At 42.2% G+C, this 72089-nt stretch overlaps 3 protein-coding genes across 6 annotated transcripts; all 3 read right to left on the bottom strand.

Moving 5' to 3' along the window:
* Positions 1-14201: 14201 nt before the first annotated feature.
* Positions 14202-20347, bottom strand: LOC123491228 (protein yippee-like 3). 2 transcript variants are annotated; one of them, XM_045221376.1, is made up of 5 exons: positions 20281-20347; positions 17801-17919; positions 16889-16932; positions 14655-14763; positions 14202-14521 (listed from the first exon to the last, which is right to left on the bottom strand). In XM_045221376.1, exons 2-5 carry the CDS (start codon positions 17915-17917, stop codon positions 14432-14434), a joined length of 360 nt encoding a protein of 119 aa, XP_045077311.1. In that variant the 5' UTR covers positions 17918-17919; positions 20281-20347; the 3' UTR covers positions 14202-14431. The 2 variants fall into 2 exon arrangements, with proteins under 2 accessions (XP_045077311.1, XP_045077310.1); XM_045221375.1 differs by lacking the exon at positions 20281-20347 and adding an exon at positions 19213-19605.
* Positions 20348-30962: 10615 nt separating this feature from the next.
* Positions 30963-50505, bottom strand: LOC123491224 (lysophospholipase D GDPD3-like). Of its 3 annotated transcripts, none has more exons than XM_045221359.1 (11): positions 50455-50505; positions 48825-49070; positions 48467-48509; positions 41991-42126; positions 41681-41726; positions 39866-39984; positions 38379-38468; positions 38067-38200; positions 37664-37723; positions 37498-37549; positions 30963-31451 (listed from the first exon to the last, which is right to left on the bottom strand). In XM_045221359.1, exons 2-11 carry the CDS (start codon positions 48961-48963, stop codon positions 31323-31325), a joined length of 948 nt encoding a protein of 315 aa, XP_045077294.1. In that variant the 5' UTR covers positions 48964-49070; positions 50455-50505; the 3' UTR covers positions 30963-31322. The 3 variants fall into 3 exon arrangements, with proteins under 3 accessions (XP_045077294.1, XP_045077293.1, XP_045077292.1); XM_045221358.1 differs by lacking the exon at positions 50455-50505 and adding an exon at positions 49907-49962; XM_045221357.1 differs by lacking the exon at positions 50455-50505 and adding an exon at positions 49537-49870.
* Positions 50506-54078: 3573 nt separating this feature from the next.
* LOC123491220 (mitogen-activated protein kinase 1-like) lies at positions 54079-69369 on the bottom strand. The gene is made up of 9 exons (XM_045221350.1): positions 68975-69369; positions 67295-67477; positions 65712-65901; positions 64905-65021; positions 64670-64784; positions 62881-63012; positions 61355-61464; positions 54787-54913; positions 54079-54644 (listed from the first exon to the last, which is right to left on the bottom strand). The coding sequence occupies exons 1-8, from the start codon at positions 69175-69177 to the stop codon at positions 54794-54796; spliced, it is 1170 nt and encodes a 389-aa protein (XP_045077285.1). The 5' UTR covers positions 69178-69369; the 3' UTR covers positions 54079-54644; positions 54787-54793.
* Between the last annotated feature and the right edge of the window lie 2720 nt (positions 69370-72089).

The raw sequence follows: 72089 nt of genomic DNA, 5'->3' as shown, positions 1-72089 counted from the left end.
AGGTGTCTTTTATACTGATAACAAGTTCAAACAGGTGCCATTAATACAGGTAACGAGTGGAGAACAGAGGAGCCTCTTAAAGAAGAAGTTACAGGTCTGTGAGAGCCAGAAATCTTGTTTGTTTGTAGGTGACCAAATACTTATTTTCCACCATAATTTACAAATAAATTCATTAAAAATCCTACAATGTGATTTTCTGGATTTTTTTCCCTCAATTTGTCTGTCATAGTTGACGTGTACCTATAATGAAAATTACAGGCCTCTCTCATCTTTTTAAGTGGGAGAACTTGCACAATTGGTGGCTGACTAAATACTTTTTTTCCCCACTGTATATTGGCCCAGACTTCTTTATTTTTTTTAAAATGTAAGACTTAGTTACATATGTGTAGTAATGCATGCATACCATTTTGTCATTATATGTGTGTTGTGCTGCATTAGTTATTTCTCAGTGCTTTTAATAAGGCATAGATTGGTCTGGCTGCTGAAGACGCCAGCCTGACCAAATGGACCTGGGTGGATGGAACCCCACTGACCACAGAGTAAGATATTTGTTTCTGTCCACCTAGCCTATCAAAGGACAAGGTGGAGCTACTACCATATTGCCTATCCAATCCTTTTGGATCTAGGGATCGATTTGGGATTGGCCTATTTAACATCAGATATTTGTTGTGTTGTTTGTAGCTACTGGAGGGAGAGGGCTCCTGATAATTACGAAGAGGCAGTGGTGTTAATGTAGTTAAGTAAAAATACTTTAAAGTACTACTTAAGTAGTGGGTTATCTGTAATTTACTTTACTATTTATATTTTTGACAACTTTTACTTTTACTCCACTACATTCCTAAAGAAAATAATGTACTTTTTACTCCATACATTTTCCCTGACACCCAAAAGTATTCATTACATTTTGAATGCTTAGAAGTACAGGAAAATTGTTCAATTCACGCACTTAAAGTATTAAGAGAACATCCCTGGTCATCCCTACTGCCTCTGATCTGGTAGACTCACTCAACACCAATGATTCGTTTGTAAATGATGTCTGAGTGTTGGAGTGTGCCCCTGGCTATCTGTAAACAAAAACAAAAAAATTGTGCTGTCTGGTTTGCTTAATATAAGACATTTGAAATGATTTATACATTTACTTTGATACTTAAGTATATTTTAGCAATTACATGAACTTTTGATACTTAAGTATATTTAACACCAAATACTTTTAGACTTCTACTCAAGTAGTATTTTACTGGGTATTTTTTTTGGAGTCATTTTCTATTAGGTATCTTTACTTTTACTCAAGTATAACAATTGGGTACTTTTTCCACCACTGAGAAGAGGTGGCGGAGGACTCTGTGGAGATCTTGGTCAATCCTTTAGACCCCCTGGAGAGCTGGAATGACCTGTCCTGTGTCAACCATGAACGGCCCTGGATCTGCAAGGCTAAGGCTTGTCACAAGCCTTAACACAATATGAATATTTTGCTAATTTTGTAGAAAGGATGGTGAAACTGCTGTTTCTATGTTTTCTGTCTGTGTGTTTGCTATGTGTATGAGCCACAGGCCTGTAAGCCAGACACATTTCCATTCCTAAATATAATGGACAATAACAATTTGAACTTTAACTTGAATTGCTGTATTTGTAGAGTATGTATTTGTGGTTTTACCTGTCCAGAACGGTGTCTAAAATGTAGTTAACCCAAATTCCATCCACAGTTTTTATTAGAGTAAAGTCATACTGTATAAAAAAAGGCTGAGGCTACGAATACAACGTTTTTGCCCCCGCCCCGTGGGTCTCATTAGCTTTTGCCAAAACAGTAGCTATTCTTCATGGGGTTCACATTTCTCTCCTTACTCACCCTCTTCTGAACCCTCAACCAATTTGATCGATATGATGATGTAGTCTATCTCTCAGCCTCATATTTCTTAACAGCTGCAATTTGAACGAATGTTCCAAAAACATATATGAAGGCTACAACCTTCTCTGTCTGTTGAAACTGATATTGCCAAAGCACAAGCAAGACACAGTCTACACATTCCATTGATGTCATCTGTATAGTTATGCTGCCATATAGCCAGCAGTCTGACTCCTGTTTAGCCAATGTTGCAATGATGATGGAAAAATAACATTAAATCACTATTGACTGCCTGTCTGTGTCTTGCTTGTTTGATAATGCTGTGTAGGCTACATAGGGTGAATTCAGAAAAAGTGGGACACTATGCATTTCCGTCTTCTGTAACCTCTTTCGACATCTATCTATAATATCCCAACATATGATACATTTATGAAATCCTCAAGATGTTTCCTAATCACACAAAAAGGCAAAATGTTGATCTAATATTCACAGGAGTCAAAACCATATTTTCAGTTTGTGGGACAACATTATTCTTCTTTTTCTAAGAAACATTAACGTGTTGAAAATTCCAAATTGTTTACATAGTCAACTTACACACATCTCTGACACGCACACTTACCTCACAAGACATGCCACCAGGGGTCTTTTCACAATCCCCAAATCTAGAACAAATTCAAGAAAGCGTACAGTATTATATAGAGCTATTTTTACATGGAAGTCCCTTCCATCTCATTCTGCTCAAACGAACAACAAACCTGGTTTAAAAAAACAGATAAAGCAACACCTCACGGCACAACGCCTCTCCCCTATTTTACTTAGATAGTTTATGTGTATGTAGTGATATGTAGGCTACCTGTGCCTTTTTCAAAATTGATGTAGTTATGTACTTGAGCTGTTCTTGTCTATTAATGTTCTGTATTATGTCATGTTTCATGTTTTGTGTGGACCCCAGGAAGAGTAGCTTCTGCTTTCGCAACAGCTAATGGGGATCCTAATAAAATTGTACCCCAATGAAAATTCAATTCACACTTTGTTGTTATATGATAATAATATAGATGATAATATTGAGGATTTCAGAACTGTATCATGTGTTGGACTAATATCTTGGATAGATGTCGAAAGAAGTGTCTCACTTTCTCTAAATTCACCCTACTATATTTCTGTTAGGTGCCATTGTACTCTGGAATACATGTAAATTAAACAGGAAAATAGTACAACAAGAACCAGAGCCCTGCCTAACCTAGGTACAGGGGGTCCCTAATGTAAACTGGATCTCTTTCCTCTATTGGAAAAGCCTATAAGATTGTCCCACTTTAGCTACTCCATGATGTCCTACTTTAGCTAGCTATGGTTGGTAAAGTGGGACAACTACAGTGAGGGAAAAAAGTATTTGATCCCCTGCTGATTTTGTATGTTTGCCCACTGACAAAGACATGATCAGTCTATAATTTTAATGGTAGGTTTATTTGAACAGTGAGAGACAGAATAACAACAAAAAAATCCAGAAAAACGCATGTCAAAAATGTTATACATTGATTTGCATTTTAATGAGGGAAATAACTATTTGACCCCTCTGCAAACATTACTTAGTACTTGGTGGCAAAACCCTTGTTGGCAATCACAGAGGTCAGACGTTTCTTGTAGTTGGCCACCAGGTTTGCACACATCTCAGGAGGGATTTTGTTCCACTCCTCTTTGCAGATCTTCTCCAAGTCATTAAGGTTTCGAGGCTGACGTTTGGCAACTCGAACCTTCAGCTCCCTTCACAGATTTTCTATGGGATTAAGGTCTGGAGACTGGCTAGGCCACTCCAGGACCTTAATGTGCTTCTTCTTGAGCCACTCCTTTGTTGCCTTGGCCGTGTGTTTTGGGTCATTGTCATGCTGGAATACCCATCCACGACCCATTTTCAATGCCCTGGCTGAGAGAAGGAGGTTCTCACCCAAGATTTGACGGTACATGGCCCCGTCCATCGTCCCTTTGATGCGGTGAAGTTGTCCTGTCCCCTTAGCAGAAAAACACCCCCAAAGCATAATGTTTCCACCTCCATGTTTGACGGTGGGGATGGTGTTCTTGGGGTCATAGGCAGCATTCCTCCTCCTCCAAACACGGCGAGTTGAGTTGATGCCAAAGAGCTCGATTTTGGTCTCATCTGACCACAACACTTTCACCCAGTTCTCCTCTGAATCATTCAGATGTTCATTGGCAAACTTCAGACGGCCCTGTATATGTGCTTTCTTGAGCAGGAGGACCTTGCAGGCGCTGCAGGATTTCAGTCCTTCCTTTTCTTGGTGACTATGGTCCCAGCTGCCTTGAGATCATTGACAAGATCCTCCTATGTAGTTCTGGGCTGATTCCTCACCATTCTCATGATCATTGCAACTCCACGAGGTGAGATCTTGCATGGAGCCCCAGGCCGAGGGAGATTGACAGTCTTTTGTGTTTCTTCCATTTGCGAATAATCGCACTAACTGTTGTCACCTTCTCACCAATCTGCTTGGCGATGGTCTTGTAGCCGATTCCAGCCTTGTGTAGGTCTACAATCTTGTCCCTGACATCCTTGGAGAGCTCTTTGGTCTTGGCCATGGTGGAAAGTTTGGAATCTGACTGATTGATTGCTTCTGTGGACAGGTGTCTTTTATACAGGTAACAAGCTGAGATTAGGAGCACTCCCTTTAAGAGTGTGCTCCTAATCTCAGCTCGTTACCTGTATAAAAGACACCTGGGAGCCAGAAATCTTTCTGATTGAGAGGGGGTCAAATACTTATTTCCCTCATTCAAAGGCAAATCAATTCATAACATTTTTTACATGCGTTTTTCTGGATTTTTTTGTTGTTATTCTGTCTCTCACTGTTCAAATAAACCTACCATTAAAATTATAGACTGATAATTTCTTTGTCAGTGGGCAAACGTACAAAATCAGCAGGGGATAAAATACTTTTTTCCCTCACTGTAAATAAATGAATGAATTACAAAATTGAAACATACTTTTTTTTTATGCACTAGTACATAGTACGCACATTTACATCAATTTGGCACAGTGCATTATTTATGACAGTTTTATAACCTTAACATCAAAACAGAAAAAAAGCTATGTCACTGATCCATAGATAGATAATAGGACTCATTATGAATATAACCCATTTTAGCATGGAAGAAGAAAATGGACTACTTTAAAATGGAGATAGCCTTAATGGCGCTGCCCATAGATGGTTTGGCTAACAATGTCACGAAAACAATGTGCGTGCTTCCATGGGGCAGAAGTCAGCCTGTTGTTGTGATTCTGGATGGCCAAATTGCTAGCAAGAATGACAAGAAACTGCCATGTGGGGAATTGTAAGTGGCTCGTTTCAGCTTGTTTCATCTTGTTATTGATACCATGTCTTGTTTTGAAGTGTTTTGACTGATTTCATGTCAATGCTATTATGGCTAAAATTCGCTACCTAGCTAACCAGCAACTGTAACGATGTATTTGAGAAACAACAAGTGGTCATTGTGCTAATTTATTTATGTTTTCAATAAACATTGAAGACGAAATACAGCTTACATGTTGTCAACAATCTAAGCCAACCTCATCTGTTTTGCCCCATGGTTTTGCACGTGTCCAACAAGTCTATGCTGTCACAGACGCTATAATGGCATAAAAAAACACAAATATAAACGCAAGGTAGGTTTGGTCCCATGTTTCATGAGCTGAAATAAAATCCCTGAAATTTCACATATTCACAAAAAGCTTATTTCTCTCTAATTGTGTGCACAAATTTGTTTCCATCCTTGTTAATGAGCATTTCTCCTTTGTCAAGATAATCCATCCACCTGACAGGTGTGGCATATCAAGACGCTGATTAAACAGCATGATCATTACACATGTCATTTTAGAGAATTTGACAGTACGTCCAACTGGCCTCACAACCACAGACCACGTGTATGGTGTCATGTGGGCGATCAATTTGCTGATGTCAACATTATGAACAGAGTGCCCCATGGTGGCGGTGGGGTTATGGTATGGGCAGGCATTAGCTACGAACAAACACAATTGCATTTTATCGATGTCAATTTGAATGCACAGAGATACTGTGATGAGATCCCGAGGCCCATTGTCGTGCCATTCATCCGCCGCCATCACCTCATATTTCAGCATGATAATGCACAGCCCCATGTCGCAAGGATCTGTACACAATTCCTGGAAGTTGAAAATGTCCCAGTTCTTCCATGGCCTGCATACTCACCAGACATGTCACCCATTGGGCATGTTTGTGATGCTCTGGATCGAAGTGTATGACAGTGTGTTCCAGTTCCTGCCTATGTCCAGCAACTTCGCACAGCCATTGAAGAGGAGTGGGACAACATTCCACAGGCCACAATCAACAGCCTCATCAACTCTATGCAAAGGAGATGTGTCGCGCTGCATGAGGCAAATGGTGGTCACATTAGATACTGACTGGTTTTCTGATCCACGCCCCTACATTTTTTATACGGTATCTGTGACTAACAGATGGATTCAGTTGTCATGACTTGCCCTCATGGGCTGAGGATCAATGATGTCGGCTAGGCAAAGGTTTGAACACCCCCTTTCCTGGGGGCCAGTTTTATGACCGGTCGTAAATTCCTTGCAGAAATGTTATTAACTGTATCTCTGGGGGTGTACATTTCCCAGTTATGAGGTTTGCATCTAAATTGTTGTATAAAACGAATGATTAAGTATAATAATACTTTTGTGAAGATAACAATGTGATTTTAGCATTCTAGATGAGATGATTGTTTCCATATTAATTTGTTCTCAGTCAGTGGCCACGCCCAGATGAGCACAAACATGATGAAACGCCCCCTTTTCTACTCAAGTATAAAACCCCTCGTGACGAAATTCACCTCAGACCAAGCAGATTACGGTATATTGTTGCAAATTGTTGAATTTCTACCAGACCAGGAAGCGTGAAGCTGAAGCTACACGGCTTAAAATGGTTAGATCAAGAAGACCAGGAAGCCCCACGGCTTAAAATGGTTGAAACTCTACAGACCAGCCGACATGCAGCGCGAGCTGAATATGGAAAAATTGTGAAACTCTGAAACTCTCAACCTCAACTCTGAAACTCTCAACCTCTACACGAGGTGAAGAAGAAGACAATGCACTAGACCTTAGCATTACCAGTCTGCAGCTGGCATGTATAGTCGTCTAGAGAACTTTCACTAAAGACACGAGTTGGGAAGGACAATCCCTCTCCGACAACCATTGGTACATCTGAAGTATCTATTCTAACAGATCAACTCTATGAACTACAGGGTACGCTGAAGTATCCATTCTAACCACCACTACGACCAGAAACTCTACCCAGGACATTGGGATCTCTGGTGGGCAAACCAGAGTCCTACATCATCAACTCAAAAACGAGGACAGCTACACGTAAAACATGTTGCATTTCTAATCCGAATGAGCGGTTAGTGGGGTTTTAAGCATTTGTATTTCCGTGAGCGTAGTTTCCAAAGTAACCACGATAGTTTGAATCTCTGTCTCTCCCTTCCAGTCTGACCCTCCTTCTACCCAAGCATTCATGCTATTGTTAGTCCAGTCCACTAGGGAACTGTTTTCATTGTATTACGTTAGTAATCAATAACCTGTGTGTGTGTGTGTGTTTGTATTGTGTTATTATTTAGTTAGTTAGTGAATCATTAATTAAGCCAATTTGTGTATTGCTGATTCATCAATAAGGTTAGGGTTCTTGCAGGTTCAAGGATTATGCGACGTTCAGAATGAGACTGATAAAAGGTCATTATTTGATGAGTGACTGTTATCGATATATAACATATATATATCTAAGAGTTTAATTCAGGAGATGGTAACTCGTTAAACAACTTCTTCCATGGTGCCCCAAATTCCTAATGAGTTAATTGTTACATGATTAATTTCATCGAGTGACAATTAAACATAGTTAGGTGATTCGATAAATAACAGTCATACATTAAAGTAATTCGAAAAGTATTCAGACCCCTTCACTTTTTCCACATTTTGGTAAGTTACAGCCTTATTCTAAAATGATTTTCTTTTTATAATCTCCTCAATCTACACACAATACCCCAAAGCAAAAAAAGGTTTAAATATTCAGACCCTTTACTCATTACTTTGTCAAGAGATCTGAATAATTTTCAAAGGCACTGTATATATACACACACTACATTACCAAAAGTATGTGGAAAACTGCTCGTCGAACATCTCATTCCAAAATATGGAGTTGGTCCCCCTTTTGCTGCTATAACGGCCTCCACTCTTCTGGGAAGGCTTTCCACTAGATTGCAGCGGGGACTTGCTTCCATTCAGCCACAAGAGCATTAGTGAGGTCGGGCATAGATGTTCCAATTCATCCAAAAGGTGTTTGATGGGGTTGAGGTCAGGGCTCGGTGTAGGCCAGTCAAGTCCTTCCACACCGATCTCGACAAACCATTTCTGTATGGACCTCGCTTTGTGCATGGGGCCTAGACTGAACCATGAAAAACAGCCCCAGACCATTATTCCTCCTCATATAACACGTATGCAATCATGTAGTAACCAAAAAAGTGTAAAACAAATCAAAATATATTTTATATTTGAGATTCTTCAAAGTAGCCACCCTTTGCCTTGATGACAGCTTTGCACACTCTTGGCATTCTCTCAACCAGCTTCATGAGGTAGTCACCTGGAATGCATTTCAATGTGCCTTGTTAAAAGTTAATTTGTGGAATTTCTTTCCTTCTTAATGCGTTTGAGCCAATCAGTTGTGTTGTGACAAGGTAGGGGTGTTATACAGAAGATAGCACTATTTGGTAAAATACCAAGTCCATATTATGGCAAGAACAGCTCAAATAAGAAAAGAGAAATGACAGTCCATCATTACTTGAAGACATGAAGGTCAGTCAATATGGAACATTTCAATAACTTTTTGAAGTTTCTTCAAGTGCAGTTGCAAAAACCATCAAGCGCTATGATGAAACTGGCTCTCATGAGGACCGCCACAGGAAAGGAAGACCCAGAGTTACCTCTGCTGCAGAGGATACGTTCATTAGAGTTACCAGCCTCAGATTGCACCCCAAATAAATGCTTCACAGAGTTCAAGTAACAGACACATCTCAACATCAACTGTTCAGAGGAGACTGCGTGAATCAGGCCTTCATGGTCGAATTGCTGCAAAGAAACCACTACTAAAGGACACCAATAAGAAGAAGAGACCTGCTTGGGCCAAGAAACACAAGCAATGGACATTAGACCGGTGGAAATCTGTCCTTTGGTCTGATGAGTCTAAATCTCTGCATGTGTGGTTCCCACCGTGAAGCATGGAGGAGGTGGTGTGATGGTGCTTTGCTGGTGACACTGTCAGTGATTTATTTAGAATTCAAGGCACACTTAACCAGCATGGCTACCACAGCCTTCTGCAGTGATACGCCATCCCATCTGGTTTGGGCTTAGTGGGACTATCATTTGTTTTTCATCAGGACAATGACCCAACACACCTCCAGGCTGTGTAAGGGATATTTTACCAAGAAGGAGAGTGATGGAGTGCTGCATCAGATGACCTGGCCTCCACAATCCGCCAACCTCAACCCAATTGAGATGGTTTGGGATGAGTCGGACGGCAGAGTGAAGGAAAATCAGCCGACAAGAGCTCAGCATATGTGGGAACTCCTTCAAGACTGTTGGAAAAGCATTCCAGGTGAAGCTGGTTGAGAGAATACCAAGAGTGTGCAAAGCTGTCTCAAGGCAAAGGGTGGCTATTTGAAGAATCTCAAAAAATATATATATATATTTTGATTTGTTTAACACTTTTTGGGTTACTACATGATTCCATATGTGTTATTTCAACGTTTTGATGTCTTCACTATTATTCTACAATGTAGAAAATAGTAAAAATAAAGAAAAACCCTTGAATGAGGAGGTGTCCAAACTTTTGACTGGTACTGTATATGAATGGAAAGCCAAAAGCCATCGATCACGTGACAGCATTCATTCTTATGTGAAGACTCAATAGCGCATTGAAGCCAAGAAAAGTTGGTTAAGATTAAGAAGGCATATCATGGAGACAAGCATAGTTTGATCTACTCCAGGAAGTGACGTTGGCAGGCTAACTCAGTGCTGCCCCCTGTCATTGAGGAACTACATTTTAAGGCTGACCGGGGTACTGCAGGCTGCCATTAGCCACTACATTATCCTTATAACTTGTTCTGTGTTCGATTTTAAAATAATCGGTTCAAGGACATACATCTGGTGTGTCTTTATTTACACGAAGATTGACCACGAAGATTGCAATTTTTCCATTCACTGTAATGGGGGATACTGTTTTCTGCTAACAATACCTGCAGTACCGCAGTCTGCCTAGAACTTCCGTGGCTTCAATGAGAGTGGGCAGTTGTTCTCCTCTGGTCTGTTCTAACACCTGCGAATCCGAAGCCATGATTGCGCTTCAGTTGTGTGTGGTAGCGTAGCAACCTTTATTTGCATGCAATTAACATATATTAATATGCATTACCATTTCTCCAGACAGTTGAAGAACTGCTCTGACGCGCTGCGTGAAACAGAGGCGTGCTTCACCCGCACCATGCCGAAAGAGTGGCAGAGGCTGCCGAACTATCCTCAGAAGTCCAACAAGGCGGCAATCTATCCCCGCTCTTCCAAAGAGAAAGTGACAGTTTTTAGTTCGGTGCGTCGATGAAGTGGTGTTTGAACTAGGGCTTATTCTGGTGACATGATGATCGATGATTGGGTGCCATTTGACAAATAAAAATATTGTCGCTCTTATCCATAATAATCTCATCATGTAGGCAAGCCTACCCGCACTGTATCTGCGAGCTGTTGGCTAGAGCGCACGTGCCAAGACCGGAGTGGGCACATTTGCAAAACTATCGGTAGAGTTCAAAGTGCGAGTTGAAAGTGTGATTAAAACACATTGAACTTTCGATTTTTTCGGTACATGACAATTTAAGTGAAAAAGTACATTTTATGTGCACTACGTCATCACGCACTGCTTTTTATCCGTAACAGGCCCATTTGGTGGAAACACAACACTGTTTGAAAAATTCGCATATTGTGTTTATGCAGATTTTGGAATATTCGCATGAAAATCTGTCGCCAATTGGATGGAAACCTAGCTACTGTAATAGAAACAACAGGCAGATATATTTACCACATACTTTAATGTGAGAGTTCAGGTTAAAATTAAACACTAATGGAAAATCTTACATAAAGTCACCATCTGCTACATAATTATAGATATATTAATCATTTTTGATATTACACATTGCTCTCTAATATGATCAAATAAATGCTTATGTACATGCTGCTCAATGTTAAGCTGTATTTACAAAATTGATCTCAAAAGGAAATAATGTAAAAATGGATATCCAATTAAACATCAGAAACAATTGATTTGACCCCAAACTAAAGCATTTGCTAACTGTCTAGCAAGTACTGTATCTGATCATACAATCTTACACTGTACACTTGCACTGCATACACACAGTATAAACACTCACACACAAACTCTCACACACACAAACCATAAAATGCATACCCACAGGCAGCATACAGAGAAAACACCCATACGCCAAACATTTACACACAGTATTCAAACTCACACGGGCCAATCGCACAGAAACACTTACAAACTGTGTAATGCTGCAGCCTTTGACATAATTAACAACCAAATACATTGATTGCCATTTAAAGGATAAAAAACATGACCAATGTTATATTGCTGACATTTTAAAGTGAACTTTAACCACGCGCACTCACGCAGACACACCCTACTGTATTGCACTTGATACTCCATTTGAGATACACACACTTAACATGACGGAGCGGTACTAAACATAATATTAATTTTTTTCAACTCTGCTTGTACCATCAAACATTAAGTATGAAGTCTTAAAACACACACACACAAAGCAAGGTAACTTGCTTTTTCACACATTCACCTACAAACTCAAAAAACGGGCACAGCCTTCGGGCCGCTAGGTTTTTGCATAAAGGTCTAATTGTCTCAACCCTGTGAATTGCACTTAATGAGAGAGAATTTAGATTTTTGTTGACTACAATCCCACACAGATTACATGAGCAGGATATAGTGAAGTTGCTAAGTATGTTGTCGCACTGCAACACACACACACACTCGTAAAACACACAACTCACACATGCCTGAGTGTATACACACACACACTCACTTTCACTCACACAGCCTGTACTCGCTCACTCTACCTCGATAGAACTAAACATTGGGATATATCGATATTGACAAAGGTGCTCCCGTAATAGTGGGGTAGGTTTTATATAAAACTCGTAAAACCTACGAGTGTGTGTGTATATATACAGTACCAGTCAAATGTTTGGACACACCTACTCATTCAAGGGTTTTTCTTTATTTTTACTATTTTCTACATTGTAGAATAATAGTGAAGACATCAAAACTATGAAATAACACATATGGAATCATGTAGTAACCAAAGAAGTGTTAAACAAATCAAAAATATTTTATATTTGAGACTCTTCAAAGTACCCACCCTTTGCCTTGATGACAGCTTTGCACACTCTTGGCATTCTCTCAACCAGCTTCATGAGGAAGTCCCTGGAATGCATTTCAATTAACAGGTGTGCCTTGTTAAAAGTAGATTTGCGGAAATACTTTCCTTCTTAATGTGTTTTAGCCAATCAGATGTGTTATGACAAGGTAGGGTTGGTCAAGGTAGCCCTATTTGGTAAAAGACCAAGTCCATATTATGGCAAGAAAGAGCTCAAATAAGCAGAGAAACGACAGCCCATCAATACTTTAAAACATGAAGGTCAGTCAATACGGAACATTTCAAGAACTTTGAAAGTTTCTTCAAGTGCAGTCGCAAAAACCATCAAGCACTATGATGAAACTGGCGCTCATGAGGACCGCCACACGAAAGGAAGACCCAAGGTTACCTCTGCTGCAGAGGATAAGTTCATTAGAGTTACCAGCCTTAGAAATTGCAGCCCAAATAAATGCTTCACAGAGTTCAAGTAACAGACACATCTCAACATCAACTGTTCAGAGGAGACTGTGTGAATCAGGTCATCATGGTCGAATTGCTGCAAAGAAACCACTACTAAAGGACACCAATAAGAAGAAGTGACCTGCTTGGGCCAAGAAACACGAGCAATGGACATTAGATCTGTCCTTGTGAGACGCGGAGTAGGTGAACGGATGATCTCCGCATGTGTAGTTCTCACCATAAAGCATGGAGGAGGAAGTGTAATAGTGTGGGGGTGCTTTGCTGGTCACACTGTCTGTGATTTATTTAGAATTCAAGGCACACTTAACCAGCATGGCTACCACAGCATTCTGCAGTGATACGCCATCCCATCTGGTTTGGGCTTAGTGGGACTATCATTTGTTTTTCAACAGGACAATGACCCAACACACCTTCAGGCTGTGTAAAGGCTATTTGACCAAGAAGGAGAGTGATGGTGTGCTGCATCAGATGACCTGGCCTCCACAATCACCCAACCTCAACCCAATTGAGATGGTTAGGGATGTGTTGGACCGCAGAGTGAAGGAAAAGCAGCCAACATGTGCTCAGCATATGTGGGAACTCCTTCAAGACTGTTGAAAAAGCATTCCAGGTGAAGCTGGTTGAGAGAATGTCAAGAGTGTGCAAAGCTGTCATCAAGGCAAAGGGTGGCTACTTTGAAGAATCTCAAATATAAAATATATTTAAATTTTTCTTTAAACACTTTATTGGCTACTATATGATTCCATATGTGTTATTTCATAGTTTTGATGTCTTCACTATTATTCTACAATGTAGAAAATAGTAAAAAATTAAGAAAAACCCTTGAATGAGTAGGTGTGTCCAAACCTTTGACTGGTACTGTAGATCACACACACACACACACACACAGAGTACACGAAAACATTAAGAACACCTGCTCTTTCCATGACAGACTGACCAGGTGAAATCTATGATCCCTTATTGATGTCACTTGTTCAATCAGTGTAGATGAAGACGAGTAGACAGGTTAAAGAAGGACTTCTAAGCATCGAGACAATTGAGACATGGATTGTGTATGTGTGCTATTCAGAGGGTGAATGGGCAAGACAAAATATTTAAGTGCCTTTGAACAGGGTATGGTAGTAGATACCAGGTGCACTGGTTTGTGTCAAGAACTGCAACGCTGCTGGATTTTTTATGCTCAACAGTTTCCTGTGTGTATCAAGAATGGTCCACCACCCAAAGGACATCCAGCCAACTTGAAAACTGTGGGAAGCATTGGAGTCAACATGGGCCAGCATCCCTGTGGAACGCTTTCGACACCTTCTAGAGTCCATGCCCCGACGAACTGAGGCTGTTCTGAGGGAAAAAGGGAGGGGTGCAACTCAATATTAGAAAGGTGTTCCTAATGTTTGGTATACTCAGTGTGTATATATATATATATATATATAAAAACAAACATCACATGCTATTCTTGGCAAAGCTGTATGAAGTGACGGAGTGGCAGAGCCGATGGCCCTTACGCAGGGTGAGGGGGCACACTGGCACACATCCAGGCCAGGAAGAACAACGGATGAGGGATGAAAAATCAATGAAAACATCTCCCTTCACCTCTCAGTCCCAGCCGTTGTCCTTTATCATGTGGGACAGCTCAATGATGAACTTTCCCTCCTTGTACTTCTGACTCAACTCAAAGGCCTGCTCCTGTAGAGAGAGAGGGGGGTGATAAGAGGCGGGAGTGCGTAGTAGGACAAGCTTAAAACACATCTACATTGTCTGAGGATGGGGATTTAGGATATTCTTTTAGTTCTTCATTCTTTACAGTGTGCGCGCTTACGTATTTCCAGCCCAGTGTGGTGTGGCAGTTCTCACAGTAGATGTCTGCCACAGCGTGGAGCCCGGTGAGTAGCAGCCTCTCCTCGGCAGGACCACAGCCCACGTTCACCCTGAAAACACCAGGAACAAAAACCACAGGTCAATTACCGCCATGGTTCCCCGCCACAAATGTCTGTTTTGTGACCTGACCTAAACTTATCAGATTTTCTGGTGACCCACCAGATACGCACATATAGTACCAGTCAAAAGTTTGGACACACCTACTCATTCAAGGGTTTTTCTTTATTCTTACTATTTTCTACATTGTAGAATAATAGTGAATATATCAAAACTATGAAATAACACATATGGAATCATGTAGTAACCAAAAAAGTGTTAAACAAATCAAAATATATTTTATATTTGAGATTCTTCAAATAGCCACCCTTTGCCTTGATGACAGCTTTGCACACTCTTGGCATTCTCTCAACCAGCTTCACCTGGAATGCTTTTCCAACAGTCTTGAAGGAGTTCCCACATATGCTGAGCACTTGTTGGCTGCTTTTCCTTCACTCTGCCGTCTGACTCATCCCAAACCATCTCAATTGGGTTGAGGTCGGGGGATTGTGGAGGCCAGGTCATCTGATTCAGCACTCCATCACTCTCCTTCTTGGTCAAATAGCCCTTACACAGCCTGGAGGTGTGTGGGGTCATTGTGCTGTTGAAAAACAAATGATAGTCCCACTAAGCTCAAACCAGATGGGATGGCGTATCGCTGCAGAATGCTATGGTAGCCATGCTGGTTAAGTGTGCCTTGAATTCTAAATAAATCACAGACAGTGTCACCAGCAAAGCACCCCCACACCATAACACAACCTCCTCCATGCTTTACGGTGGGAACTACACATGCAGAGATCATCTGTTCACCCACACCGCGTCTCTCAAAGACACGGCGGTTGGAACCAAAAATCTCAAATTTGGACTCCAGACCAAAGGACACATTTCCACCGGTCTAATGTCCATTGCTCGTGTTTCTTGGCCCAAGCAGGTCTCTTCTTCTTATTGGTGTCCTTTAGTGGTTTCTTTGCAGCAATTCGACCATGAAGGCCTGATTCACACAGTCCCTTCTGAACAATTGATGTTGAGATGTTTCTGTAACTTGAACTCTGTGAAGCATTTATTTGGGCTGCAATTTCGGAGGCTGGTAATTCTAATGAACTTATCCTCTGCAGCAGAGGTAACTCTGGGTCTTCCATTCCTGTGGCGGTCCTCATGAGAGCCAGTTTCATCATAGCGCTTGATGGTTGTTGCGACTGCACTAGAAGAAACTTTCAAAGTTCTTGAAATGTTCCGTATTGACTGACCTTCATGTCTTAAAGTAATGATGGACTGTCGTTTCTCTTTGCTTATTTGAGCTGTTCTTGCCATAATATGGACTTGGTCTTTTACCAAATAGGGCTATCTTCTGTATACCCCCCTACCTTGTCACAACACCACTGAATGTCTCAAACGCATTAAGAAAGAAAGAAATTCCACAAATTAACTTTTAAGAAGGCACACCTGTTAATTGAAATACATTCCAGGTGACTACCTCATGAAGCTGGTTGAGAGAATGCCAAGAGTGTGCAAAGCTCTCATCAAGGAAAATTGTGGTTATTTGAAGAATCTCAAATATAAAATATATTTTGATTTGTGTAGCACTTTTTTGGGTTACTACATGATTCCATATGTGTTATTTCATAGTTTTGATATATTCACTATTATTCTACAATGAAAAAACTAGTAAAACATAAAGAAAATCCCTTGAATGAGTAGGTGTGTCCAAACTTTTGACTGGTAGTGTATATTTCTTTTTTTGAACAAGAAAGGTGATAATTCTACCCAGAACCAAATATTTAGCCCCAAATCAGGGGGAGTTTGCTATGCACCAGTTGAGAAACGACATGCTAACTATTAAATGCAAACTACAGCAAACAGAAGGTAAATATAAATCAACTAGAACGTGACCTCCACTGTTAGGATAGTGAACTGGCTTCATGGTGCATTGTATGGCTCACAGGACTAGTGTAAACAAAATGAAATGGCATAAGGAGAACCTGGCAGATGCATGATAATTACAGTGTACTGAGGCTTGAGCGGTAACTAAGGTAGCACTGTGTTTTAGGGACTTAAAAGGGATACTACTTTGTTCATTAGTTATGGGTACACTGTGTAGGCTATATGGCCATACACCGGATGACAAGTAAAGATACTCACACAGAGTTGAAGAGGTAGGCACGTCCCTGGCTACCCTGAAAAGACTTGACAAAAAAATATACAAGAGAGAATGAACTCAAATGTGCCACGAAGACAGAGAGAGAGAGAGAGACAATGCAAAACAAATAAATACAAATCAGGGGTTTTAAGGAAAGTGGGACATTGAGGTAACGTTTCCCAGCTTACAATGCAACAGAGGGTTGTGGCTGTTGTTTCTCTTGTTATTACAATGTTATTACTTGTTATTGAAATGTAATTACATTTCACACAGCCAATCAGGAAGCGAAATTATTTTCCAATAGTTTTGTTCTAAACAAAATCACTATTTGTTTGGTTCTGTTATTGTTCCAACCAGCAAAATAAAGCTCTGAACCGGTTCAAACCAAAAAAAAGGAAGCCTAAACACGCACAGGCAAAGATTCTCAACTTGCAGGCAGACGCTGGAATAAGTTTGAGTGATAGAGAGGGTTTTGCATACGCGCTTTGTTGCGTTTTTTGTGGGACTTCAAAAAAATGCCTGGAACCTAAAACAAATGTATGCTTTTAAAATAACGGTTCTGTTCTGGAACAGTATGGATCACTTTCGTTCCCGGTTCCGTTTCTTGAAAAATGTCATTATTTTCCAGTTTTCGGTTCTGTTCCCTGAACCGGTTCCAACCCCTGCAGCCAACACAGGCTTATTATTCAACTATATGGAATTTACATTGCTCAATCTAATATTTATATATTTATTTTACTTTTAGATTTGTGTGTATTGTTGTGAATGGTTAGATACTACAGCACTGTTGGAGATAGGAACAAAAGCATTTCGCTACAGCCGCAATAACATCTGCTAAATATGTGTATGTGACCAATAAAATTGTATTTTATTTTATTTAACCCACTAGCCATAAATGGTCCCTGTAGTCTCACCTTGGAGATGAGGTCATCATGGTTGGCCAGGTGTGCTCGGCAGTGAACACAGCTGTACCTGCGGTGGCACGAGTCTAGGTACGCCTGGAACGTCTTAGCCTTCGTCAGCTTCACCATGTCTGAGGAGATAGAGGAAAATAGAGTGACTTAGCGTTTAACAGGAAAACAGGAGAGGAGACAGAGAGGATATTGGGCATTACAGGGGCTCATAATGCTAGGCTACTCCTAAATGTGATTGTAGTAAACCCTAAACTTCACTATTTGTGTAGTGTAGTAACTATGAGAAAATGCCATTTTGTAAGCATATTTGCCAAATAGGGTTAGGCAAAGTTGGGTAAACAACACAAACACAAAGAGCAACATATGATTACCATGGCTTTCAAATGAAAACTGGAAAAATAAAATGCAAATGTAAGAAACAAGTTCAATAACTTTTGGCTGTCTGTCCAACATTATACAAAAGTAATGTCAGCATTGTAGAAAACGTATGCACTCAAATGTTAATTTCCTCTCCATTTAGGCATGACAGGTCACACCTTGTCATGGTACAAGTACAAGAGTGTCACAAAAAATGTCAGAAGGAATATGAATCACACAATAATGAACTAACTGTATTATTAGGAGTGGGAAACAGGTCTGGGCACATATTAGTGACTTTATTTTATGCATGTCTAATGACTGTAAATCGCTTTGGATAAAAGCGTCTGCTAAATGGCATATTATTATTATTATTAATTCGCAGCTCACTTCCTGGTACAATTACAGCAGGGTCCGTGCCATCAAGCGATCCTCCGTGCTATCCACGATACTTGGAACGTCCCTACCCCATTGAAGTTTACATTTTAAATGATTTAAGTAAGGGTTAAGGTTAGGGGTTACATTTTGGGTTGAGACGTCGCAAGGATCCCGATAACGCTGACCATTGCACCAGACAGAACACAACATGCATTGACCTACTTAACTGTACCAGCTAAACCCGACTATGTATGGTCAGAGTCAGTAGCGCTCCATAGATGGATGGGACAATTAGTTCATTTTTTACTCAAAAGTCTTGGGTCATTTAAAACGGTTAAATGCCCATGTGCAATTAGCACGCCAGTAATTTTGCTGACCTGCTAACGTTAGCTGACTCGTTCCACATTCTGACAAAGACAACAGCTAACGTTAGCTAACTACTTAGGTAGCTAGCCAAGAATTCCCCAAAACGATTGCTACAGTGAATTATTCATCGTCAGTCTTCCACTCTAGCTAGCTATCGTGAGTGACGTTAGCTTGCTAGCTAGCAACTGAACCATAATCTGGGTTTACAGGAGACGTTGAATATGTTTACTGTAAACCAGCCATTTCAGGCTCAGCTAGCAACATGGAAGGAAATACAAGCGCAAGAGAAAATAGCTCTGGACTGGACTCACCTAACGTAGTTATCGGATTTTCAGTGGAAGACCTAATTTTAACGAAGATATGACCAGCAAACTACCGTTGGGTAGGTCAACTGAGATGCATCAGTAAATTGCTCAATCGTCTAGGGGATAGCTTGTTGGGTCACTTTTTCAGCAAGAAACCATCGGACGAATGGATCCAAACAAACAAGAAGAATCGTGGTGCAGATTTGCCTTGCAGCTGCTCTCTCTCGGTCTCTCACACTTGACAACAGGAACAAGTTTTTCTCTGAGATGAAACAGTTTCGTGTATGTTGTAGTTAAAATATTAAAAGAACTATAGCTACTCCCACTAAGTTTTTTGTAGATAGGATATTTTCGTGGTGCAGGGACAAACTTGCAATATTATTCGGGGTTTGTTTACAACGCTGGTTAAGGAGGCGGTACCAAATACGTCACCAGCTACAAAACAAATCCCCGACGACCAATGGGAATCGTCAGATTGACTGGCAGAATGTAGGTCAGCCAATTAGGTTGAATTCTTACTCGTATCTATGCGGGGATTCGATTAATATCAATGTAGGCGTGTTTTGCACTGGTTTAAAGTTTATTGCATTCGATTCCCGGGCGTGGTTGTGAGCCATGTTTCTGAAGCCTGGGTAATGCTGCCTTGTTGATAACATAACGAAGCGGTGCAGATTTGTTCGATTTGAGCAGGGCGCTACTCTCTCACCCAGTCACGTGACGGGCCATAGGCCGGTTTAACCCGGGCCATTTTAATAACACCCCATACAGAACCAATCAGTCGATATAATCGAGAACAATCTTCAGAAATCACGCGATATGAATCAGACAGTGGAGCGCCGCCTGACCCACTAGTTGTTCAGAAGGTTCAAATCGTTGTGTAAATGTACTGTATTGACACAATAACGCGAGATCACATTTCCAGCATGGCCGAAAACCAGACCTCCCTTGCCTGCCATAGGAAGCAAAATGGTAATTAATAAATAATAAGTGAGCATTGCATTTGCAGTACCTTAATTAATAAAAACATTTCAAACGTAAAACGTCAACTCGTGGCCCAGCTGGCTTCTGGCTTACCCGATTAGACAACAATCACCACATTGCTAGCCCGCGGGCGCGTTCATTGCTAGGCTGCGGTTGCAGGTCGACACGGGTGCGTTCCAGGTGGACTTCATTGCTTCTTAATTTATGGGTGTATTACAAAGTTTGGATAGTTAACATAACACATTAGCATAATTAGTTCAGATTATTTGATGATTTATTGGCCTCTACTTTTATTGAATTTTTTACAAATCCCAAATCACTATTGGAGAGCTTACCACTGTTCCTGTACAGCTACCATCCTGTAGGTTTTTGCTCCAAACCCAGTAGTAACTAACGTGATTCAGCTTATCAACCAGTTAGTTAGGTGTGCTAGATAAGGGTTTGAAGAAAAACCTACACTCCCAATCAAACCCAGAATCCTATACTGGATTTCTCAAGATTTCCAACACAATTCAACGAGACAAGATTTGGAAGGATGGCCATACAAGGCTAGTGTTGAACATATCAACCAACCACATATTGGTGGTGTTCCTGCCTGATTACGTTGAAGACGTTGCATTGCATCAACCAATGGTTGTGCGCCATGTCATCGACTGTGTGGCATTACACTGCTATATCATATTATGTGATTAGCTGATATGTTAAACACCTATCCAAGCTTTGCGAGATCTGGCAGCCGTCTGCAACATAGTCAAGCAGGAATGCGACCCATATGGTATAGCAATCTATTTCCTGACTGCGCAGTCAATGACATTGCATGCAAATGACGTGCTATGCAACTATTGGTTGCATTATATGCAATTTGGTCAGGGCCTGGAACATGATCCTCATCTAGCTGAATCAGGTATGTTAGGTCCAGGTTGGACTGAATACCCACAGGAGGGTAGATCTCCAGGAAGAGGGTTAGGTAGCTCTGTTGTAACCTATGTAAGTACTAGGTCGTATTTATTGGTGTGGACCGTAGCAAAACTCCCTTGCAATGAAAAACTAAAGTTCAGGTAGTCCCTAGGCAGTTTCAGTCAGTTTTCATTCTGTTTGGTGCCTAGTGAATACGACCCTATACTGCCTCCAACCAAGTCCCAGGCTTTTGTGGGCACACTGCCTCACGACGGCTCATTTGCAGTTCTATAGTTTCAGTTTTGTTTTTGTATAGAGAGCAGTCTCGCGCATTGGTCGTTAACCGATGGCCGACCCAGATTGTACTTTATGAATTCAGAAAGACTGCCACTGCTCACAGGAAAGATCAAAAGGAATGATGTGACGGACTGGTCGTGGTCTCCCATCTCGCGTAGTGTCTTTAGATTGTTCTGTTACACTGGTCGCAGCAAGACTATTCCATGGCTATTCTGAAAGTTCTAATAGAGGAGTCGAATAATAGAACACCAATACTAGCCATGGTAGGGATTGTAATAATAAAGCACATTTATAGTAGGTATAGTATTTTATAAAGGGAAAAGACGGTATTACAAGAAAATATAACAAGCTAAATAATACAGTCGTGGTCAAAAGTTTTGAGAATGACACAAATACTAATTTTCACAAAGTCTGCTGCCTCAGTTTTGATGATGGCAATTTGCATATACTCCAGAATGTCATGAAGAGTGATCAGATTAATTGTAATTAATTGCAAAGTCCCTCTTTGCCATGAAAATGAACTGAATCCCAAAAAAACATTTCCACTGCATTTCAGCCCTGCCACAAAAGGACCAGCTGCCATCATGTCAGTGATTCTCTTGTTAACACAGGTGAGAGTGTTGACGAGGACAAGGCTGGAGATCACTCTGTCATGCTGATTGAGTTAAAATAACAGACTGGAAGCTTTAAAAGGAGGGTGGTGCTTGAAATCATTGTTCTTCCTCTGTTAACCATGGTTACCTGCAAGGAAACACGTGCCGTCATCATTGCTTTGCACAAAAAGGGCTTCACAGGCAAAGATATTCCTGCTAGTAAGATTGCACCTAAATCAACAATTTTTTGGATCATCAAGAACTTCAAGGAGAGAGGTTCAATTGTTGTGAAGAAGGCGTCAGGGCGCCCAAGAAAGTCCAGCAAGTGCCAGGACCGTCTCCTAAAGTTGATTCAGCAGTGGGATCGGGGCACCACCAGTGCAGAGCTTGCTCAGGAATGGCAGCAGGCAGGTGTGAGTGCATCTGCACGCACAGTGAGGCAAATACTTTTGGAGGATGGCCTGGTGTCAAGAAGGGCAGCAAAGAAGCCACTTCTCTCCAGGAAAAACACCAGGGACAGACTGATATTCTGCAAAAGGTACAGGTATTGGACTGCTGAGGACTGGGGTAAAGTCATTTTCTCGGATGAATCCCCTTTCCGATTGTTTGGGGCATCCGGAAAACACCTTGTCCGGAGAAGACAAGGTGAGCGCTACCATCAGTCCTGTGTCATGCCAACAGTAAAGCATCCTGAGACCATTCATGTGTGGGGTTGCTTCTCAGCCAAGAGAGTGGGCTCACTCACAATTTTGCCTAAGAATACAGCCATGAATAAAGAATGGTACCAACACATCCTCAGAGAGAAACTTCTCCCAACCATCCAAGAACAGTTTGGTGACGACCAATGCCTTTTCCAGCATGATGTAGCACCTTGCCATAAGGCAAAAGTGATAACTAAGTGGCTCGGGGAACAAAACATCAACATTTTGGGTCCATGGCCAGGAAACTCCCCAGACCTTAATCCCATTGAGAACTTGTGGTCGATCCTCAAGAGGCAGGTAGACAAACAAAACCCCACAAATTCTGACAAGCTCCAAGCATTGATTATGCAAGAATGGGCTGCCATCAGTCAGGATGTGGCCCAGAAGTTAGTTGACAGCATGCCAGGGCGGATTGCAGAGGTCTTGAAAATGAAGGGTCAACATTGTAAATATTGACTCTTTGCATAAACTTAATGTAATTGTCAATGAAAGCCTTTGACACTTATGGAATGCTTGTAATTATACTTCAGTATACCATAGTAACATCTGACAAAAATATCTCATAACACTGAAGCAGCGAACTTTGTGAAGACCAATACTTGTGTCATTCTCAAAACTTTTGACCACGACTGTACATCTTCAAATGCAACTAAATTAGAACACAAGTACTCAATCAACATAGTGGAGATAAAAACATAGCAAACAGAAGACATAGAAGGCACAGTATGTGGGTATGTGTGGATGAATTGTGATGGAAGGTGTGGTGTGTGTTTTTGTGTTTGAATAAGTGTGGCTTTAAGTGATTGAGAAAGGAAATGGTTGCATATCCTAGAACCAACGTGTGTTTGTGAGCAGGGGTTGTGAGAGAGCTTTCAATTTTGTGCAGATGAGGGATATACATAAGATGTAATATATATATATTTTTATTGTCCTATCATGATGGAACGATCCCCAACCCTATATCCTAGACACCCACCTGAGCGACCCATACACCAAAGAGAAGTCCCCATCTGTTTTATGGACCTGCTGTGAGTTGACTATATGCAGGCAAAACAGAAAAATAAATGCGGTCAGAGACCTACTTGAGCAGCACCGCCCCCTCAAGATTCTGAGCCTGCCTGGCAGGGTTGGTCCTACAAAGCCAGAGCCCCCTGATGGGAGAGCATAATATACAAGGAAATTCTCAAAGCTGCTAATGAGAACCTTGACGAACTTGTACCTAGCCGGTGGGGATTCCGGTGGGGTACCCCCACCCAGGTAGTGGCAGTGCTGGCAACACTGGCTGCAGTAATCCATGGGGAGGGGGTCACACTCGGACAATCAGAGAGGGGGCTTATCATTGTGGCCCAGGTGGCACAAAATAATCAAAGGTCTGACTGCACGGAGATGCTTGGGAAAAATGGTTACAAGTGTTTGTGTCTCAGGTGAAGAGAGTGGATCTGATCTCCATCACCTAGGACTTGACATAGATTAAATAGATTAATAAAATCTCACATTGTTGTTAATTTTTGCTCAATCTTGCATGCTTTCTCAAACAGCTGTAACTGTATATGCATTCGTAAATCAGGTCCTTTCTTGAGTTGGGCTCTGGGATGTATCAACCGTTGAGCATCTGATTTTATGGTTGATTGTGGAGGAAAGGGGTTGAGTGTGTTAGAGTATGTGCGTGTGTGTTTATCCCACATCTGTTGCAAGGGGGTAAGGATGTTAGGGAGAATATAGGATGAACCACAATAATTGTTTGCAAAAATAATAATTGCTTGTCAAAAATGAAATGTAATACAATGGCAATCCGGGTTATAGGTTAAAATCCTACGCATGAACTGCCGACATTATTACGCATATTAATTGATAATGCTGGAAAATAAGATATGCAAGATATTTGAATAGATATATTTTTAAATAGCTATATATATATATATATATATATTTATTGAGGTGAGAGCATTGGAAATGGTTTTGGCGGTTGACCTGCTTCTGTTTTGTGGGTGGCACTGTGGGCTGTTTTCGATGGATGGGTCCTGGCCTCTCGGGGGCCTAGGAATCCGGAGGGACGGGGGTGGTATGCCGATCACTGGGATGACGGCTCCGACGGGGAGGGGCATTAGCGGGGGAATTAGTGGAGAACAATTGGAGGGTTACTTAGTAGCAATGCAAATATCATTTTACAGCTATATGGACACTCAATCACTATGGTATTTTTTATGGGTAAATTTACAAACATATATAATGATAAATAGTTTTGAAACTTATCTCCTGAGTGGCGCAGTGGTCTAAGGCACTGCATCGCAGTGCTAACTGTGCCACTAGAGATCCTGGTTCGAATCCAGGCTCTGTCGCAGCCGGCCGCGACTGGGAGACTCATGGGCGGCGCACAATTGGCCCAGGGTAGGGGAGGGAATGGCCGGCAGGGATGTAGCTAAGTTGATAGAGCATGGCAGGGTTGTGGGTTCGATTCCCACGGGGGGCCAGTATAAAAAAATATATATATATGTATTCACTGACTGTAAGTTGCTCTGGATAAGAGCGTCTGCTAAATGACTAAAATGTAAATGTAAACTTGTATCTCATTATGGTATATGGTGAAATAAGTATAACCAGTTATAATTGTAATGGCTTAGCAGATAATAACAAAAGAAGAACAATATTTACCTGGCTCAAAGAGAAGGAATATAATATCTATTGTATACAGGAAACTCATTCAACAATTCTAGATGAAGTTGTGTGGAAAAAGGAATGGGGGGGGGGCGAAATATACTTCTCCCATGGGCAAAGAAACTCTAAACGGGTGATGATATTAATTAACAGTAATTTCGATCCGAATGTGCAAATTGTCCAAACAAATACGCTAGGTAGATGGATTATTTTAAATATGTTATTGGACCATAAACAGATATGGCTCATTAACCTTTACGGACCAAGTAATGATGATCCACACTTCTTTGACAATATATATAATAAATTATCAGACATGCAAGCAATTCAAGACTCTATTATTATGGTGGGAGATTATAATACCGTTTTAAATAGCTCAATGGACCGTAAAGGAAATCACACTACAAACAATCAACCTCATGCTCTTAAGGAAATCATGAATGTCATGGATACATTAGAACTAGTAGATATATGGGGGCGGCAGGTTGCTTAGTGGTTAAGAGCGTTGTGCCAGTAACCGAAAGGTCGCTGGTTCTAATCCCCGAGCTGACTAGGTGAAAAATCTGTCGATGTGCCCTTGAGCAAGGCACTTAACCCTAATTGCTCCTGTAAGTCACTCTGGATAAGAGCATCTGCTAAATTACAAAAAAATAAATCATAATAATAATAATAATAATAATATATGGAGGCTTAAATATCCTGATCTAGTGAGATATACATGGCGGGGACTCAATCAAGCTAGTCGTCTTGATTCTTTCTTATGTCATTCTCGTTGGCACCAAAAGTTTAAAAAAGTGTTGATAGGGGACAGAATGTGGTCGGACCATCATATAATTGGCATATACATTACTCTTACTGAATTTCCACATGGGCGAGGATATTGGAAATTTAATCAAAGCCTATTGGATGATAACTTGTTTTTAACTAGGACAGAGGAATTTATAACTGATTTTTTCCGACATAACATAGGTACAGCAAATCCCCTTATTGTATGGGACACCTTTAAATGTGCCTTTAGAGGCCATGCAATTCAGTACTCAACAAAAGCAATTTAGGTCAAAAGAGTCCATACTAACTAAGGAAATAGAAGGTCTAACAGAACTAATAGATAGCAATAAAAACTGTAACAGAGGCTCAGAATAAATTAGAGGAAAAACCAAAAGAAATGGAGAAACTTATTCAAGAAAGATCAAGTGTAATATATAATAAAAATAAAGCAAACTGGATGGAATATGGGGGAAAATGCTACAGCATAGGAATGCTACCAAAAAGAATTGACTGAAACTGGTTACAAATGACGGAGTCACCCATGATTCAACAAATTATATTTTGAAGGAGGAAACAAAGTACTTTAAGCATATGTTTTCGTTTCAGTCGCCTCCATCTCCTCTAACTGAAGCTAATTGTAGAGATTTTTTTCTATTGATAATGTCAAATTAACAGCCATACAGAAAGACTCATGTGATGGTGAAATTACAGAGGAGGAACGTCTGGATGCAATTAAAGACTTTAAGTCCGGGAAAACTCCAGGGTTGGATGGCATACCAGTCGAGGTATACCAAACCTTTTTTGATATACTCAGAGGACCATTATTAGCATGTTTTAACCACTCCTATGTAAATGGTAGATTATCAGACACTCAAGAAGGTCTGATTTCATTATTACTGAAACAGGATACAAGTGGAAAATACAAAGATCCAGTTCATTTTTAAAATTGGAGGCCCCTTACACTTCAGTGTTGTGATGCAAAAATTCTAGCAAAATGTATAGCTCATAGAATTAAAAAGGTATTGTCCGACATTATTCATTCTAATCAGACAGGTTTTTTACATGGAAGATACATTGGAGATAATATAAGGCAAGTACTGGAAACAATAGAACACTAAGAAAAATCTGGGAAACCAGGCCTGCTATTCATAGATGACTTCGAAAAGGCATTTGATAAGTACGACTGTGGTTTAAATATAAATGCCTGGAGCATTTCAATTTTGGAGTATCTCTTATAAAATGGGTTAAACTCATGTATAATTACCCTTGGTATAAAAAAGTAAATAATGGCTATTTCTCAAAGTTTTAAACTGTCAAGATGAGTGAAACAAGGTTGTCCACTATCGGCATATCTATTTATTATGGCCATCGAGATGTTAGCTATTTAAACAGATCCAACAATAATATCAAAGGATTAGAAATCCAGGGCTTAAAAACAAAAGTGTCATTGATTCATGTTTTCTTTTAAATCCACAACTTGAATCCCTCCACAGCCTCATAGAGGATCTAGATAAATTTTCTAACCTCTCTGGATTACAACCAAATTATGATAAATGTACTATATTACGTATTGGATCACTAAAAAATAAAAATGTTACATTACCATGTAGTTTACCAATGAAATGGTCTGATGGTGATGTGGATATACTCGGAATACATATCCCAAATTAAATAAATGATCTCACTCCAATACATTTTAATAGAAAGTTAGCAAATATAGATAAGATCTTGCTACCATGGAAAGGTAAATACCTGTCAATTTGTGGAAAAATCACCTTGATTAACTCTTTAGTATTATCCCAGTTTACCTATTTGCTTATGGTCTTGCCTACGCCTAGCGAACAGTTTCTTAAATTATATGAGAAAATAATATTCCATTTTATTTGGAACGGCAAGCCACACAAAATTCAACGGGCCTATTTATATAATGAATATGAATTCGGAGGACAGAAATGATTAAATATTAAAGCATTAGACCTATCACTAAAAGCTTCAGTCATACAAAAGTTATACTTAAATCCGAACAAATTAGTAAGATTGTCTCACCCAATGTTCAAGAATGGCCCCTTTCCCTTTATTCAGATTACAACCTCACAATTTCAGTTATTTGAAAAGGAAATCATCTCCCAAATATCACTATTTCTAAAACAAGCCATCGAAAGTTGGTTGCAATTTCAATGTAATCCTCCAGATACGACAGAACAAATAATGCAACAAATATTGTGGTTAAACTCAAATATACTAATTAATAAAAAACATTTTTCTTTTGACAAAATGTTAAAAAAAGGTATAATCTTCGTAAATTATATCATTGGTAGGACTGGTGGAGTTGTGTCGCACATGCAGCTAACAAAAACATATGGAAATGTCTGCTCTACCCAAAATTACAACCAAATAATTGCAGCATTACCGCAAAAATGTAAGAGGAAAGTGGAAAGGAGAAAATGTAAGGAACATGTCTGTCAGCTTTGCATTAAAGAACGTAATTGGTTAAAGAAAACTGTGATAAATAACAAAGTATACCAGTTTAATTTAAGGACCAAAGGATTGACAGCCGTCCCATATACAGTGGGGGGAAAAAGTATTTAGTCAGCCACCAATTGTGCAAGTTCTCCCACTTAAAAAGATGAGGCCTGTAATTTTCATCATAGGTACAAAATGAGAAAAAAAATTCCAGAAAATCACATTGTAGGATTTTTTATGAATTTATTTGCAAATTATGGTGGAAAATAAGTATTTGGTCAATAACAAAAGTTTCTCAATACTTTGTTATATACCCTTTGTTGGCAATGACACAGGTCAAACGTTTTCTGTAAGTCTTCACAAGGTTTTCACACACTGTTGCTGGTATTTTGGCCCATTCCTCCATGCAGATCTCCTCTAGAGCAGTGATGTTTTGGGGCTGTCGCTGGGCAACATGGACTTTCAACTCCCTCCAAAGATTTTCTATGGGGTTGAGATCTGGAGACTGGCTAGGCCACTCCAGGACCTTGAAATGCTTCTTACGAAGCCACTCCTTTGTTGCCCGGGCGGTGTGTTTGGGATCATTGTCATGCTGAAAGACCCAGCCACGTTTCATCTTCAATGCCCTTGCTGATGGAAGGAGGTTTTCACTCAAAATCTCACGATACATGGCCCCATTCATTCTTTCCTTTACACGGATCAGTCGTCCTGGTCCCTTTGCAGAAGAACAGCCCCAAAGCATGATGTTTCCACCCCCATGCTTCACAGTAGGTATGGTGTTCTTTGGATGCAACTCAGCATTGTTTGTCCTCCAGTCACGACAAGTTGAGTTTTTACCAAAAAGTTATATTTTGGTTTCATCTGACCATATGACATTCTCCCAATCCTCTTCTGGATCATCCAAATGCACTCTAGCAAACTTCAGACGGGCCTGGACATGTACTGGCTTAAGCAGGGGGACACGTCTGGCACTACAGGATTTGAGTCCCTGGCGGCGTAGTGTGTTACTGATGGTAGGTCTGTGAGAGCCAGAAATCTTGGTTGTAGGTGACCAAATACTTATTTTCCACCATAATTTGCAAATAAATTCATTACAAATCCTACAATGTGATTTTCTGGATTTTTTTTCCTCAATTTGTCTGTCATAGTTGACGTGTACCTATGATGAAAATTACAGGCCTCTCTCATCTTTTTAAGTGGGAGAACTTGCACAATTGGTGGCTGACTAAATACTTTTTTTCCCCACTGTACTTGCTACATTACATAATAACTCATAACTGTAGGACTATTAACTGTAGGCCTACTAATAAAGCCACTGTTAGATGGGCATACCATCATAAAGACACCAACAAAAATGAAAACAATGGAGCAAAATGCAACTCTAGGGGAAATGATTGTTCTAAAAACAGAATGAAATCATTATACATGAAAAACTAAACCAAACCTTGTTGGTCTCAATATTTATTTATATAACCATGTTGCCACTGCCATTATTTACACCCCAAAATAAAAATACATATTTATCCCACCATGTATATCAAACTTTATTAGACGATTAGAAAATTACATTAGCTAAAGGTCTGACTTGTGCTCAACTCTCAAGTCTGATATTCTTATCTAGATTTAGATGAACCAGTCCAGTGCCCTGTGTTTCCAGCTCTTATTCATTGTAGCTGCTGCGTGCGTCACAGAAGCCCTATTTCTCCGAAGTCTAAAGGACAAGGTCTTAATCTTTTACCACGTCTCTAAAGAGTTGTGTTTGAATTCATCCACTTATTCCATTAACCTATTTTTTATACTGCATGCAACACACAGTGAACCAGGTCAGGAAAGTGCAGCCTTTGTTTCCCACTGGGACCGGACTGGCTGGTAGATTATTGTTAAGAATCGTGAGCAGACTTTGACCATGGCCTGGGCTGAGAGAATTAGGAATTGAAGCAAGTAAATACTGTGTGTTGGAAGCCGTTATTTTCCGGTGGTATAAACAAATGGAGGCTGGTCTTGAGAACGCTTAAAACTATACAAGTATTTATTTAAATCATCTTTGCATTGATAAACATACAATTTGTATAGCCTGTCATAAAGACCCCAAAAGTAAGTTCCATTATGTAAATATCATAATACCATGAGAGAACGTCAAGGATATAGAATTAAAGAAAACATCCAGACAGCCACTGATAGATCCATTAGGGTTTGGGAAGGCTGTAGAGAGGTTGCAGAGAGAGGTGAACAGTGTGTCAATATTTGGCCACAATCCATTAACCAAAAGACAGTAAGTGTAGTGACATCCTTTTGTGTAGATTTACATTTTACATTTTAGTCATTTAGCAGACGCTCTTATCCAGAGCGACTTACAGTTAGTGAGTGCCTCCCTTTTTTTTATTATCTTATTTTATGTATTTTTTTATTATCTTTCTTGTTGTATTTTTTATTTATTTATAAAGATTTTTTATTATTATTATTATTAATTATTTTGATGGAATGAAGTTGCCTAAAGACATTGATCAGAGGTTGGTTTTATGGTTAAGGTTGGGATTTGGGAAGGTTACGCTGGTCTTGGATCTGTGCTTTTCAGGCAACTTCCTCACAGAACGGTCCTTTTGCTCATTGGTGGAGACCGGAGTTGTGAAGGAAAATTGTGATTTCAGTGTGGTTCTTTCAGTGATAAACAACGTACGCGTGGAGGTCTCTTGATAGGTAGCTTGAGCTGCAGTCAAGAACCCTGTTTGGGAATCAGTAGTTTGATTGGAGGTTTGGGCTGTCAATCTTGATTCCTGTGTCTGTGTAGGTAGTTAGTCAAGAGGGTGGGGTAGTCTGTCATGACGCCTGTGGCTCCTGCTTCGAACGCCGCCTCGATGTCCGGATCCTCGTTGCAGACGAACAGGTGCACCTGAGGACAGATAGGGCCAGACGTACACTGTAGTATCCCTTGATAATGTGTAGTACTTTTACTTTAGAATGTTGTAGTATACTGTAGAATAATATAGTGAATACTACAGTATTATCCGCAAAAATAAGCACTGTAGTAAATACTACAGTAATGTCCGCAGAAACACTACAGTCCGCAAAAACACTATAGAGAATACTATTTTTTTATTTAACCTTTATTTTGACAGAGAGTCAATGCTGAGACCAACGTCTCTTTCCAGATGAGCCCTGTATAAGCACCACAATACACATCAAAATACAATAAACACATTAAACTACACATTAATATACACAATAAAATACACGTTATTATACACAACAATACACGAAAAGAAAAACACAATCATAAAAAACAGACACATTCCTCAGTAAAAAGGTCCCCTAACAACAGTCTGAAATGCCATTGAGGCACCAATTCCTCAAATGTTAAAGTGTATTGTAGGTCATTCCACAAGTAAGGTGCAAAGAAATTAAAGGCTGATTTACCTAACTCTGGACACCAAAGGAGTCTCCAGAGTTAACCAAACCTGTGAAAGGGTTTGATAACTAGTTATTTTAAATCTTAACAGTGATGTTAGGTAAGTCTGAAGTCTGTGGAGCACGGCTTTGTAAACAAAAAGAGCGTAATGATGTGATCTATGTGACTTCAAAGAGATATTGAGGAACTACAGTATTTAATTTGCATAAATACATGCCCATTCCCCTCCCCCATATCCTATTTTGTGCCACCCATACAGTGCATTCAGAAAGTATTTAGGCCCCTTCACTTTTTGGTTTTTGCTCTGACATACACTATCAACTGTGGGACCTTATATAGACATGTGTGTGCCTTTCCAAATCATGTCCAATCAATTGAATTAACCACAGGTGGACTCCAGTCAAGTTGTAGAAACATCTCAAGGATTATCAATGGAAACAGGATACACCTGAGCTCAATTTCAAGTCTCATAGCATAGGGTCTGAATACTTATGTAAATGTGAAATTTGCAAACATATCAAAAAACCTGTTTTTGCTTTGTCATTATGGCGTATTGTGTGTAGATTGATGAGGGGGAAAAAACTATTTAACCAATTTTAGAATAAGGCTGTAACATAACAGTGAAGCGGTCTGAATAATTTCCGAATGCACTGTAAGTGAGAAACCTACATGCTAAGTATAGACCATATATTGTGTTCCCTACAGGTTATAGAAAAGAGCAGCAGCTCTGAACTATTCATTCAGACCCCAGTCCTACCTACCTACCTACCTACCTACCTACCTACGGGTTATGGAAAATATGCTCTTTTAGTAGTAATGCCTGCAAAAACACTACCGTAAATACTACAGTATAGTACATTCTGCAAAAACACTTAAGTGATTACTAGTATACTAAAATCCGCAAAAACACTACAATAATTACTATAGTATTTTTTAATGTGGGTGGATATGAGTGAGAGGGCTGGGTCATATTCATTAGGTACAAAACAGAAGAAAATTGTCCAAAACAAAGTGAAACAGGGAGTTAAAATATCTGAATATTCAATGAGAAACGCTCAATTTCCTTTTTTGTTGCGCAACGTTTTTCTACGCTGTTCTCAAATTAACATGACCCTGGTTCTATTTCAGTCACCTGTCCCTTCACCAGGAGTGTCAAACTCATTTTGACCCGGGGGCACATTCGGTCTTCAACAAGTTCAAGAGCGCCGCACAGAAAATTGGTCCTTGCCGTCAAAATTTGCTATGAATAGTCCTCTATTCATCGTTTTTGGAATTTCTGATGCTCCCTGACTGTCTAGCTTTCATTTAGGTGATTATTAGTGAGCTGGGCCGCAGGGGTGGACTGGGACAAGAATTCGGCCCAGGCATTTTATCCACACCAGCCCACACCACTGCTCGTGCCACCAACTCACCCCCCCACCATGGGGGGAGTGGTGCCCAGACCCTATCAGCCACTGCCCAGACCCTATCACAGACGGAAGTTTACATACACTTAGGTTGGAGTCATTAAAACTTGTTTTTCAACCACTCCACAAATTTCTTGTTAACAAACTATAGTTTTGGCAAGTCAGTTAGGACATCTACTTTGTGCATGACACAAGTAATTTTTCCAACAATTGTTTACAGACAGATTATTTCACTTATAATTCACTGTATCACAATTCCAGTGGGTCAGAAGTTTACATACACTAAGTTGACTGTGCCTTTAAACAGCTTGGAAAATTCCAGAAAATGATATCATGGCTTTAGAAGCTTCTGATAGGCTAATTTACATAATTTGAGTCAATTGGAGGTGTACCTGTGGATGTATTTCAAGGCCTACCTTCAAACTCAGTGCCTCTTTGCTTGACATCATGGGAAAATCAAAAGAAATCAGCCAAGACCTCAGAAAAAAATTGTAGACCTCCACAAGTCTGGTTCATCCTTGGGAGCAATTTCCAAACGCCTGAAGGTACCACGTTCATCTGTACAAACAATAGTACGCAAGTATAAACACCATGGGACCACGCAGCCGTCATACCGCTCAGGAAGGAGACGTGTTCTGTCTCCTAGAGATGAACGTACTTTGGTGCGAAAAGTGCAAATCAATCCCAGAACAACAGCAAAGGACCTTGTGAAGATGCTGGAGGAAACAGGTACAAAAGTATCTATATCCACAGTAAAACAAGTCCTATATCGACATAACCTGAAAGGCCGCTCAGCAAGGAAGAAGCCACTGCTCCAAAACCGCCATAAAAAAGGCAGACTACGGTTTGCAACTGCACATGGGGACAACGATCATACTTTTTGGAGAAATATCCTCTGGTCTGATGAAACAAAAATAGAACTGTTTGGCCATAATGACCATCATTATGTTTGGAGGAAAAAGGGGGTGCCTTGCAAGACAAAGAAAACCATCACAACTGTGAAGCACGGCGGTGGCAGCATCATGCTGTGGGAGGTGCTTTGCTGCAGGAGGGACTGGTGGTGCACTTCACAAAATAGATGGCATCATGAGGAAGGAAAATTATGTGGATATATTAAAGCAACATCTCAAGACATCAGTCAGGAAGTTAAAGCTTGGTCACAAATGGGTCTTCCAAATGGACAATGACCCCAAGCATACTTCTAAAGTTGTGGCAAAATGGCTTAAGGACAACAAAGTCAAGGTATTGGAGTGGCCATCACAAAGCCCTGACCTCAATCCTATAGAAAATGTGTGGGCAGAACTGAAAAAGCATGTGCGAGCAAGGAGGTCTACAAACCTGACTCAGTTACACCAGCTCTGTCAGGAGGAATGGGCCAAAATTCACCCAACTTATTGTGGGAAGCTTGTGGAAGGCTACCCGAAACGTTTGACCCAAGTTAAACAATTTAAAGGCAATGCTACCAAATACTAATTGAATGCATGTAAACTTCTGACCCACTGGGAATGTGATGAAAGAAATAAAAGCTGATATAAAATCATTCTCTCTACTATTATTCTGACATTTCACATTCTTAAAATAAAGTGGTGATCCTTACTGACATAAAACAGGGAATTTTTACTAGGATTAAATGTCAGGAATTGTGAAAAACTGAGTTTAAATGTATTTGGCTAAGGTGTATGTAAACTTCCGACTTCAACTGTACATCTACACCAGGCTTGAGTCTTCTGTCTGACATTCGCATCCACTGTGAGTTAGACTTAGACACAGGCAGTAGTGCTGACACATAACATTGACAGTAAAGTACAGCGTTTCTCAACCATTTCTGTACCAGTGACTGGCAAAATATGGTCCTCCTCCTCTTTTTTAACCAGTTCATGTTTAAAACAAATACAATATGTAAAAGCACCACTGGAGATACAACTCACCACTATAACTGTGCCTCCGCTCTAGCTATTTTGTTTGCCTCCCTGTTGTGTGTCTATCTGTCTCAGCATCTTCTCTGCTGTTACTCTGTGCTTCTTCTGCTTTAGCCAACATCCGCATAGCGGTTGTCTTGGCGATGTTGGAGGTGGAACTGTGTTAGAACTGTCAAATCCACAAGCAGCTCCTGGCATTATACCTAAAGCAGACATTGCCATTGGCTGCACGGAGTCGCATTAAGAGAAATCCCATGCAGCCTTGTTTATAATTTAAAACACTGGAATTTGAGATGTTAATTTACATTTACATTTAAGTCATTTAGCAGACGCTCTTATCCAGAGCGACTTACAGTTAGTGAGTGCATACATACTTTTTTTTTTTTCATACTGGCCCCCCGTGGGAATCGAACCCACAACCCTGGCGTTGCAAACGGCATGCTCTACCAACTGAGCTACATCCCTGCCGGCCATTCCCTCCCCTACCCTGGACGACGCTGGGCCAATTGTGTGCCGCCCCATGGGTCTCCCGGTCGTGGCCGGCTACGACAGAGCCTGGATTCGAACCAGGATCTCTAGTGGCACAGCTAGCACTGCGATGCAGTGCCTTAGACCACTGCGCCACTTCGATTAGGCTGATAGAAATCCTCATTATTTTGTTTAATGATTTTCAATATTTCTATATAGCCTACACTTTCTTGTTCTGAACTTCTAACGCGAGTGGGACGGGTGTGGCTTTGTGACAATAATCAAGAGCAGCTGCTCACCGATTTGACAGCTCCAACGTTGTTACACCTCCGACACCGCCAAAACATCAGCAGTGCAGCTATCGCCGGTTAACGCTTGATCTGATTGAATCTAGGCCTTAGGCTATATTGCAAATGAGCGCTTATCATATGTGTTCCCCTGAATCAACACCTACCCTATTAATTTATATAACAGGCCTCCAGACCCAAATCACGAGTAATCATCTTATAAAGTCATTCGTAGTGCTTTATTAAGAAGTATAATAAATAGACTACTGAGGTATTCACGTCCACGCAGGAATGCATGTTTCATATTATTTTTATGTGCTAATCCAGTGATTGTCATGAATTTGGGGTTTAACTCCAGTATTTCCAGATTTATTTTTATTCAATAGAGACGAATTACATACATGTTTATGTGCACTAACTAATATCATTGGCTAATTAATGTGGGGTTCAACACCTGAAGAAGTGGAAACTACTAAAAAAGCACATTAACTACATTTCTAACTCTAAATATAATACCCACTGCTAGTAGCCATGTATTCATCCAACAGTAAATGTTATGTGCTAAAAAAACATCGCAGTTTTAGGCTACTACCCATGAGCTCCATATCTCAAAGCCATATCAAATATCTTGGTTGTAAAATAGTTGCGATTGAGCTAAATATTGAGAGTTGAGAAATAAATAATTATACCTACAGAAAGCTGAGACCCTCCTCTCTTCGACATGAACAAGGAGACGAAGGTTGTTCTACGTTTAGAAAGCATTTTTCTCTCGAGCGCATGGGGGGAGAGCCATATCACTCATCGCAGCAGCAGGCCCCAGCGAGGGCACATGCACATTGGGAGGGCAGACACTTTCATTACAGGAATCATGAGGATAATGCACTTTACTGTTTGACCAAATCATGGTTTTAGCTGGCCAAATAATAGGACGTTTTGAGTGAGGTGACAATGTAGAATGTGCTCTTTCTACGTTTATAGGCACCCTTTCCGTTTTTTACGACCCATGATCTTGGCTATCTAACTGATGACAGAGTCGGAGCAGGTCTCTTTGCTGATGCCGCGTTTTACTTTGAATGTGAGTTTGCGTGACCTCAGTCTATCAGAAAACCGGGACGACCCATCTTGGTAGGGGGGCCGGCCGTTGCCCACTGATCATCCAAAAGCCCATTATAGATCAGTATAACAGAGAAATTGCACTAAAATCGGACTGGATTGGACCCCCTCCTATGTTTGCCCCTTGCCCTACACCCTCAGTGTCTACAGTTCTTAAAGGGCTAGATAAGTGAAATTGGGATGTAACAGGAGCTCTGCTGAGTCTACTGAAGGGCCATGACATACTGAAGCGGTAGAAGTTAGCAGAAGGTGCTAGGAAGTGATGGCAGTAACGAAAATGATGATAAAGATGATAATAGTAATGATGATGATAATGATGATGATGGTTGCTCTGTACCTGAATTCCTCTGTTGACCAGATGTTTGAATAGACTCTTCCTCATTGTTAATCTGGAACAACATTAAACATTTGCAGATGGTTTAATCTTTTATCAAAGCTTGTATATGGTCTTTTGTTTTAGTAGGGAAAGGGAACTGCTTTGTTACTGTAGTAAATGTACCTACTTTTCTATCAGATAGATGACCATTCTGTTCTTCAGAAGACGCTCCTCAGGAATATATGTCCTGCACCAAATAGAATGAGATTAGATGATACAGTTACAATTTACGACACACATGCACACACACACGCACCACGCACACACACACAGGGTTGCCAGACAGATAGAACAATAGAAAGCTCTATGTCACCACACATCCGTGTGCACCTATACTCAAAGATAAACATGTGACCACACACACCCATAACAGATGATGAAGTCAAATGATGGCGAAGTCAGATGATGGCGAAGTCAGATGATGGCGAAGTCAGATGATGGCGAAGTCAGATAGGTACTGTATCAGCACATTAACTTTGGAACCCATACGCAAAAAAAACACAAATGCTCGCACGCGCATACACACACACCTGTTGATAATGCGGGGCAGGTAGAACTGCAGGAAGCTCTCTCCCAGCGGTACAAAGGGCAGCAGGCCGCTGTAGTAAAGGAGGAGCAGCTGCAGCCCTCGTCTCATACTGAAACTATAGGGCATGGTGGAGTTCTACAAGGAGAGAGAGGGGGGAGGAGAGTGGTGAGAGGAGAGATAGAGGAACCGGGATGGAAGAGAGCAGGAGGGACAGGGAAGAGAGAGAGGGTGGGTTGAGAGAGTGCAATAAAAAAATCTCTCCCTAGGATAGGAGTTGGAGTCCCTGTTGTATTTCCCCCTAGTTGACACTTACAGTTCTGCAGCACTTTTTCATAATGGTAGAGTCTACAGTCGCCCACACTGTGAGGTCCTCTCTATCATACTGTTTCACCATGTTGGACACCTGAGAGAGACAGAAGAAGGTATGGAGCGAGAGAGAGAGCGAGAGAGAGAGAAATGGAAGAGAGAGACGGAAGAGAGACGTTTGGAGACCGGGGCAGAAAGGGAGAGAGGAGTTATTCGTTGTCTGTGACTTAGCCATTCAGCAAAGCTGTGAAACCTATGGTTATTCTTAGATAATTATTTCCTTGACATGGTCAAATAACTGAAGCATAGATTGGTAACTTTTTTTCTAATTTGGCACACAGAAACTAGAGACCATGAGTAAAATTGGTCAAAAGGAATGGTACCGATTGGCCTATAGGTGGCACTGTTATAAGCGGTCTCACTTAAACCCTCATATCCGCCGCCCCGTTTGACCTAGATGTCTTTCCTCATGCTGAACAAATTTGCCTCAAGGACCCATAAGGCCCCATCAGGATATTTTTTTCATCCATCTTGGGAATTTTGGAAAACCTATGAAAAACGTATTCTCATGAACAATAAGTCCAAATAACACCAAGCTAAGGGATTGGTTAAGAGATGGCTGAGTTAATGACAAATCAAAAATCAGAGTTTACGTGTCCATTTAAATCCTTTGTAAATCCACATCACAATGGCCTATCAACTTGGAACTGCTATCATGGACGTCTCTAAGATGAACCACACTGAAATTGGTATTGATATCTCAAAATACAAAGAAACTATTAACAACTAATTCTGCATATGTAACGCTTATGCTCAAAATCATCTGCAATCATCTTCTCCTCATGAACCATATGCATTCAAATATGGCTGCACTGTACCTATAAATACACGTTAGCACATATGCTAATGCTAAAAATACTTTTAAAATCTTCTTCTCACGAACCATAAATCAGATTGACTCCAGATTTGGTATAGACTCAATGAATTAGCCTCTAATGAATTGGAGAATGATTAGTTGCTGCATTCAAAGTCGGCCACATTACACCACTAGATGGCACCATATCACACCAAGGCTATAAGAACTGAACCGATGGACATGGGGCCATGAAATTTGGTATGTAAACCTTATGTATATGTCCTTAGAAGCTGTGTGACTATAAAGTCACTAACCTTAGATTGCTGCACTAGACCAGTTGGTGGGACAATAGATCCTTGTGGTATTGAGAGATAACCATGGTAATGCTTTCACTGATTGCACATAAAGGAAGATAGTTCCTACATGATAGAGTGCTTGCTTTGTTATCCAACTATCTTGTGTCCTTTCTGTAATGCTGTGAACCCCGTTCATTGCTGCTCGCAGCTATATTAATAAAGTATATTCTGTAAATAAAGTTGAATTTAATTGGATTCAGCTCAGTTGGGTCACTTTAAAACAATGTAAAGTTGAAAGTTGAAATAAAGTTGGATTTGATTCAATTCAGCTTAGTCCTGTACTTTCTCCATCAGCAAGCTGTTGTCCTCTTTGATCTCGATGTTGATTGGCATCTTAGGAAACTTCCTGAACACTTCCTCCAACAGTGTGAACTTCCTGTCTGTACCGGTGCTGTAGCGGCCTGGTGTGGGAACAGAGGGAAGAAAGGGAGAGGATGGGAGGGAGAAGGGTGGGGCAGTGAATATACATACGCATGCACACATTGGTGCGAAACTTCACAAGGAGCATTTGTCTATGCCATCGACCCACTTCTGTCAGAGAAGTATGGTGGATGATTCAGGGTGCGTGTCTCTGTGTGTGTATTACCTCGATTAGACCGACAGCGTCATTCCATTTTGGTACACCAGAAGTACATTAATTTCCAATGGAATGCTACATTTGCCTTGCAGCATTGCGTTGCAGAGGCAGTTGCAGTGTGTTCTGTATGGTGCAACGTATACATAAAATTGTATGCTTAGACTTGACAGAAATAGTTGCAAAAGGTGAATGTTGAACTTTTGTTGCACACATAGCCACAAAAAACGTTGGATTACATAATTAAATACGTTTTAATATTGAATTTATTACGTAGCATTGATGCAATGACGCTGTCGGTCTGATCGAGACATACACTACATCACCAAAAGTATGTGGACACCCTTCAAATAAGTGGATTTGGCTATTTCTGCCACACCCGTTGCTGACAGGTATTTAAAATCAAGCACACAGCCATGCAATCTCCATTGACAAACATTGGCAGTAGAATGGCCCGTACTGAAGAGCTCAGTGACATCCAATGTGGCACCGCCATAGGATACCACCTTTCCAACAAGTCAGTTTGTCAAATTTCTGCCCTGTTAGAGCTGCCCAGGTCAACTGTAAGTGATGTTATTGTGAAGTGGAAACGTCTAGGAGCAACAACGGCACAGCCGCCAAGTGGAAGGCCACACAAGCTCATAGAACGGGACCACAGAGTGCTGAAGTGGTAGTGCGTAAAAACAGTCTGTCCTCGGTTGCAACACTCTGCCTCTGGAAGCAACATCAGCACAAGAACTGTTTGTCGGGAAATGGGTTTCCATGGCCGAGCAGCCACACACTAGCCTAAGATCACCATGCGCAATGTCAAGCGTCGGCTGGAGTGGTGTAAAGCTCGCCGCCATTGGACTCTGGAGCAGTGGAAACGCGTTCTCTGGAGTGATGAATCACAATTCACCATCTGGCATTCCGACGGATGAATCTGGGTTTGGCGGTTGCCAGGAGAATGCTACCTGCCCGAATGCATAGTGCCAACTGTACAGTTTGGTGGAGGAGGAATAATGGCCTGGGGCTGTTTATCATGGTTCGGGCTAGGCCCCTTAGTTACAGTGAAGGGAAATCTTAACGCTACAGCATACAATGACATTCTAGACAATTTTGTGCTTCCAACTTTGTGGCAACAGTTTGGGGAAGGCCCTTTCCTGTTTCTGCATAACAATGCCCCCGTGCACAAACCGAGGTCCATACAGAAATGGTTTGTCGAGATCGGTGTGGAAGAACTTGACTGGCCTGCACAGAGCCCTGACCTCAACCCTATCGAACACCTTTGGGATAAATTGGAACGTCGACTGCGAGCCAGGCATAATCGCCCAACTTCAGTGCCCAACCTCACTAATGCTCGTGGCTGATTGGAAGCAAGTCCCCGCAGCAATGTTCCAACATCTAGTGGAAAGCCTTCCCAGAAGACTGGAGGCTGTTATAGCAGCAAAGGGGGGACCAACTCCATATTAAGGCCTATGATTTTGGAATGAGATGTTCGACGACCACTTTTGGCCATAGAGTGTATGTGCTACAGTAGATACCTGCATAGAACGTGACCTCCAGTCTGTCCTTATACAGGGGTAACTCCTGAAAAGAAAACACAATTAGTATTTTATACTACAAAATGAATGAACTGTCTCACTACTGGCTTAATAAGCTGTATAGAACAGCTTATAAAAGCTCATAAACAGCTTATGGAAAAGATTATAAAGGGGGCCTACATGTATACACATTATAATACATACACATTATGGTCAGAATAGCTTTGGTAATATAAAGAGCGCTCAAGCAACAATCACAGGGAGTTTTACATTCTATTTATATGGTTTTAATATACATTTGACCTCTGACCTCTAGGTTTAGGGAGGAGATGGTGACATCATGGCCGGTCTGCCTCAGGAGGTTTTCGTCATGTGACACGATCACATGACCGTCCCGAGTCAGGTGACAGTCCAGCTCCAGCATTCCAGTACCCTGCTCCACCGCACTGGGGGATGAAACACCCACTTAGCTGTTGTTTTGACGGTGTCCTAGGTGGAACTGCGTTAGAGTCAATCAGTGGCTCCCGGCATCATACTTATTGCGGACATTGGCACATTAGTAGAAATCCCATGTAGCCATGTTTACAAGTTCCAACACTGTGATACAATCTACACATCGATTAGGCTGAAACGTTTTGTTGAATGATTTTCAATTTGAGTTTCATTATATCTATATAGCCTACACTTTCTAGTTCTGAACTTCTAATGTGAGTGGGACGGGTGTGGCTTTGTGACAATGACCACACGAGCAGCTGTTCACCGATTTGACAGCTCCAATGCAGTTCCCGGCTCTGACACAGCCAAAACACCAGCTATGCGGGTGTCGGTTAGCGTGGGTTAATGCTTGATCTGATTGAATCTAGGTCAGGGGTGTCAAACATACGGCCCGGATCCGGCCCACGAGGGGGTCCAATCCGGCCTGAGGGTGGTTTGAGTAAAAATACAAAAATCAACCAAATCAAAACTGTTTATAATGGACCTAGAGTGCCTTCAGAAAGTATTCATACCCCTTGACTTATTCCACATTTAGTTGTGTTACAGCCTGAATTCAAAATGGATTAAAAAAATTTATAATCTCACCCATATACACACACAATACCCCAAAATGACAGGTGTGAAAGGGCAGTGTGGAGCACAATAGAGATTGCATCATCTGTGGATCTGTTGGGGCGATATGCAAATTGGAGTGGGTCTAGGGTTTCTGGGATAATGGTGTTGATGTGAGCCATGACCAGCCTTTCAAAGCACTTCATGGCTACAGACGTGAGTGCTACAGGTCGGTAGTCATTTAGGCAGGTTACCTTAGTCTTCTTGGGCACAGGGACTATGGTGGTCTGCTCGAAACATGCTGGTATTACAGATTCAGACAGGGAGAGGTTGAAAATGTCAGTGCATGCTCGGAGTACACGTCCTGGTAATCTGGCCTTGTGAATGTTGACCTGTTTAAAGGTCTTACTCACATCGGCTACGGAGAGCGTGATCACACAGTCATCCGGAATAGCTGATGCTCTCATGCATGTTTCAGTGTTACTTGCCTCGAAGCGAGCATAGAAGTAATTTAGCTCGTCTGGTAGGCTTGTGTCACTGGGCAACTCGCAGCTGTGCTTCCCTTTGTAGTCTGTAATAGTTTGCAAGCCCTGCCACATCTGACGAGCGTCGGAGCCGGTGTAGTACGATTCGATCTTAGTCCTGTATTGACGCTTTGCCTGTTTGATAGTTCGTCGGAGGGTATAGCAGGATTTCTTATAAGCTTCCGGGTTAGAGTCCCACTCCTTGAAAGCGGCAGCTCTACCCTTTAGCTCAGTGCGGATGTTGCCTGTAATCCATGGCTTCTGGTTGGGGTATGTACGTACAGTCACTGTAGGGACGATGTCATCGATGCACTTATTGATGAAGCCAGTGACTGATGTGGTGTACTCAATGCCATCGGAAGAATCACAGAACACATTCCAGTCTGTGCTAGAAAAACAGTCCTGTAGCTTAGCATCTGCTTCATCTGACCACTTCTTTATTGACCGAGTCACTGCAGCTTCCTGCTTTAGTTTTTGCTTGTAAGCAGGAATCAGGAGGATAGAATTATGGTCTGATTTTCCAAATGGAGGGCGAGGGAGAGCTTTGTTTGCGTCTCTGTGTGTGGAGTAAAGGTGGTCTAGAGTTTTTTTCCCCTCTGGTTGCACATTGAACATGCTGGTAGAAATGAGGTGAAACAGATTTAAGTTTCCCTGCATTAAAGTCCCCAGCCACTAGGAGCATCGCATCTGGATGAGCGTTTTCCTGTTTGCTTATGGCCGTATACAGTTCATTGAGTGCGGTCTTAGTGCCAGCATCGGTTTGTGGTTGTAAATAGACAGCTATGAAGAATATAGATGAAAACTCTTGGTAGATAGTGTGGTCTACAGCTTATCATGAGATACTCTACCTCAGGCGAGCAAAACCTTGAGACTTTCTTAGATATCGTGCACCAGCTGTTGTTTACAAACATACATAGACCTCCACCCCTTATTTTACCAGAGGCTGCTGTTCTATCCTGACGATACAGTGTATAACCCACCAGCTGTATGTTATTCATATCATCTTTCAGCCACGACTCGGTGAAACATAAGATATTACAGTTTTTAATGTCCCGTTGGTAGGATATTCGTGCCTGTAGTTCATCCATTTTATTATCAAACGATTGTAAGTTGGCCAATATTATCGATGGCAAAGGCAGATTAGCCACTCGTCGCTGACTCCTTACCAATTCGTCCAGTTCAAGGTGAGTAATCGCTGTTCTGATGTCCAGAAGCTCTTTTTGGTCATAAGAGACGGTAGCAGCAACATTATGTACAAAATAAGTTACAAACACACAAAATAGCACGGTTGGTTAAGAGTCCATAAAATGGCAGCCATCCCCTCTGGCGCCATCATACGTGAGTGAGTCTAGCTCAAGACCCAGAAACGGAATGCGCTGAGAGTCAGATGGCTGTTTTCTGGTTTCTTATGAAGCCTACAGACTGAATATGTGACAGTAGCATGGATGTGTGTAATACCAGCCAATCTGCTGTAATAGCCGGCGGCTCGTGAACATTCCGAATTTGTAGACTCTGAGGTGCTTGCTGAGGGCACGTAGGTCTCGAATGGGACGTTCAGTCCCATCCCTTTTCGGAACCAGGAAATACCATCCGTACCAGCTGTCCTGGATCTTCGACATAGGAACCACTCGGATTGCCTGCTTCTGGAGACGGGAGGATATGATGATGTCGAAATGATGATGCTGCAGAAGCGTGTGGAACGCACAACAAATTGTAGCCTGTACCCCGACATCAGTGTTGGCATGATCCAGGGTGACACTGCGCATGCGCGCCATTGGTCGGTGCAGACAGCAAGCCACCCGTGAAGTGCCATCTGAAAGGCCGGGACACCACCATCGGGACTGGGACAGATTTTGACCACCAAAGAGACTTGTGTGGGATAATAGCATGGTCGTGTCCAACCCTGCTAATTCCCTTGACTCTGCTACCAACCACTTAAGGGGCACGGGGGCTCTGGCAAGGGCTGACATAGTACCTTGTTTGGACCATAACCAAACGTGGGGGCACTGTTGTCACAGTAATGTTTTTGTAGAGGGGCGCACTGGTCACTCACACCCGTGCCAAGGATCCTCGTTCCGGAAGTTACCTGAGCCAAGTGCTCGGGGGCTGCTTCCTCATCGGAGGTGCTGGGGGAAAGCTAGTAAGTTTCACTCACCGGAAGTTACACATCCTAGCCGACGTTAGGCAAGAAGCTTTTTAGTCTAAGCTAGCTAGCCTCTTTGACCGCAGCATGGTCCATTTAGAACAACCAAATGACTTAACTCTACATATACTAAACAAGAGAGCTACCCAAGCAGCTCCACCATGGGAAGGCAGGAATATCAAGTAATATCTAGCTCGCCTCGGCGAGTTAGCCAACGTGGCTAGCACGCAATGCAGTGCTTGTTTAGCTAGCCTGGTCTCGAAGGTCTACGTAGGACCGGATCACCAAAGTGGGACCGGATCCTTCATCAACAAAGAATCTGGGAAGAGAGGCAAGCGGTGCTAGACCAAGGCAGACAGAGGCGGCGGGGGGTACCCACCGAACCTGGCCGCCCTCTCTCTTCGAGTAGCATCCAGTAACCGGCGACAGAGCGCACAGGAGCCGGGTTGGGTGCAGACAGCTACCGCATACACCAAGACCAGGCAGACAAGACATTTGCTCCGACCAAAGCCCATCTCCACGTCCTGCAACTCAGACTCAGCCGAGGTACAGGCAACCGGGAGAGGAAGTCAAGGCCTCACAAGAATGCTACACAATTGTCAAGAGAACCTGTGCCTTGGACTAGGAGAACAGTGCCAGCCGTGGGCAAGCCACGGTTATTGAAAACGTCATCTAGGCCCACACACGAACTGATTTGAGCGAGGGCAGCCAGAGAATGCACCGAGCACATACAAGACAACAAACGTGAATATATTTTTATTCATTTGGGCATGGTCCCGAACCCAGTTTGTTAGCCTTCATCGTTTCGGTCATGTTAGCCATCGTACTCATTGCTACAGCCAGGCCAAGCAATCCATAGAATAACGAATTGGTTTGCAAACAACGGGTCAGTTTAGTTGGCAAAAAGTCAGTCTCATGTTCCAAAAATGTTTGTTTGTGGCATGAATCGTTCCTACAGACATCGAGGTGAAGAGCAGAAGAATTGTCAGGCGTGATTTTAGCTCTTCAATCAAAGTCGTGAGAGTATGACTCACATACAGTTGTGTTGTAACGAGAGTATTAACTGAATGGAAACCTGGTTCAGTCTGCTTTTCACCACACACTGGAAGATGAATTCATCTTTCAGCAGGACAATAACCTAGAAGACAGTGAATGCAGTGGAGGCTGCTTAGGGGAGAACGGCTCATAATAATGGCTGGAATGGAGTAAATGGATTGGTATCAATCACATCAAAGACTTGGTTTCCATGTGGTTGATATCACTCCATTGACTCCATTCCAGACATTATTATGCGCTGTCCTCCCCTCAGCAGCATCCAATGAGTGTATGTTCCTGAGTGGCCTACTTACAGTTTTGACTTACGCTACCAGTCAAAAGTTTGGACACTCTACTCATTCAAGGGTTTTTCTTTATTTTTACATTGTAGAATAATAGTGAAGACATCAAAACTATGAAATAACACATATGGAATCATGTAGTAACCAAAAAAGTGTTAAACAAATCAAAATGTATTTGAGATTTTTCAAATAGCCACCCTTTGCCTTGATTACATTTATGCACACTCTTGGCATTCTCTCAACCAGCTTCATGAGGTAGTCACCTGGAATACATTTCAATTAACAGGTGTGCCTTCTTAAACGTTCATTTGTGGGATTTCTTTCCTTAATAACACGTTTGAGACAATCAGTTGTGTTGTGACAAGGTAGGGGGGGGGTATACAAAAGATAGCCCTATTTGGTAAAAGACCAAGTCCATATTATGGCAAGAACAGCTCAAATAAGCAAAGAGAAACAACAGCCCATCATTACTTTAAGACATGAAGGTCAGTCAATACGAAACTTCAAGAAAGTTTTGTTCAAGTGCAGTCGCAAAAACCATTAAGCGCTATGATGAAACTGGCTCTCATGAGGACCGCCACAGGAATGGAAGACCCAGAGTTAACTCTGCTGCAGAGGATAAGTTCATTAGAGTTACCAGCCTCAGAAATTGCAGGCCAAATAAATGCTTCACAGAGCTCAAGTAACAGACACATCTCAACATCAACTGTTCAGAGGGGACTGTGTGAATCAGGCCTTCATGGTCGAATTGCTGGATGATCTCCGCATGTGTATTTCCCACCGTAAAACACACCAGAATGGCTACCACAGCATTCTACAGCGATACACCATCCCATCTGGTTTGGGCTTAGTGGGACTATCATTTGTTTTTCAACAGGACAATGACCCAACACACTTCCAGGCTGTGTAAGGGCTATTTTACCAAGAAGGAGATGGAGTGCTGCATCAGATGACCTGGCCTCCACAATCACCCGACCTCAACCCAATTGAGATGGTTTGGGATGAGTTGAACCACAGAGTGAAGGAAAAGCAGCCAACAAGTGCTCAGCATATGTGGGAACTCCTTCAAGACTGTTGGAAAAGCATTCCAGGTGAAGCTGGTTGAGAGAATGCCAAGAGTGTGCAAAGCTGTCATCAAGGCAAAGGGTGGCTATTTGAAGAATCTCAAATCTCAAATATATTTTCATTTGTTTAACACTTTTTCGGTCACTACATGATTCCATATGTGTTATTTCATAGTTTTGATGTCTTCACTATTATTCTACAATGTAGAAAATAGTAAAAATAATGAAAATAATGAAAAACCCTGGAATGAGTATGTGTATCCAAACTTTTGACTGGTACTGTAAATCTGCTTAAAAATCTATGGCGAGACTTGAACATGGCTGTGTGTCTAGCAATGAACAACAACCAAATTGACAGAGGTTGAAGATTTTTTAAAAGAATAACAGGCAAATATCTCACAATTCAGGTGTGCAAAGCTCTTAGAGACTTACCCAAAAATAATCACATCTGTAATTGCTGCCAAAGGTGTTTCTAACATGTATTGACTCGTTAACTTAAAAAAAATATTGACAGAGTATTTTGTGTAGATCGTTGAAAAAAAATACAGTTAAATCCATTTTAATACCACTTCCTAACACAATAAAATGTGAAGAAATCCAAGGGGGGTGAATACTTATGATAAGCACTGTAACTGATCTGAAGTCAGGTTTGGTCAGGGTTGGTCACTTACTGTGTGAAGGCCTCCATGGTGCTCTCTATCCTCTCGCCGCTTCCTGCCAACACAGATCAGGAGAAAAGCAAAGAACATCAGTGTCATATCCAGCTCCAAGACTCTCACTCTATAGCCTGCTTTTCCTTGATCCCCACAGACTTGAAATTACAGGATAGTTCAGATCAGAGCCACATATTTATCCAGATACAGTGTGACTGTGGGCCAAATCAATAGTCACTCAGTACTCCTGCTTGCAGCTACACCACAGGCTCCAAACATTCCACTTTCACTAGTCCAGCCCATTCACATCAATGGTTACAGAGGAAAGGTGAAGCTGCAAGGTAACTACTACATCCCTCCACCGTTCCTTCCTTACCTCCTCTGTGTGAGATGTGGGTGCAGTGGAAGGCAGCACGTTTCTTCTTGTGGAGGATCTGAGGGTTCTTCAACAGGTAGAGTGACGTCAGGGTGTAGCCCCCTAGGGCCGGGAGGATAAAGTACAGGGAACTGGCCATAATCAATTCCCCTCCAAAAACAGTCCTCAAAAGTGTCCGATGGCAATTAGGCTCAGGATTAAAAGGCAGACGTCCTTGGATCCTCTAACAGTAAATGAATAGGACACCTACAAGTGATGGAAAAAAAACCTGCCAGAGATGAGTCCCCTTGTTCTGCAAGTTGTAATAAAATACCTTGAATATTTTCAGCTATCCCCCGCCGAGCTGCTTCATAACACTGGTAACTAACAACCGATGAAGGAACCACTCCAAATCCTCTTCAAATGCATCTAAAGACATTGAATTGACCTGCTCATATTGTAAACTTCACTCGACTTTTTCACACAATTATTTTCTCTTTCTATCCTCCACTCCACTACGCCTTCCCTTATTCTGATCACTCGGTTTCTCTCTCCCTCTCAGTCAGTCCATTGGTCACCAGTCAGCCTAGACCAGAATGTTGTAACAACTTTCATACAGTAAAAAAAAAAAACAGGACTTGACAAACAGGTACGACCAAAGGAGGCATTCGAAGGAAGTGTCACAAGGTCTCTTACAAGGTGTCACTCCCATTACTTGCACTCATAACCTCACCTAGCGCTACTCTCCTTCCCTCCCTGGGCTCTGTTTGTAGTCAACCCTATCTTCTTCGCACTCTCCCTCGTTCCCGCTCTCACTGGGACCCACACAAAGCTGTAAAATCAGTAAATGAAATACTAGTCCATCTCACATCTCTTTTTCTCCCTCTCTTTCCCTACCCTGTGGCATATTGTTATTCTCTCTCTTTACTGTGTTTTGTTGCACAGACACTCACTCTTTCACTGTGTCTGCGATAAAGTAATCATGTAAAATGATGGAACTATCCTGCACGAAGTGCAGCTATCAAATGCATTAAAAGCAAGCCTCAAATAACATGCGTTTATGGGTGCGAATATGAATGTAATGATAACAGAATGGGTGTTACCTCTAGCAACAGATATGAGAGAGCTAACAGTATAGGCTGGTAAAGGGCGTGTGAGCAAGCGTTGATGCATGGCAGGTTTCGATGCTGTCAGGCAACTTTGTATTTAACAAAGGATGGGTATGTAAACTCAGTTATCACACACACACCGGCACAAAACACACAGTGTACCTAACAAAGGATAGGCGTCAAAAGCTATGTAAATGCTCTTTCACACACAGGGATGCAACTTCAGCAGAACACTGTATAGCACAGCATTGTTTACATCAATAGAAATGCTGAAAGGTAGGAAACAAGAGTGACTGAACTAGATTATTCGGAGGGAAGCAACAACATAGCATGTATGCTAGAGAAATAATCTTTCACTCCCCAGTATAGCATTCCTTCCTCAACGGAGGTCACACACACAATCCAAGGTCCAGTCGAAGCAGGTACTCTAAAATGTAAGACATGCTAGTGCCCTTTGCCTTCTGTAACCAACCAGTATATCAAATGCAGTCTCTCACTCAATCCTGCATTAGCTATTAAACTAAAGTCTAGCCTTGCTTTACCTATTCCCAAACCTTGATGAAGTAAACAGAGGATGAGCCCTGTCGGAGAATACCGAACGCATGCAGAGACATGCAGAGGAAGAGGAGTAAGAAGAGTTGTCCAACCGGACAGACAGCTTGGCTTGGAACAGGAGAGAGGAGATTGCTCTTATAAGCAGGTTGTGACACGTTAACAGCTACATAAATTCACTACTATTCTAAGATATTTCTATAACGCTATCCACACTGCCATTCAGCAGTAGTAACAAGAACAGACCATAAGTCATACATCAAGAAAATCAACAAACACAGTTTACCAGTATCAGGAATTGTATTTATTATATGTATATAATTTTGTTTCTTTGTTAATAGTTTAATTCATAATACCCATAGAATATACATAGAAGATAACCCTCAACAGCTCATATCTCTGACAACCTACTCATATGGCATATCATCTTAATTTAAAAGAATAAAGGGGAGAAATAGGTTCCAGAAAGAGTGAAAACACTGCCAGTTATAGCACACACATAAGAGAAACAAAAAAGATAACTTTGTAACTCCCTTATGTAAAAAAAAAAAACACACCAATAACAATGATCGCAATAAGAACAGCCATTTAAAAAGGAAATGTTTTTATTCATGCATTGTGTGCGCGTGTGCATTTGTGGTGTGTTTTGTGTGTATGCGTGTGTCTGTGAAAAAGTGAGTGACTGCGTATTGCAAACATGGTCCCGTTGGTTCATTCGCATGGTCCTCCAGTGAGACTGGCGGTCAGTTGGGTCGTGTCGCTGGTGGGGGGGGGATAGTAAAGCAGCTTTTGGTCAGAGAACGACAGACAGTCACAAGAATCCAAACATGCAGATAGAAAGAAGGGGAAAGCCTCTGGAATGCGTTTCAAAAAGATAAACAAACGCAGAGAGACACATACATACTGCCGATTGGAGTAGTGTCTGCGGTGTTTCAACCACAGACTATACACACACACACACACACACACAACGAAACAGTGCAGACCAGGGTGGTCCACTGCAAATGTGTGTTAAGACACTTTCGACACGCACACACTCAAAAAGTGTGATGGGCTCCAGTGAGATTCCATGAAGAATCAGCCCAGAATACGCAAGCAGAATGGAAAGCAAAAAAAAATGCAAAAGAGTAGGCCCATGTCTTGACTCAAGACTAAAACGGTTGAAAAAATGAAACAAGAAAAAACAGAAGGGGAAAAAGTTTGGTCAGTGTGGCAAAGTGCAGGTGCGCTGATTGAGTCACATGATTGACGCGAATAACCCCTCTTCCCCCAACATGACTGACAGATGTCACTCAAGCAATGCTCCTCCCCTTTGAATCAGATCTGATTTTATTTATATCCATGATTTGGTGAAAAAGAGGGACGAGCAAACAAAAATGTACAGGAGGAAATAGAAAAATAAATGAGTAAGCGAATGGCAGCGCAACCTGGGATTTGGTTTGGGAGGTCTCGGCCAATCAGAAGCGAGATAAGCGGAAGGTGGGTGGGACCTGAGGGGGAAAGCCCTTTGAGTAAAGCATGGCTGGTAATTGAGGGGTGTGGAATGGATGATACTGCCCATATGCACTGATCGATCAGAGGTGCGTTCAGTTCGCTTTAACATTTGCTACGTCGCGGAACGGTTTGTACTGAACGACACGTTTCCCCAAAACATTCTTGAACAGACTTTGAGGTACGTTTGCTCATAAAAAGGGCAGTAGCCATGCTGACAGCGTTCCTCCTCCCTGTTTTTCAACTGGTCGTTCAATACAGTTTCTGTTCAATTGAACGTTCCAGAACTTAAAAACGTACTGAACACAGCCCTGGACTCAGATTTACTCTCCGTCTCCTTGAATGGCTAAATGTAAGGATTAGGAGAGGCTAAACTGATCCCAGATCTGAAAATAGGGCCACCTCTACCGTGAATAGAGGCTTATGGATTCTGAGGGGCTGGGGATGTGCTACGGCAAAATGGAGCGGTCCACTGTTAGATGTGAGTGGAAAATGTGACAGCGATGCGTTAAGCTCTGAGCGACGCCCACCATGAAACACGGCACATTAGGAGGAAACAAAGAGCAAATCAGCCACTCTAATTACCATAGACACCGTAACCGTGGCAACCATTATCAGTTTAACACAAGCGTAAAGTAAATATCAGCCGTATATCTGCTGATTCTGCCTGCCACCCTCCACAACTAAATACAGTATTTACACATCCACTGTCCTCCCTGAAATAATACCAGACACAAGGGAGGAGAGAGAGAGGTGAATGGCAGAGACAGGAGAAATTTGAATTTTTCTAATATGGAGGCTGATTTCAACTTGAACGTGGTTTTGGTGACATTTTGTTTTGGGAGAAGAGACACATACTATTAGGTACCCCTCTCCAACAAAGATTGGCAGTTTTTCTTAACCTCCCATTTAAGGAGCGATGAGAGTCTGTGGCATGTCGCTGATCGGCGTTTGTGAGTCAGAGACTAACATAGATAGAATAGGGAATCACGTAATCGTGCCCGTTCTAGGCCATGTATTTCTATCTGAAAACTCTGACGTCCTCTTTGAATAAGTGTGGATGGAGAAAGCCAGCTGTGGGTTACAGTACAAAGACGATTCAAACCATTCACCTGTCTCACGCCATGCCTCCTTGGTACATTTCATGCCTCCTTGGTACATTTCAAGAACGTATGTATGTTCATTCAGATGAACAACATACATAGTTCTAAAGAAAAGAAGAAAAATACAAAAAGAGAACGAAATATAAAACTACCAGCATGTTTTCGCAAGTAAAGAATGTCTAGAAATCAGTGTTCCAAAAAAATGATTCTCAAATATAAACTTCAAAACATACAAATACGACTCCTGACGGATTATAAACATTCAAATAACGGTGTACAAACCAAACCGCCACGAGATCACTCAAACAAAACCATTTATATGTACACACCCAAATAGCGCCCGTCTATCTCCTTTTTTTTTTTCCTGTTCTTTTTTAACAATAATTCCATGGAGCAAGACAGACAGTTGGTTAATACAGTAACATATACTGTGACTAGTGAGAAAGAGATGGAAAGAAAGAACACAGATTCACAGAGAGAGGGAAAAAAGAGAGAACATAGGCTCACAGGGAAGAGAGTGGTAAATGGAGTCGGTCAGATGGGAGTAAGATTAAGTTCTTGCTTTTTAAACAGTACACACTCCACGCAGAAAAGCAGGAAAAGAAGAGAAAGAGGGAAGAGTATCCTGATGGTGGTTAAAATGAGCGCAGTAGTACTTAAAGGAAATATCCACCCAAAACCACTAATTCCTATAATTTACAGTGTTAAATAACACTGAGAACAATATTTTTTTGGTGAACAAATGTTTCATTTTGCTGTTATAATAAGGTTGGTAGCAACGTGAAAATAGTTGTGGAAATCTGCTGCAGCTCAAGTCGACTACAAAACCCACAATGCAATTCTTTCTATGGACTGGCTGGCAAGCTAGCTAGCAAATGTAGCTACACACAATAACACCAGAGTCAATCTCAGCATGTGAAATAGTTGGTTGTAAAATCGCCTAAACAAACTGCACTATCAATTTAGGAGTGTACAATCTCACCATGTTTAACCTGCAGATCGATGTGCCTCGCAGAGTGGAGTCTGACATTTGCAACGGCCATGGACTAAAGAGGCAGACAAATAGGAGAAATGTGGTGTACATTACACATCTCGAGGTAGGAATATCGCAAAAATATGATCGCTCAGACAACCTCCAGCATTATGACATCGGCCAGTATCGAAATCTGACATGCATTATAGACGTTTTTGCGATCTAAAAGTCATATTCCTATTAACTTCCAGTGTAATGAGAGCGGCTTTATCGCAATGCTACAACATACCGTCCGGATTTCTGCCTGCTTGAATGGCAATAGCTCAGATATACATGAAAACATGAAATAACCCGGGAATCAATAGCACATCACTCAGATATGCACAAAAACAAACTAACATTCAAAATGGGTGAATCTTTCCTTTAAGTAGACAACAGTCCCCCCACCCAAAAACAGCTTCCCGCGATAGAAACTGAAGAAGAAAAAAAAACGGTTAAATGTACATGTTTCTGGTCCTTTTTTTTGTATGCTGTATATATGTTTTTTTGTATCTTGTCGTTTAGAGTCTTCCTGTTTCAAGCCTCCGTGTGGCTTTGTCACTCGTCTTCAAAGCTGAAACACAAATGAACAGGAGATAAAAAATGACAAAAAAACACAGCTAAAAGTGTCTGCGTGCGTGAGCAGAATGCCCACCTATCTTTTTTAAAGCTCTAGTAATCGTTATGGAGTGATGTGAGTATATATGTAGATGTACCTCCATCTCAGGAGCCCTGGTAGGTGGCCTGGAAGCGGGCTGTCTCCTCAAAGATGAGCTCCTTCAGCTTCTCCTTAGGCAGGTCATCCAGCTCCATTGTGAAGGTGAACGGCTCCTCTGCTACAGGCTATACACACACACACACAAACAATGAAAATACTACACTGAACAAAATACAAACACAACATGTAAAGTTGGTCCCATGTTTCATGAGCCGAAATGAAAGATCCCAGAATTTTCCATACGCACAAAAAGCTTATTTCTCTCAAATGTTGTGCACAAATTTGTTTACATCACTGTTAGTGAGCATTTCTCCTTTGCAAAAGATAATCCAACCAACCTGACAGGTGTGGCATATCAAGAAGCTGATTAATGAGCATGATCATTACACATTACACGCCCATTGTCGTGCCGTTCATCCGCTGCCATCACCTCATGTTTCAGCATGATAATGCACGGCCCCATGTCGCAAGGATCTGTACACAATTCCTGGAAGCTGAAAATGTACCAGTTCTTCCACAGCCTGCATACTCAGACATGTCACCCATTGAGCATGTTTGGGATGCTCACAGCGTGTTCCAGTTCCCACCAATATCCAGCAACTTCGCACAGTCATTGAAAGGCAGTGGGACAACATTCCACAGGCCCCTATCAACAACCTCATCAACTTTATGCGAAGGAGATGCGTCGCGCTGCATGAGGCAAATGGTGGTCACACCAGATACTGACTGGTTTTCGGATTACGCCCCATTACGCCCCAAGGTATCAACAGATGCATATCTGTATTCCCAGTCATGTGAAATCCATAGATTAGGGCCTAATGAATGCATTTCCGTTGACTGATTTCCTTATATGACCTGTAACTCAGTAAAATCTTTTAAATTGTTGCATGTTGCGTTTATACACAGAACAAAAATATAAAAGCAACATGTAAAGTGTTGGTCCCATGTTTCATGAGCTGAAATAAAAGATCCTAGACATTTTCCATACGTACAAAAAACGTATTTCTCTAAATTTTCACAAATGTATTTACATTTCTGTTAGCGAGCATTTCTCCTACACCAAGATAATCCATCCATTTGACAGGTGTGGCATATCAAGAAGCTGATTAAACAGCATTATCATTACACAGGTGCACCTTATGCTGGGGAAAATAAAAAGGCCACTCTAAAATGTGCAGTTTTGTCACAACACAATGCCACAGATCTCTCAAGTTGAGGGAGCGTGCAATTGGCATGCTGACTGCAGGAACATCCTCCAGAGCGGTTGCCAGAGAACTGAATGTTATTTTCTCTACCATAAGCCACCTCCGTCGTTTTAGAGAATTTGGCAGTATGTCCAACCGGCCTCAACTGCAGACCACGTGTAACCACGCCAGCTCAGGAGCTCCACATCCATCCGGCTTCTTCACCTGCAGGATTGTCTGAGAGCAGCCACCCGGACAGCTGATGAAACTGAGGAGTATTTCTGTCTGTAATAAAGCCCTTTTGTGGGGAAAACATTTCTGATTGGCTGGGCCTGGTTCCCCAGTGGGAATGCCCTCCCAGGCCCACCCATAGCTGCACCCCCACCCAGTCATGTAAAATCCATAGATTAAGGCCTAATGAATTTATTTCAATTGGCTGATTTCCTTATATGAACTGTAACTCAGTGAAGTCATTGAAATTGTTGCATGTTCCGTTTATATTTTTGTTCAGTATATTTTATAACAGTATACAACAAATAGGCTACAGTACACTCAAAACAGTACACAAAATCATAAACACCGTAGGGCGCTTTCACATATGATCCTGGAGCGTTTGGTACCATGATCCATAGGGATGTAATGATTTACCGATATGCATCAGTCCCTGATTCAAATGTTTAAGATACGACTGCGTCGGTCCACGGACCCCAAACCGATCCAAATGCAGCGGTCAGAAAATCGATTCAAACGTTCCGAATTGCTGATTCACATTTTTTGTTGTTGCTCATATTACTTTCTTTCTACCTTCCGAAAACCTCATATTTTGTGACAACTGATGCGTCCTCTCCTTCAGTGTCGAACTAAGCATGTAACTGTGACAGTCATTAATTAAAGTAATTTTGCATGCCGAACAACCCTAGGGAATATCAGTAACTAGGGGTGTAAGGTACACATATTCGTACCGAAGCGTTAGGTACAGGGACCTCGGTTCGGTACGCACTGTGAACCCTAATAAATACATTAAAATAAAATATATAAAAACACTAGGCCTATAGGCTATGCCTACGCTGCGTTGTATGCCTCGAGTAAATCTGAGCTGAAAAATACATTTCAGTCTATTCCGTTGAAACTAGAGCCTATGCAAACATCGTAATCAAAATCTTAATTGGCGCATTTCAAACTGTCCTTTTGTGATGCACAGCCGGGACCTAATTCTGTACAATGGCGAGTGGTGGGGTCGATAAACCAGAAGGATTCTCCATCATCGTTTAAAATCTCCAGTTTGGAAAATGTTGGCTTCCCAGTAGATTAAAGGCAATGGACAGAGAGAGTATGTTGCCACTGCTCAACGAGAATAGCCTATGCAGCTGCCAACACCTCAAACAGCACTGTTGTGCTTTCTTCACCATCAGGAGGCTGAAGAAATGTGGCTTGGCCCCTAAGACCCTCAAATTTTTACAGATGCATCATTCAGAGCATCGTGTCGGGCTGTATCACCACCTGGTACTTAGCCACTGTAACTAGCCGGCTACCACCCAGTTACTCAACCCTGCACCTTGGAGGCTGCTGCCCTATGTACATAAGCATTGAATCATTGGTCACTTTAATAATGTTTATATACTGTTTTACACATTTCATATGTATATACTGTATTCTAGTCCATGCCATCCTATTCAACTATTGCTGTATATACAGTTGAAGTCGGAAGTTTACATACACTTAGGTTGGAGCCATTAAAACTTGTTTTTCAACCACTCCACAAATTTCTTGTTAACAAACTATCGTTTTGGCAAGTCGGTTAGGACATCTACTTTGTGCATGACACAAGTAATTTTTCCAACAATTGTTTACTGAGCGATTATTTCACTGTGTCACAATTCCAGTAGGTCAGACGTTTACATACACTAAGTTGACTGTGCCTTTAAACAGCTTGGAAAATTCCAGAAAATGATGTCATGGCTTTAGAAGCTTCTGATAGGCTAATTGACATAATTTGAGTCAATTGGAGGTGTACCTGTGGATGTATTTCAAGGCCTACCTTCAAACTCAGTGCCTCTTTGCTTGACATCATGGGAAAATCAAAAGAAATCAGCCAAGACCTCAGACCTCCACAAGTCTGGTTCATCCTTGGGAGCAATTTCCAAATGCCTGAAGGTACCACGTTCATCTGTACAAACAATAGTATGCAAGTATAAACACCATGGGACCATGCAGCCGTCATACCGCTCAGGAAGGAGACGCGTTCTGTCTCCTAGAGATGAACGTACTTTGGTGCGAAAAGTGCAAATCAATCCCAGAACAACAGCAAAGGACCTTGTGAAGATGCTGGAGGAAACAGGTACAAAAGTATCTATATCCACAGTAAAACGAGTTCAATATCGACATAACCTGAAAGGCCGCTCAGCAAGGAAGAAGCCAGTGCTCCAAAACCGCCATAAAAAAGCCAGACTACGGTTTGCAACTGCACATGGGGACAAATATTGTACTTTTTGGAGAAATGTCCTCTGGTCTGATGAAACAAAAATAGAACTGTTTGCCCATAATGACCATCGTTATGTTTGGAGGAAAAAGGGGGTGGCTTGCAAGCCGAAGAACACCATCCCAACCGTGAAGCACGGGGGTGGCAGCATCATGCTGTTGGGGTGCTTTGCTGCAGGAGGGACTGGTGCACTTCACAAAATAGATGGCATCATGAGGAAGGAAAATGATGTGGATATATTGAAGCAACATCTCAAGACATCAGTCAGGAAGTTAAAGCTTGGTCGCAAATGGGTCTTCCAAATGGACAATGACCCCAAGCATACTTCCAAAGTTGTGGCAAAATGGCTTAAGGACAACAAAGACAAGGTATTGGAGTGGCCATCACAAAGCCCTGACCAATCCTATAGAAGATTTGTGGGCAGAACTGAAAAAGCGTGTGCGAGCAAGGAGGCCTACAAACCTGACTCAGTTACACCAGCTCTGTCAGGAGGAATGGGCCAAAATTCACCCAATTTATTGTGGGAAGCTTGTGGAAAGCTACCCGACATGTTTGAACCAAGTTAAACAATTTAAAAGGCAATGCTACCAAATACTAATTGAGTGTATGTAAACTTCTGACCCACTGGAAATAATTCTCTACTATTATTCTGACAATTCACTTTCTTAAAATAAAGTGGTGATCCTAACTGACCTAAAACAGGGAATCTTTACTAGGATTAAATGTCAGAAATTGTGAAAAACTTGAGTTTAAATGTATTTGGCTAAGGTGTATGTAATTCCGACTTCAACTGTATACACACTATTCTATCCTCATATTCTACAAATATACTAAATATTCTACCCACACTGTCGATAATGTCTATACATCCCATCACATACATATACACTCCGGACTCCGACATTGCTCGTCCTAATATTTCTACATTTCTTAATTACATTATTTTACTTTAGGTGTGTGTATTGTTGTGAATTGTTAGATATTAGTGCACTGTTGGAGCTAAGAACACAAGCATATGGCTACACCCGCAATAACATCAGCTAAATATGTGTATGGCACCAATAAAATTGGATTTGACATGTTGACACGCCGACGTCACCCCAGTATTCCTACCACAAGAGCAAAACTGAAATGAAAAAAATAAAACCCTTTGTCTCCCCTCTGCATTCAAACAGCCGCGGATATGCACCCATTCTCGGTGGTTGAGAAGAATAGGGGGTTTCAGCACCTCGTGAAAGTGCTTGAGCCACATTATGAACTTCCCACAGCCATTTCAGAAAACAAGTAGTACCCACTCCGTATAAGCAAGCTAAAGCCAAAGTGGTCAATGAATTGTCCAATGCACCTTGTGTTGCACTTACTACATACTGTATGAATGGCCTTCCAGGGCTACTTTGCAGTGACAGCCCATCACATTACTCCAGAGTGGGATATGAGAAGTTCCGTGCTACAGTGGGTTTGGTGAAACGTTATACGCCTATCAGTAGCCCAGTCAACCTGCGCACTGTGCCAAGCCTCACACCCTGACCAACGGGAGGGAGGTGGGCTCTCCCAGATCTTGCACATCTGCGCAGCACCTTCAGCATTCAAATGCTAAAATGGCTTGCACGATATTAGGCTTTATTACTATAGTTGGAGTGACAACAAACTCTGCAAAAAAAGAAACGTCCCCTTTTCAGGACCCTGTCTTTCAAAGATAATTAGTAAAAATCCAAATAACTTCACAGATCTTCATTGTAAAGGGTTTAAACACTGTTTCCCATGCCATAAACAATTAAATGAACATGCACCTGTGGAACAGTTAAGACAGTAACAGCTTTCAGATGGTAGGCAATTAAGGTCACAGTTATGAAAACTTAGGACACTAAAGAGGCCTTTCTACGGACTCTGAAAAACACCAAAAGATGCCAAGGGTCCCTGCTCATCTGCGTGAACGTGCCTTAGGCATGCTGCAAGGAGGCTTGAGGACTGCAGATGTGGCCAGGGCAATAAATTGCAATGTCCGTGCCGTGAGACGCCTAAGACAGCGCCACAGGGAGACAGGACGGACAGCTGATCGTCCTCGCAGTGGCAGACCATGTGTAACAACACCTGCACAGGATCGGTACATCTGAACATCACACCTGTGGGACAGGTACAGGATGGCAACAACAACTGCCTGAGTTACACCAGGAACGCACAATCCCTCCATCAGTGCTCAGACTGTCCGCAATAGGCTGAGAGAGGCTGGACTGAGGTAGGCCTGTTGTAAGGCAGGTCCTCACCAGACATCACCGGCAACAACGTCGCTTACGGGCACAAACCCACCGTCACTGGACCAGACAGGACTGGCAAAAAGTGCTCTTCACTGACGAGTCGCGGATTTGTCTCACCAGGGGTGATGGTCGGATTCGCGTTTATCTTCTAAGGAATGAATGTTAAACCGAGGCCTGTACTCTGGAGCGGGATCGATTTGGAGGTGGAGGGTCCGTCATGGTCTGGGGGGGTGTGTCACAGCATCATCGGACTGAGCTTGTTGTCATTGCAGGCAATCTCAATGCTGTGCGTTACAGAGAAGACATCCTCCTCCCTCATGTGGAGATGCACTGCAGTACTTAATGCAGCTGGTGCCACACCAGATACTGACTGTTACTTTTGATTTTGACCCCCCTTTGTTCAGGGACACATTATTCAATTTCTGTTAGTCACATGTCTGTGGAACTTGTTTAGTTTATGTCTCAGTTGTTGAATCATGTTATGTTCATACCAATATTTATTTATTTTGTAGAATTCTCAAACGCTTCAGGAAACTGAACCAGGGTACCGAATTTCATATGTGAAAAGGGCCTTTGATTGTTTCTGGACAGGGCACTACAGTATGTGAGGGCAATACTGTACGTGAGGGCAGGCTGCTGCTGTCATACCTCGTCAGTGGGGTCGTAGTACTGCTCCAGATAGGGATGAGCCAGGGCTTCCTCTACCGTGATGCGCTTGATAGGGTTAAAGGTCAACATGCGGCCCAGCAGATCCAGAGCTGGAGGGAGGACAGGAGGGAGAGATGGGAAAGTGTTGTTAAAGGTCCTGAACAGTCATTCTGATTCACATGTAAAATAGCCTTTTGAGTTACTAAAATATCACCCATAATATTTGTTTTGGATATAAAATGCTCAACATTTGAGAAAAATGAATTTTCCCCCTCTCATGGCTAACTATTAGGAAGTTTGAAAAGACCGGCTGAGTAGGCGGGGAGCTTACATTCATGAACTCGCCAAGACTGACAGCTCTTTGAAACACCTAGGTCAAGCAACTTGGATGCAGTGAGCAGTGTTGCAGTAAAATCATCTCAAACTAATTTTGTGATACACAAAGCAACTCAAAGAACATCGAAATTGCATCAATGTTTGGCATGTCTCTTGGGATGCAATTCACCCCTTTTGTGCCATGCTGGCTGAAGACCTAGCTAGCTAACACCAGACACAGATGAAAGGGGAGACATACAAGTATCCTTGCCATAGATGAATAGTGTACAATTTTAATTATATATTTGCTGACACCCTACAGTTACATTTTGGCACCAGTAGAGTAACTATCTAGCTATATAAACCACGCCCCTCTGCAAACACGCCTTCGCTGATGTTGGTTACAAGGCTATACTTATTTAAATTAGGTAAGAGAATATCATATTACCATTGGTGTATTAAAATGAGTTAGGGTGATGTCACCCTATCCCCTTAATAATCCCACCTCCTGAATCCAAGCGTTTGACATGGGGGAGGGGACTACTAACTTTATGATCAAACTTTATCAATGTAGAAGCAACAGTCATTTTCATACTTTGGTCATCATACTTCGATCTTGTTTCATCCAAATATCATCAAATTTCATGAAAAACATGATTTTTACTGTTCATGACCTTTAAAGGGATAGTTATTTCCAAAATCAATAGATTATCCATAAATACCACAATCGCACATGAAAGGGAAGGATAGACACCTAATGTCACCATTTTAACTAGGTTGAAGTCTACTCTGTGTACCTAAAGCTGGTATTCCCATAAGCTCACACCAGAGTAGAAGAACAGGGGCCGCTAGTGAAGCTAGGAAAAGGGAAAGTGTGAGTATGTGCGTATGCATGTAATGCTTGCAAATGTATGTGAAAACTGTGAATGTATGCATTTTGTGTGTGTTAGCATGTGAATGTGTGTGTACATGCATGTGAGAATGTGTACATGTGTGAAAAAAACTAGAAATGCTGCTGTACTTGCCTTTCTTGCACGAAACATTGCACTGACTTTGCTGATAGCTGCTTTATTGAGGAACAGTTTTACTTACTATGACTGTGATGGTCTTACCTAGTGACCCTAAGATGAATGCACTAACTGTAAGTTGCTCTGGGTAAGATAAATTACTATAATGTAATGCAATAATGTGTGTGTGTGTGTGTGTTCTACCCTTGCTGTCTGCCTTGGGGAACAGCTTGTTCCAGGGGATCTTGGGTTTCTCAGGCAGAGACTGCAAGTAGTTCCTGGCCTTCATGTTGATGATGCAGTTCAGGTCGTCCGGAGTGGGAGAGCCCAGGATGCCTGCACAACCAAACAAACACTTTATACCTTGGTGCTGTTCAGTAGGACACAATGTAGCAAACAGTTGAAATGCTTTGAAAATGGAAATATAAAATGCATTTATACTGAACAAAATAATAAAACACAACATGTAAAGTGTTGGTCCCATGTTTCATGAGATCCCATTTGTGCACAAATTTGTTTACATCCCTGTAAGTGAGCATTTCTCCTTTGCCAAGATAATCCATCCACCTGACAGGTGTGGCATATCAAGAAGCTGATTAAACATCATGATCATTACCCAGGTGCACCTTGTGCTGGGGGCAATAAAAGGCCACTCTAAAATGTGCAGTTTTGTCACACAACACAATGCCACAGATGTCTCAAGTTGGAGGAGCTTGCAATTGGCATGCTGACTGCAGGAATGTCCACCAGAGCTGTTGCCAGAGAATTTAAATGTTCATTTCTCTACCGCGTCGTTTTAGAGAATTTGGCAGTACGTCCAACCGGCCTCACAACCGCATACCACGTGGAACCAAGCCAGCCCAGGACCTCCACATCCAGATTCTTCACCTGCAGGATCGTCTGTGACCAGCCACCCGGACAGCTGATGAAACTGTGGGTTTGCACAACCGAAGAATTTCTGCACAAACTGTCAGAAACCGTCTCAGGGAAGCTCATATGCGTCCTCACCAGGGTCTTGACCTGACTGCAGTTCGGCGTCGTAACCGAGTTCAGTGGGCAAATGCTCACCTTTAAATGGCCATTGGCACGCTGGAGAAGTGTGCTCTTCACCAATGAATCCCAGTTTCAACTGTACCGGGCAGATGGCAGACGTTGTGTGGGCGAGCGGTTTGCGGAGTGCCCCATGGTGGCGGTGGGGTTATGGTATGGGCAGGCATAAGCAACAGACAACGAACACAATTGCATTTTATCGATGGGTCTTTCATTGCATAGAGATACCGGGATGAGATCCTCAGGCCCATCGTCGTGCCATCCATACACCACCGTCACCTCATGTCTCAGCATGATAATGCACAGCTCCACGTCGCAAGGATCTGTGCACAATTCCTGGAAGCTGAAAATGTCCCAGTTCTTCCACGGCCTGCATACTTACCAGACATGTCACCCACTGAGCATGTTTGGGATGCTCACAGCGTGTTCCAGTTCCTGTTCATGTCCAGCAACTTCGCACAGCCATTGAAGAGTGGGACAACATTCCACAATCAACAGCCTGATCAACTGATCAGCAAAGGAGATGTCGCGCTACATGAGGCAAATGGTGGTCACACCAGATACTGACTCGTTTTCTGATCCACGCCCCTACCATTTTTTTTTTTAAAGGTATCAACAGATGCATGTCTGTATTCCCAGTCGTGAAATCCATAGATTAGGGCCTAATTTCTTTATTTCAATTGACTGATTTCCTTATATGAGCTGTAACTCAGAATTGTTTTAGTCATTTAGCAGACGCTCTTATCCAGAAGGACTTACAGTTAGTGAGTGCATACATATTTTTTTTTCCATACTGGCCCCCCGTGGGAATCGAACCCACAACCCTGGCGTTGCAAACATAGTGCACTACTTTTGACTAGGGCCCATAAGTCTCTAGTTAAAAGAAGCGCACTATATAGGGATTAGGCTGCTATTTGGGTCGCATCCTGTGTCTCTCTCTCACCCAGTATGTGGTTGAGCTGGTCCAGGTAGTGCTTCCCTGGGAAGATGGGCCTGTTGGACAGCATCTCAGCCAGGATGCAGCCCACTGACCAGATATCAATGGACTTGGAGTAGCCCTGAACAACACACGGAGTTAGTACAAACACATTAATTCACATACACACTATCAAAGGACTAGGAGTAGCCCTGACAGATAAAACATGGTCTACAGACATGGAATCAATGCACACACACACCTTGGAGTTGAGCATGATCTCGGGGGCCCTGTACCAGCGCGTAGCCACGTACTCTGTCAGGAAGCCTGTGTGGTCATGCTCTGGGTCAGCTATCCGTGCCAGCCCAAAGTCACAGATCTGACAGAGGAGGGTCGTTAAAACACGCAGAGCAGCATGCAGACATGTACACACAATGACCTGGGGTGTAATCATTAGTCCAAACACTTGCCTGCAACTAAAACGAGAGTTTGTATTGGACAAATTCAGTTGAGTCCCTCCTGGTTTTGTTTGCTTCCACTTAAGAAACGTTTTGCAACAGAATCGGCTGAATAAATACACCCCTGTTCATGCAAGCAAATCCCCACTACGCCATCTTCTGGTTAAGATCAGTCTATACAGTATAGAGTAGATCATTTTCTTCACACGATGGAGCCCAACCACTTGTCCAAGGTTAGATTTCCCCACTCCCTAATGGTTAGGGTTATGATTGGGTGATAGCTAGGGTAACCAGGGTGTATTGATATGTGTCTCAGAGAAGAAGTGCTGATCTAGGATCAGGTGCCTCCTGTCCATTAATTGACAAGGCAAAACTGACCCTAGAACAGTACTTATACTCTGAAACGCTTTATAAATATTGGCCCTGATCTTAAATCAATGGATAGGGGGTAGCTAACCATGCCTTGAGGTCACAGTTAGGGTAAGTATTAGTAGTATTGCAGTTATAGGGTTGGGGTTAGCAGTAGTAATATTGTAGATATAGGGTTAGGGTTAGCAGTTGTATTGTAGTTATCGGGTTAGGGTTAGTAGTAGTATTCTGGTTATTATTACCTTCAGGTCACAGGTGGTGTTGATGAGCAGGTTGGAGGGCTTGAGGTCGCGGTGCAGCACGTTGGCAGAGTGGATGTACTTCAGGCCTCTCAGAATCTGGTACAGGAAGTAGCAGGTGTGGTCGTTACTCAACATCTGGGTCTTCAGGAGCTTGTACAGGTCTGTCTCCATCAGGTCCTGCACTATGTAGCTGGGAAACAAGGGGTTAAGGAACCTAACGAACAGAGAGGGACCCAACCATAACCCTTATTATTCTGTTAGATCTAAGCTTGTAAAGGTCTGTCTCCATGAGGTTCAGTAGTATATAGCTGGGAACCAGCAAGGGGCCAACAGAGGATGAGGAGGCATATGACAGTTACGGGCACTGCGGGCCAACAACCACATATCCATTTGAACCTGACTGTAACCAATTCCATGTGTTAAGTGTGAATTTTTGGTGGAGTTTTAGAAAGCATAAAGGCCTTTACACACCCATCGTAATAATCGCCTAGTTCCCCCCTGTATAGCTAACATTCACTTCCAGTAATTTCCGCTCTGGCGCAGGTCCAATTAATTTGTTTTTTTCTCCAATGCTTCTGCATGGAATTACCGGTACTACATTTTCTTAACCTTTGTTTTCGTCAACCTAGGAACAAGGAAATACTGAGCTCATGCAAAACATTTAGGGACGGTATGTTATTTATAATGAGGGATACCTGGAGAAAATTGGACCTCTGAAATTAAAATGGATGACCCTCCCTTCAGTAAAATATATTTGTACCCGACCCTCCCTGAACACGTAAAAAAGTGACCCTCCCCTACACCCTAAATAATAATGAAAACAAAGTGGATAGCAGAGAACATGTCTACCGTTTACCCTCACTCCATGGACAGACCAGAGCCTTAGATATGCAGTTTTAGAAACTGTTATTTGTCTCGTAAGCATTACATAGCAACGTATACATGTTGATAGTGCACAGGGCTGCAGGCCAGAAGGTTGTGGGTTTGCAGACCACAGCAGACAATGGCAGGGGTGAAAATATCTACTTTATAATAAAAGCATTGCATAAATCTATCATGGTATTTGCGGGTCCGAGAAAAAACTGCCTTTGATAAACCCATTTCATGCAATTCTACGTCATTTTACATGACTGGAGACAAGCAGAATAATTTTTAAATACCACACCAGAGCATGTGAGCTGAGTGGAGTGAGGAGCCATGCTTGCGTAATTTTGCAGGTGAGTGGAGGGGATGTAAAACATTTTTTTTATATATATATTGACCGTTGGCTTTCTCTCCCACTCCAATTTCAATCCGGGTACTGTTCAGCCATGAGCTCTGGGCATGCACTACCCAGCATATTTTGTTTCCTTTATCACTATTATTTTAATTAGGCCTATTCTGTTGTACTTATTTAGCATACCCCACCACTAGTAATGTACTATTAAGTGTGCAGAGATCACACACACAGAGAGCCAGACAGTTTCCCCATTAGCCTCCGTCTCTGATTCAGATGGGTTGGGTTAAATGCGGAAGACATTTCAGTTGAATGCCTTCAGTTGTACAACTGGTATCCCCCTTTCCCTTTCCGGGTAAAAGAATACACGTCCCTCATGCACTCGATGCGGCGGGCCCTCAGGATGTCGTTGATGCCGATGATGTTCTCATGGCGGAACCGCAGCAGGATCTTGATCTCCCTCAGGGTGCGCTGACAGTACGTCTGGTGCTCAAATGGACTGATCTTCTTAATGGCCACGCGAGAATCCGTCATGCCGTCATGGGCCGAGCTGGGTGGGGTGGAGGAGAGAGAAGAGAGAGAGATATGGGAGAGAGTTAGGAGAGAGACGGGATGTAGAGAGACAGGGAGAGAGAGAGAGAGATGGGGGGGTGGAGGGGAGGGTAGAGAGAGATGAGAGAGAGATGGGGGAGAGGGGGCTCCAGTTACAACCAGCACAATAAGCCCAGCACATTACATGATAGTTCTTTATAATAGTGACACAGTGATGACTGACACAGTGATGACTGACACCTGAGCATGAGCACAATGAGACGACCAACTAAGAGGAACCATTGCAGAAGAGGGGTTTTGCTCTATTTGACAACATAGCAAATAAAACTGTCAAGGAAATGTAAAAGTCTATACACTATTTTGATTACATTCAGAGTGTGGTGTGCATGCTATGGTGTGTTGTGCATTTGGTTAAAACAAATGTCAAGTATGAAATAATGGTGTAACACTTTATCTAGCCATTGTTTAGATAACTTGGATAAGGCCAGAAGTGCTTGCCATTACTCGCAAGTAAAAACTTGCTTTGCTGACTTACACCTACCAGAGGTAGATAAACTGTTGATACTGCATATAGCTGGAGCTGTAAAGTGCGGTTTCCTCTTGCATAAAAGGACCAATGAAAACATCTGAAATCGAGCTAAACTCAATATTTGATCTTGCTTAAACTCTCACGCGCAGCTTGTGCACTGTGCAATATTGCACAGAAAACCTCGAGACATTTTCTACTAGAAAACAAGTGTTATCGTCATTATCATCAGTGAGGTTGGTTAACTAACTAGCTAGTAACAGTTGGCCCATCAAAAAACGACTCAAGCTGTGTGAACAATGGACTGTTTATACTGTATCAAGATTACAAAGACCTGCGCAATCACTTCCTCCCACTTCCTGTATTGAAAAAGAACTTGGCAGCCTCATAATAACCACGCCTATTAGCGACTTAGCTAATTGTAAGCTAACGTTGTTAGCTAGCGAGTTAGCCTGCGGTTATTATATAGCTAGTTAGTTTGCAAACTAGCTAGATAGCTAGCGTTGTTTGCCACAATTTACTACAAATGACGTATGCTGTGTCTTGTAGAAACTAGCTTTTTCATTTTATACAATTGTGCACGATACTGGGATACAATAGTGGGCATCAGGACATACTAAAACCACAAAACGTAACGTTAGCTAGCTAGCTAGTAGCTACCTACTAACCTAACTACTAGTGTAGCTAGCTAGCTAAGTGAGCCAAACGCTGGCAATCTGTTGCTAGCTAGCCAGTTAACTACGTAGAAATAGTTTATCACTACCAGTGGTAACGTTAAGTGCAAATGAATACACAACAAGGGTAAGTGCAGAATTGTGCATTTACAGCTAGATAGTTGTTATTATGTCAATGAATAGGCGATATGAGGAGGCAGGGAGTTAGCCAACGCCTTCAGACGAAGCTTAGCTTGCTTGTTTTTTTATACTGAAGTCAACGTTTTTACGACGAACATCGTATATTTTCTCTTACCAAACCATTCCGTAGGCCCCTTCCCCGATGTACGAGAGGTTGACATAGCGGGGGCCAACGTCAAAGTTCTGCCCCTTTACCACCTCCAACACGGGCTTGATCCCCGCAGCTCCAGTCGCTCCCTCCGGCGCAACAGCCCCGGAGGCGCCAGTATTCGAGCCTGTGGCTCCAGCCGCCGCAGCACTGTTGCTCGAATCCGCCATGATTCAGTCTAAAAATCTACTATTTTCAGTCAATATTTGGGAGGGTGCCTGGCGCAACTCTAAAATTGACTTCAGGTTGATTGGAAGGTTAAATATATTTCCTTGGTTCGTTTCGTTGACGGATGAAGACGACTCGATCAAGGCCCCCCTCCAGAGTGGGTAAATGCATTCGTTTCTAGTTCTTCTTCGTAGTGTTCTTTGCTTTGGAGTTTCAGCAGCGGTTGACATCCCAACTGTGATGCGTTACTGCCACCATCTGGATGGCAGGCTGAATAGAAAAATTAGAACTGAACAGTTATTGCATTCATCTTAAAATAGCTGGGTGGGACAACCACATATCACGGTCATAGTAAGTGCATTTTTCCAGTGGTGGAAAAGTAACCTATTTTCATACTTAAGTAAAAGTAAAGATACCTTAATAGAAAATGACTCAAGTATGAACAACAATTACACGAAAGTTTTGATAAACACAGATAGGGGTGGTGTAAGCAATATATGAATATAGAGGATAGGATAACCAACCAATGTTCCCTCTAAACTGCTGCGTGCGCACAGTAGTCCCGAGACCTTCTAGAGCAGTGGTCACTAACTGGTCGATCGCGATCGACTGGTCAATCTCCAAGGCATTCCTAGTCGATCACCAAACAGTTCTGTAAAAAGACTGGTCATTCAACTGAGACTGCTCTTCTCTGTGTCACGGAGGCTCTCCGCACTGCTAAACCTAACTCTCGCTCCTCTGCTCTTATCCTTCTAGACCTATCTGCTGCCTTTGATACTGTGAACCATCAGATCCTCCTCTCCACCCTCTCCGAGTTGGGCATCTCCGGCGCGGCTCACTCTTGGATTGCGTCCTACCTGTCACCAGGTGGTGAATCGCATCTCTGGCAGACATATCAGTGTGGATGTCGGATCACCACCTCAAGCTGAACCTTGGCAAGACGGAGCTGCTCTTCCTCCCGGAAAAGGACTGCCCGCTCCATGATCTCGCCATCATGGTTGACAACTCCATTGTGTCCTCCTCCCAGAGTGCAAACAACCTTGGCGTGACCCTGGACAACACCCTGTCGTTCTCCGCTAACATTACATTTACATTTTAGTCATTTAGCAGACGCGCTTATCCAGAGCGACTTACAGTTAGTGAGTGCATACATTATTATTATATATATATATATTTTTTTTCATACTGGCCCCCCGTGGGAATCAAACCCACAACTCTGGCGTTGCAAACGCCATGCTCTACCAACTGAGCTACATCCCTGCCGGCCATTCCCTCCCCTATCCTGGACGACACTGGGCCAATTGTGCGCCGCCCCATGGGTCTCCCGGTCGCGGCCGGCTACGACAGAGCCTGGATTCGAACCAGGATCTCTAGTGGCACAGCTAGCACTGCGATGCAGTGCCTTAGACCACTGCGCCAATCGGGAGACATCAAAGCGGTGACCCGATCCTGCAGGTTAATTCTCTACAATATTCGCAGACTACGACCCTACCTTACACAGAAAGCGGCACAGGTCCTAATCCAGGCACTTGTCATCTCCCGTCTGGATTACTGCAACTCGCTGTTGGCTGGGCTCCCTGCCTGTGCCATTAAACCCCTACAACTTATCCAGAACGCTGCAGCCCATCTGGTGTTCAACCTTCCCAAGTTCTCTCATGTCACCCCGCTCCTCCGCACACTCCACTGGCTTCCAGTTGAGGCTCGCATCTACTACAAGACCATGGTGCTTGCCAACGGAGCTGTGAGGGGAACAGCACCTCCTTACCTTCAGGCTCTGATCAGACCCTACACCCAAACGAGGGCACTACGTTCATCCACCTCTGGCCTGCTAGCCACCTCTACGGAAGCACAGTTCCCGCTCAGCCCAGTCAAAGCTATTCGCTGCTCTGGCACGCCAATGGTGGAACAAGCTCCCTCACGACGCCAGGACAGCGAAGTCACTGACCACCTTCCGGAGACACTTGAAACCCTACCTCTTTAAGGAAAACCTGGAATAGTATACAAGTAATCCTTCTACCCCCCCTCCCCCCCAAATAATAATAATAATAAAAATAATTTAAAAAAGTGGTTGTCCCACTGGCTATCATAAATTGAATGCACCAATTTGTAAGTCGCTCTGGATAAGAGCGTCTGCTAAATGATGTAAATGTAAATGTTACGCAGCACTGTCAACATTTACATTTAAGTCATTTAGCAGTCACTCTTATCCAGAGCGACTTACAGTTAGTGCATACATGTTTTTTTTTTTTCGTTTTAAATCATATTTTTATATTTTATAATTTTTTTCCATACCCCCCTTGGGAATCGAACCCACAACCCTGGCGTTGCAAACGCCATGCTCTACAAACTGAGCTACATCCCCTGCCGGCCATTCCCTCCCCTACCCTAGACGACGCTGGGCCAATTGTGCGCCGCCCCATGGGTCTCCCGGTCACGGCCGGCTACGACAGAGCCTGGATTCGAACCAGGATCTCTAGTGGCACAGCTAGCAGTGCGATGCAGTGCCTTAGACCACTGCGCCACTCGGAACACTTTGTATTCAACACTTTCATAAGCCATAAAATATGAGTTCTTCCTATTTTCACTCAGCGCTAAACAAGTACTGCAGAAGTAATAAATGAGTAGGAAAGTGTATCTATAGGCTTGCGTTGTTGTTATTATTAGCGACTTGGGTCTTTTTTAATATCGAGGAATATTTCACTTTCTCTGTTCATAGGAGTAACAACATGAATTTGTGCATGAGGCAGAAATAATGTGGTGTGACTCGAGTTTTGCCATCATCTGGAAGACGGTGTCCCTTTTTGGTAAGGGAGAGCAGAGGGATGTTGAGAGGCGGACCCTCAGTCTGCTGCTCTCTCCCTCCGCTGAGACTGACCATCAGATGCAGGCACCATCAGCCCAATAAAATAAAAAG

This window comes from Coregonus clupeaformis, chromosome 7 (genome assembly GCF_020615455.1).
Source record: "Coregonus clupeaformis isolate EN_2021a chromosome 7, ASM2061545v1, whole genome shotgun sequence".
Classification (NCBI taxonomy): Eukaryota; Metazoa; Chordata; class Actinopteri; order Salmoniformes; family Salmonidae; genus Coregonus; species Coregonus clupeaformis.
Note: the sequence above shows the minus strand (reverse complement) of the source record. Positions and strands in the feature narration are given on the sequence as shown.

Coding starts and splice junctions, on each gene's coding strand:
- LOC123491224 (XM_045221359.1), bottom strand. CDS start 48,963: ATGGCCAGTTCCCTGTACTTTATCCTCCCGGCCCTAGGGGGCTACACC. Junction 42,127..48,466: donor ACCATGGAGGCCTTCACACA/GTAAGTGACCAA, acceptor TTCATCCCCCAG/TGCGGTGGAGCAGGGTACTG. Junction 38,469..39,865: donor ACAGCTTGCTGATGGAGAAA/GTACAGGACTAA, acceptor TGTCTCTCTCAG/GTGTCCAACATGGTGAAACA.
- LOC123491228 (XM_045221376.1), bottom strand. CDS start 17,917: ATGGTGAAGCTGACGAAGGCTAAGACGTTCCAGGCGTACCTAGACTCG. Junction 14,764..16,888: donor GCCTACCTCTTCAACTCTGT/GTGAGTATCTTT, acceptor TGGTGTTTTCAG/GGTGAACGTGGGCTGTGGTC. Junction 14,522..14,654: donor CCACACTGGGCTGGAAATAC/GTAAGCGCGCAC, acceptor CTCTCTCTACAG/GAGCAGGCCTTTGAGTTGAG.
- LOC123491220 (XM_045221350.1), bottom strand. CDS start 69,177: ATGGCGGATTCGAGCAACAGTGCTGCGGCGGCTGGAGCCACAGGCTCG. Junction 65,022..65,711: donor ACACCACCTGTGACCTGAAG/GTAATAATAACC, acceptor CTCCTCTGTCAG/ATCTGTGACTTTGGGCTGGC. Junction 61,465..62,880: donor CCCCAAGGCAGACAGCAAGG/GTAGAACACACA, acceptor TCCTCCCTCCAG/CTCTGGATCTGCTGGGCCGC.